At 44.6% G+C, this 71,362-nt stretch overlaps 1 protein-coding gene and 3 pseudogenes across 7 annotated transcripts; 2 read left to right on the top strand and 2 right to left on the bottom strand.

The window, feature by feature from the left end:
- Positions 1 to 27,336: 27,336 nt before the first annotated feature.
- On the top strand, positions 27,337 to 56,025 carry LOC136318287 (potassium channel subfamily K member 13-like). Of its 7 annotated transcripts, none has more exons than XM_066250661.1 (6): positions 27,337 to 27,815; positions 30,001 to 30,161; positions 39,096 to 39,266; positions 39,955 to 40,223; positions 40,324 to 40,422; positions 53,338 to 56,025. In XM_066250661.1, exon 1 carries the CDS (start codon positions 27,359 to 27,361, stop codon positions 27,716 to 27,718), a length of 360 nt encoding a protein of 119 aa, XP_066106758.1. In that variant the 5' UTR covers positions 27,337 to 27,358; the 3' UTR covers positions 27,719 to 27,815; positions 30,001 to 30,161; positions 39,096 to 39,266; positions 39,955 to 40,223; positions 40,324 to 40,422; positions 53,338 to 56,025. The 7 variants fall into 7 exon arrangements, with proteins under 7 accessions (XP_066106758.1, XP_066106756.1, XP_066106760.1 ...); XM_066250659.1 differs by lacking the exon at positions 53,338 to 56,025 and adding an exon at positions 40,708 to 42,250; XM_066250663.1 differs by lacking the exons at positions 39,955 to 40,223; positions 40,324 to 40,422 and adding an exon at positions 52,576 to 52,674.
- LOC136318292 (cilia- and flagella-associated protein 44-like) lies at positions 27,784 to 39,046 on the bottom strand (annotated as a pseudogene).
- On the bottom strand, positions 41,911 to 43,613 carry LOC136318283 (serine/threonine-protein kinase 24 pseudogene; annotated as a pseudogene).
- Positions 56,026 to 56,140: 115 nt separating the features above from the next.
- LOC136318285 (casein kinase I pseudogene) lies at positions 56,141 to 60,174 on the top strand (annotated as a pseudogene).
- Positions 60,175 to 71,362: the final 11,188 nt, after the last annotated feature.

The following is a 71,362-nucleotide window of genomic DNA, read 5'->3' as shown; positions in this document are numbered from 1 at the left end:
GAGTGGGGGGGTAGGGGGATGGGAGCAGTAGTAAGGCATGCCACTCTCCTGAGAAATTTAAAATATGGTAAATAAATTTTTAAAAGGTGGATCCCCAAGGAAGAAATACCAAGGTAATAAATACCAAGGTCAGTACATCCTGGGGCAGAGCAGAAATGTACAGGGAGCAAATGACTTCCTGGTCTATCAGACTCAAGTAAAACCTGACTGTATGTATTAACTGCTTAAGATAAACAGGACTATCTGCAGAGGGTTGATCAGCAGTAAGAACAGAGAAAAGGTGAAGAGACCATCGTAGCGGTGGCTTAGGATAGAGATGGCAGATGTAGAGTCGGGCTATGGCTGTCGGGGAGACAGATGGATCCTGATAACTCAGTATTTTCCATCCTCACTGGATTCAGCTGATTCCTGCTCTCCTCCTGTTCTCACCAAGTAGGCGTCAGATTGTGCTTTACTGTGCCCCAGTGGCCTCTCTGTACACAATGTATTTTTCTGATGTGTGGACTATGTCGCTGTCTGTGGGACAGATGTAATTCTGTTGTAATTTGGCATTCTGGATTTTAATCGTGTGGTGTCAGCAAGGCAAAACTTCACCAATGGGAAGAAGTGACATCTCTTTTGGTGAAGAGAATTTGATTTCTGAGCCTAAGACACTGGGGACAAGCCTGGGCTCAGCTTGCCAAGGCCTCTGGGAAGAGGGCCTTTGTCCAGACAGTGCCAAGTACAGTATGTCTCTTACTACATAGTTTTTTTTTGTTTTTTTTTGGCATTCCCATAATCTTTTATATTGCCTTTAATTTCTATGTACTGTATTTCTCCATGTATAAGATGCACCTCTTTTCAACAATTTTGGGGTCTAAAAACTGGGCGCGTCTTATACAGTGATTGATGTTTTTACTTGCATTTCCCACTTTTTTGCTTGTGTTTTTGTGCTCATTGTTGAAGACAGTGATTCATCATTAGACACAGATGAGGACAAGCTAATGGATGGCAGTTTTGACAGTGATGTGGAGTTGTATGAATTTTATGATGAATAAAACTTGAGTTCAATAACTTGATGTAATATAGTTTATTTTTCAAAATTCGGGCCCCAAAATTAAGGCACATCTTATACATGGGAGTATCTTATACATTGGGAAATATGATAGTTGAAATTTGCATTTGTACTTATTTATGGGGTTTTATTATTTCCTCTCTCCACTTATACCATATAAGCCTTTGAGGACATGGATCATGCCATGTTTTGTTTTGTAGTGAAGAGTAATGATGTCCAAATGAGGAAGAGGCATTTTGTCAAGACCACAACCAGTAATGCTACCTAATATTCATTTGAAGTAGCATACAGAGCCCAGCAATAGATAGATAATGTGTTCCTAAGACTTTTGAAATGTCACCTTTCAGTGCTCTCCCTTCCAAAAGCATGCCTGCACCTTCTCCCCCCACTACTCTCACCTTCACCCCCAGGCACTTTGTCCTCATTCTCTCTTTCTCCTAAGCTGCAGGGGTCCCCAGAAGACTTGCAACCAGGGGAGCAGTGGGTGGTGGCAGCTCATCCCCAGTTAACCCCCTGAACCTGTCTCCAAGGCCCCCTTTTCTTTGACTTTCTTCCTGAAATCATAATAAATTCTTTCATTACTTGCAAAAAAAAAATAAGGCAGGAAATGTCACCTTTTAATATTCTAATCAATAAAAGAAAATGCAGAAGTGGCAATGCAAGAGCAATCAAACTATTTGAGGAGGGAATAACAACAGCACATCTGTATTTCTCACCTTAAACAAATGTATTTACGTAAATGTAGAAAAAATAGAACCTGTGAAAGTACTAGAAAAAAATAGAAGCAACATTTTTATAATCTGGTGGTAGTGAAGAGCTTTCTGAGCTCACTACCACAGGCAGAACCATTTGACAGATAGGAACACCTTGTCTGTGACACAATTAGCAACTTTAGCACTGGTTTATGCCAAGTATAGGATGCAGAGTTTTCCATATATTGTCTGATTCAATCCCCACAATCACCTGAGGACGATATGACCTCCTTCCTCCATAGATGAAGATCAACCTAAGGTCCCAGGGGCAAAACTGAAAGTAGAACCCAGTGTGGTGTGACTGCAAAGCCTGAGCTTCTTACTCCAGTGTTCTGTCTCCTTAAGCCAGAAACACTGAGGAATATTTGAAACATTTAAATTCACGAAGTCAATGAAAGGATCAAGATATTTAATATTAAAAGGAAAAACATAATCCAGGGGAGAAGAGGGCAAGGGCTGTGAAGAGTAGGGTGTGTATTGTTCATGTGTCACCATATCTGCCAGTCCTCTTATGGCTTATGGGCTGTGGGTTTTCTTAGTGAGGCCTTTGTTACCTCCTGGTATGAAAGTACTGATATTTTCTTCTAGTCCTTTTCCTAACATTCCTTGTTATGTATAATTTTTAGGTTTTCTTTTAAAATTATTATTATTATTATTTTTTTTTTTTTTGAATTTTTCTGAAGCTGGAAACAGGGAGACAGTCAGACAGACTCCCGCATGCGCCCGACCGGGATCCACCTGGCACGCCCACCATGGGGCGACGCTCTGCCCACCAGGGGGCGATGCTCTGCCCATCCTGGGAGTCGCCATGTTGCGACCAGAGCCACTCTAGCGCCTGGGGCAGAGGCCACAGAGCCATCCCCAGCACCTGGGCCATCTTTGCTCCAATGGAGCCTTGGCTGTGGGAGGGGAAGAGAGAGACAGAGAGGAAGGCGCGGCGGAGGGGTGGAGAAGCAAATGGGCGCTTCTCCTGTGTGCCCTGGCCGGGAATCGAACCCGGGTCCTCCGCACGCTAGGCTGATGCTCTACCGCTGAGCCAACCGGCCAGGGCCTTAAAATTATTTTTAATAATTTTTAAAAATCTGTCAATTATTGGTTTTGTTTTTAGTGTGGCTGAGTTTTCCCCCTACATGAAGATCCAAGTGTTCTAAAATCATTTATTGACTGGCTTATTCTCTGTTCACTGACCTAAAATATTACCTTTATCTGAGTCTAATCTGCTGAGCCAGTTATCTTTTCTGTACCAGTAGCAGTGTCACTAGGAGATTCCAGTTCCTTTATAGCACATTTTGGTATTTAGTAGTGTAAGCTCCTGCTTTATCTTAGTTTTTCATACATTTCATAGCTATTCTTGAATTATTTTCTCTACCAAATGTCAGCTGGCCAGTTTTTGTTTAACAAACTGTGTTGGAATGTGAATAGGATTACATTGCATTTGTAGGTTAATTAGAGAATTGATACATTACAATATTCCAGGAATGCTGTATCTCATGTTGAGTATTCTTCCTAGTGTCCTTCAGAAGTTTTAAAGTTTCCAACACATAAGTCTTAGACATTTCTTTTGAAGTTTATTCCTTGGTACTTTATGCATTTTTATTGATATTATAAATGAGCCTTTTCTTTCATTTTCTAACTAGTTATTTGTCATGTATAGGAAAGCTATTAATTTTTCCATGTGGAGCTCATGATTTTGGATTTAGCCATCTTACTGAATTGTCATGTTACTTGCGATAAAATTTTAGTCAATGCTCTTGGGCTTATTAGGTTGTGCACTGTCTCATAATTAAATGTTTTGTCTTGTCTCTTTCAAACAGTTTAATTTTTTTCTTATTACATTGATTAGGATTCTAACAATGATGAATAGTAACAGTAGTAACAGGTGTCCCACCCTTGTACTTGACCTTAAAGCTGCTGTGTTGATTTCTGGTAGGTATGTTTTTTTTCTCCTGAGTCTTTTTTTATTAGGGATTATCTGCTGAATGTTACCTAAAACAGCCAATTAACTCCTTTGCCAGCTGCAAGCACGACCCTACATTAGGGACTGTGGAAGAGTCCAAGGACTATTAAACAGAATTACTGTCCTCAAAAAGTTACCTCATTAGAAAGGGAAACAATAAATATTCAGACAGGGGTTGTTGTGATGAATAATCATGATGTTGTTTTCTTCCAAAACAGATCTGTCACAGATTCGCAAAAGGGAGAGAAGGAAGCTCAAGGTAATGCAGGTCTGACAGTTTTTAAAGTAGAATTTTAAAACTAGAGGAGATTCCTTTTCTTGTAAGTAGCCTGAGGTGACCACTGAAAATGGTTCGGTATTCACTTGACCCAGAAAACCCCACAAAGTCATGTGAATCAAATCTTCCTCTTCACTTTAAGAACACTCGTGAAACTGCTCAGGCCATCAAGGATATTCATGTCTGAAAAGCCACCAAGTATCTGAAGGATGTTACTTTACAGAAGCAATGTGTGCTATTGTCTAAAATGGTGGAGGTGGAAGGTGCATTCAGGCCAAACAGTAGGTCTGGACACAGGATGGGGGTCCAAACAGAGTGATGAATTCTTGCTGCACATGTTTAAAAATGCCGAGAGTAATGCTGAATAGGGGTTAGATATAGACACTGGTCATCAAGCACATCCAGGTGAAAAGCTCCCAAGATGCAGCGCAGAACTTACCGCAGAGCTCATGGGCAGATCGGCCCTTCCATGACTTCTCCCGGCCACATTTGGATGATCCTTACTTGAAAGAGGAGATTGTTCCTCAACCAGAAGAGGAGGTTGCACAGAAAGAAAAGATCTCCCGGAAGAAACTGAAAAACCAAAAACTTATGACCTGGGAGTAAATTCAGCAAAAGATAAATACTAATAAAAGTAAAAAGAAAAATATAAAATAAGACCTAGAGGAGAACTTAGAATGCATCTACTTCAGTCTGTTCATTTCACAGTGAAGAAACCACCAAATTTGGAGAGAACACTTATTTATCCTGATGCTTTGCTGGATTTTGGGAGACTAGCTCCGTAGCCAGAGCTGAGATAGAATGGGACCGGCACAGATGCATCTGCTGTCACAAGTCCTTTAAGAAAATGGGATGCAGCGGGAGAGGACCTGGTTGTACCTGTTCCTGCTGGTGGTGGGGGCGCTGGGGAAGGGGTAGGGAAGGCCACAGGGTCTCGGGGTCAGGGCACTAGTGTCCTTCAAGGCTGATGAAGGGTGGAATAAACGAGTCCTTCCTGTAAAGTAGCAGGGAAGGTTCCCTTCTCATCCTGCAGTTCTCAGGCCCCTTCTCTCTCTCTGTTTCCTTAATCCAAACCTCATAGAATTTTAGCTGGGACACACTTTAGACCAGTGGTTCTCAAACTTCTTGAAGTCCGGGTACATTTAAAATCCTATAAATAACTGTAGGCACACTATATACAAATTACTGAGAAACATGTTATAGTAATTAAGTCAAATATTAAAGAAAATATAGGCCCTGGCCGGTTGGTTCAGCGGTCGAACGTCGGCCTGGCGTGCGGGGGACCCGGGTTCGATTCCTGGCCAGGGCACATAGGAGAAGCACCCATCTGCTTCTCCACCCCCCTCCTTCCTCTCTGTCTCTCTCTTCCCCTCCTGCAGCCAAGGCTCCATTGGAGCAAAGATGGCTCGGGCGCTGGGGATGGCTCCTTGGCCTCTGCCCCAGGCGCTAGAGTGGCTCTGGTCACAGCAGAGCGACGCCCCCTGGTGGGCAGAGCATCGCCCCTGGTGGGCGTGCTGGGTGGATCCCGGTCGGGCGCATGTGGGAGTCTGTCTGACTGTCTCTCCCCGTTTCCAGCTTCAGAAAAATACAAAAAAAAAAAATCATTTTTATAATACATTTCTTGAGCTACACTTTTTAGAATTCATAAAAGAGTAGGGTTAAAAAATTTAAAAAAGACAAAAAAGTTATCTTTATATATATATAGATACATTCTTAGTAAGATTTAGTGAATATGGCTGGTCCCAGCGCAAATCTGTTTTTTCATTCTTGTGGTTATGAGAAACATGAGCCTGATGTGTCCTAGCGAGTTCTTAAATGTTTGGGCATATATTTGAAAGGCAAACTCTCATTCCCCTGTCAATACCTTGAAGAAATCCTCTCTTTTTACTCTTAATTGTATTGAGTGCAGAAAACCCCCACCATACATATCATCTTAACTTTATACCAAACAAAGGATAGAAGAAACTTGCCTCCAGTCTTTTGGGGGGACATGGGGGGTAGTGTAAACAATCCAGCACCACAGCTTAACAGCCTTCTGCAAACTAATCAGGCAAGTGTGGTGGGCGGTTGGGCAGACTATCAGTTTACAGCCAATTCCCCACACCTCTGTCCTCCAAAAATCTCAACTCCAAAAACCCTGTTGGTTTTTTGGTCCCCCAACAGGCACATATTTCTCTGGAATAGCATAGGGCGTGCCTGAAAATCTTCTAGGGCGCACAAGTGTGACCTGACATACACTTTGAGAAGCACTGCTTTAGACAGTTTATCTTTTCCTTTAGTAATAAGGAAATAAAGAAGGGGGAAGGGGAAATACCTTGCTCCCTGGTCACACTGTCAGTGGGTGTCAGAAAGAAGATGGTTCCTTTCCAGTTGGGGACTTCTCCATTGACTGTACTGTGCTTGGGCTGTGAGCTACATTTTATGTCAAAAATCAGAACACACACACACCATGTAGACATAGGTAGTTCTAAAACAATTATGCACTCTAATGTCCTATTCTGTTTGTATGCAAAAAATATATTGGAAAAATATAACTTTTGTACTTTAGTGCTGGTTATGAGCTTTAAACTGAGTTCACAACTCACTCATCAGTGACAGCCTACAGTAGGAAAGTCAGCAAGCTCGATAACTTTGCTAGTTCGACTCAGGCATTTAATTGGTGTGCTTAAAGTTACCGGATAAAGCAGCTAGGAAAATAAAAGCACCTTCTCCCACACCGCCACCAAACAAATGCTGCATGGGAGACTACGTCTGAGGGGGCCAAGGTAACATGCTTCTGGAGAGTAGACGCCTTCTGCTCAGTGTGGCTGTGCGTTTCTGTTCACTGCACGAAGGCACCTGGCCAAGAGCCAGTGAAGTGGAGGCGGTGGCTCCTCCCTGGACCCCCTCCCAAGGCACATGCAGTGTCTCCCCAGAGTCCTTGCAGGGCCATTTTAAACAGGCACAGAGAATTTCTGGAAGCCCAGCATGCAAGGAATCCTTTTCAAGGTCCCAGGTCTGGAGCATTTTTCTCATGACTCTGTACCTAGCTAACCAGTTAATCCTAATTAGATCAGAGCTGTATGACGTGAGAGACATGGAAAATGGTATAAATCACTAATTGTTGGTATATGTTTTCCCCCGAGGGGCTTTTTGCCAATTATGGGACATAACAGAAGCTCTCCAGAAAGTGAAATGGAGGTAACTTTGAGGAGGGTAAAGTACTGAGGTGGTCAAAGCAGGGAAAATACAGAATTCAGATTCCCCTGTCTGTTTCTAGGCGGGCGGTGTCTGGAACCCTCAGCCGCTGTGGCTTCAAAATCTTTATACATCATTGACTAATATTACGAAAAAACATATGGCCCAGGGGCTCAACGAAAAGGAGGCATTGGATGAAGATGAGCCTCCAAACGAAATGTAAGTGACTGGGAACAATTTAGAATCCTTGCCTAAGGTGAGGAAATAATGAATGGTTTAACTGTTCACTGTACAAGTTAAAGCCTTCACCCAGTTTTTCTTCCCCTAGGGATGAAGGTGAACTCACAGAAATTAGGATTGAAGGATCAGAACCAGCTGCTGAGGACACAGGTGAAGAAAGGGAGTCATAACATCACCTCCTCCTCGGGCTACTTGAAAATAGTGTTGAAAGAATGTGCGCAGCATTGCTGACAAAATATATATTTTCCTCTTTTGAAATGTCTAAGTTTATAGCCGACGCTAGCCACGAGGTTAGTTAGACATTAAAACATAACTAGTTAAGCCCTGGCTGGGTAGCTCAGTTGGTTACTGCAGTGTTTTTCAACTGGTGGGCTGTGGACTGGCAGTTTTCTGGCGGACCCACACCGCTCTACAGACCTCTGGTTGAGAACCACTGGGTTAGAGTGCTCACAACACTCCAAAGTTGCAGGCTTGATTCCTGGTCAGCACACATAAAAGAAGCAACCTATGACTGCATGAATGAATGGAAAAGCAAATGATCTTTCTCTCTCACTCCCTCTGTGGGGAAAACAGCTGTGTTAGGCTTACTGGCTGGTTTACTGGCTGCAAGCACTTTGCCTGATTGGCGCATGAGCATGTGGCAGCCGCCGTGTGTGTGTGTGTGTGTGTGTGTGTGTGTGTGTGTGTGGTGTGTGTGTGTGTGTGTATGTGTGTGTGTGTGTGTCTGTGTGTCTGTGTGTGTGTGTGGTCTGTGTGAGGCCACGGGTGGTGTCCCTCTGGGGCGAGTCTCCCAGTGTGTGTGTGTGTGTGTGTGTGTGTGTGTGGTCTGTGTGAGGCCACGGGTGGTGTCCCTCTGGGGCGAGTCTCCCAGTGTGTGTGTGTGTGTGTGTGTGTGTGTGTGTGTATATGTGTGTGTGGTCTGTGTGAGGCCACGGGTGGTGTCCCTCTGGGGCGAGTCTCCCAGTGTGTGTGTGTGTGTGTGTGTGTGTGTGTGTGGTCTGTGTGAGGCCACGGGTGGTGTCCCTCTGGGGCGAGTCTCCCAGTGTGTGTGTGTGTGTGTGTGTGTGTGTGTATGTGTGTGTGTGTGTGTGTGTGTGGTGTGTGTGTGTGTGTGTATGTGTGTGTGTGTGTGTCTGTGTGTGTGTGTGGTCTGTGTGAGGCCACGGGTGGTGTCCCTCTGGGGCGAGTCTCCCAGTGTGTGTGTGTGTGTGTGTGTGTGTGTGTGTGGTCTGTGTGAGGCCACGGGTGGTGTCCCTCTGGGGCGAGTCTCCCAGTGTGTGTGTGTGTGTGTGTGTGTGTGTGTGTGTGGTCTGTGTGAGGCCACGGGTGGTGTCCCTGTGTCCCTCTGGGGCGAGTCTCCCAGTGTGTGTGGTGTGTGTGTGTGTGTGTGTGTGTGTGTGTGTGTGTGTGTGTGTGTGGTGTGTGTGTGTGTGGTGTGTGTGTGTGTGTGTGTGTGTGTGTGTGTGTGGTCTGTGTGAGGCCACGGGTGGTGTCCCTCTGGGGCGAGTCTCCCAGATCGCTCTCCTGCCAGTGAGTTGTGGTTTTCCTGCTCCGTCGCCCTTCACTGAGAAAAGCAGGTTTCCCTTCAGTAACCCTTTTCCTTTTTTATTTGCTCGCCTGTCTTTGTGAGCCTCCAATAAATGGATATGGCCGATGCTTTCCAGCTCTGCAGTTCCTCTACCATCTGTCTGCATTTATTAAGAACCTACCTGGCCTCAACCACCAGCTCTACACTCTCTCTAAAATCAATACATTATATACAAATAAGCAGGCACCATAGGCTAGAAGAGCAGAACTGAAGCTGGAACCCAGGGTAGCCAGTGCTTCCTTAGTAGCTGTGTGGTCACACAAGGGTGAGAGAGGCTTCTGTCCTTGTTTCCCCAATCCAGCCTGTCCCTGGGAACTGGAAAACACATCACCCTCAAGGGGTGGGGGTTATTAAGCCAAATAACTTGTCTGGTGCTCCCTCCCCTGGCTCACCGAGTACCAATTATGTACAACTGTGTGAGGCCACGGGTGGTGTCCCTCTGGGGCGAGTCTCCCAGATCGCTCTCCCGCCAGTGAGTTGTGGTTTTCCTGCTCCGTCGCCCTTCACTGAGAAAAGCAGGTTTCCCTTCAGTAACCCTTTTCCTTTTTTATTTGCTCGCCTGTCTTTGCGAGCCTCCAATAAATGGATATGGCTGGACGCTTTCCAGCTCTGCAGTTCCTCTACCATCTGTCTGCATTTATTAAGAACCTACCTGACCTCCTGTCCACAGAGCATCATGCAGTTCCGGTCCCTGGCATCAGGTCTTTGGGACTGGCAGAATATTTGGATCCCCGAGCCAACCTTCATGTGAGCTGGGGCCTGTCTTTTCCCCCAACTGTTAAGCTCATGCACAAATGTGTGCCCTGTCTCGGTGTAGCGGGTTCTCCTCCCTTACAAGCTAGTGGAAAATTTACATTGGATTTTTGGGTTTTCTTTCTTAATTTAGAAAACTCCCAACTGCTGGACATTTTCCTGCCCCATGACCTGGGGTGGGGGCAGACAGCCCTCTGCCTGCTCTTGTGGCTGTATCTCTTTAAGGTTCTGGGAGGAGGTTCTCTGAAATGATCCCCAGAGAAGCTGAGAGGATCACAGAGAACAACACCCCTTCCTCAAGACAGGTGCCTCCAGGGGATGTGGGGGGATGGGGGAAACCAGGTGAAGACCCGACTTGGGTGAAAAAGCCAACTGCCCAGAAATCTAGGTGTGCGCTTATTAGCAGCTGGCATATGAACACACTTTGGCAGGTGGGAGGGGGTCAGAAGCAGGGAGTGGGTGAAGGCAGGACCCAGGGCAGGAGCCACCATGCCCATCCTCTTGAGAGGGGCCCAGAAGGAGGCAGGGAGTCCAGCCAACACTTAGAGCTCCTGTTCATCCTTTATTACTGCCCAGATGCCAGCAGACCTATGCCATGGAAGCTGCTCCCTCCCACTGGGCACAGGAGTGGGTCTCAGTTGAGTCTGCCTCTCCACTCTGGAAGGTGGTTCCTTTTCCAAGACCCTGGGCCAGCCTTCCCTGCCAACCCCACCTGCATCCAGCACCCCCTGTTTGAGCCAGCAGGTGTCCTGGCCCTAGACTGTCATCCTGCTGGGTTCCTTCCCAAGGAGGCTGGCACTGCATTGCCGAGACTCCTCTTGTGCCCCCTCCATGTGGCCCATGGGAGCCCCAACCCACTGATTACTGATTAATGCACTAACAAGGAAGCTGGTGTATTTGTTGTGCATTTTAAGATTGCAAATTAGCAGGGATCCAAGTCTCCATGGAGGAGCCTTGCACCTCCTCCCATCAGACTCCTCAGCCTCCTCCTGGGTAAGGCAAGGGTTGCTCTGCTTGAAAGAACTAAAGAATGCAAGGCTGAATCTCCCCCAGTCTTTGTCCTTCCTCAGCCTCTCCTTCTCCTCCTCTTCCTCCAGGGGTATGCTCCTGACTGACTGCTCTGCTTAGCTACTCCCAAACCTCCCGGCCCCCATATATCTGAGCTTTCCTGCATCTCTGCAGCCTCATTCATTCCTGCCTCCATTCAGCAATTGTTGCCAGAGTCCTGGAGTATCCAGGATGCCAGGGCAGGGAGGGGCCTTGGTGAACTGGGTGGGTCCTCGTAGACTAGCAGATAAGGGGTCTCACAATACTAGGCAGTCTGGCCAGGTGCCGGGCCCAAAGTAGGCACCTAGGGGTGTGCAGGGGGAGTGGAGAAGTTCAGGGAAGGCTCCTTCTGTCCTTGTGTCACCTCCTCCATGAACCTCTCTGCTCCCCTGCCAGCATAGAAGATATGCAGGAATGAGAGCTGGTATTGTCTTCATGTCCTCCTTCCTGCAAACCCCAAAGCCCCTCAGCTGCTGGAGAAGGACTTGTTGGGCAGAGGTGAGTGGCCTGAGCATGGGCAAGTACCTCACCCAGTTCACTCAGCAGCCCATTCCTAAAATGTGTTTATGAACAGTCCCATGGGTGCTGGCCCTGGTGGGATGGGTGGGAAGGGCATGTGCAAAGATACTGAGGTAGAGAAGCAGGTGGCAGGCTCCCATTTTACCCTGGCCCCTCTCTCATCCTCTAAGTAGCCAGAGCTCCCAAAGAAGCTGTAATATCAGATCACCTTGGCTTGGGAAGCCAGACAGCTCCCCACCAGAACCAGCACAAACAGAACTTCTAATCCAGTCTCAGACTAGACGGCCAGTGCAGCAGGGGCCCTGCACCTCCCCCACTCCTACCTACAGGAAGGAGCTAAGCAAGGAAGACCTAGCCCTCAGCCTGTGCCAGGGTTTTTACATGGAATCCTCACCCCATGGGTGCTGTGCCATTTCGTAGATGAGGACACATAGCATCCAGAGGGAAGTGGGTGGCCAAGGCCACCCAGCTGGTGAGCCAGCCAAGGGGACAGACCTCACCCAGCTGACTCTGCATCCACAGGCTCCATGTTGCATGGGAGGGCAGGGCAGCCCCAGCTAAGTGCTGGTCAACCCTTTCTGGCCCTAAGGTTTCAGGGCTCATTTTGACCTGAATCTGACAGCACCTAGCACAAGAAGGGCTCCCCCTCCACACACCTACACAAGAACGGCCTGAAGGACTGGCATTCCCATGGTCCCCAGACAGGTCCATGGGGCTCCCTGAGTCTTGGAGACTGATAGCCATGCGGTCAATTCTTCTGGCTCTGCACCTTCCCTTCCCGTGAACAGGGCAGAATTCCCTCCCAACCCATCCTTGCCAGGGGCCCCTCTCTGAGCCAATCGATGCTAACTGAATGGCTCAGCTGGTCAGATAATGGCCTCAGGCTAGCCGGCTATGCAAACAGAGCTGCTGGCGCCTCAGGGCACTTGGCACTGTCCCTCTGCCGCACCCACACACAGGCCACTTTCTGGTGGGCATCCCCCCACCTCAGCCTGGCCTCGCCCTGGAGAAGGAAGCCAGCCAGGGTAGAGCTGGGCTTCCCTTCTCAGCCCCCACTGCCAGATGTGGGGCTCTGGACAGGGTGGCCAGCTCTCACAGCACAGGGCAGTGAAACGATCACGGGCTTTGGAGCCAGACAGACCTGGGTCTTGGTTCCCCAGCTAACAAGTGTGTCCCCTTGCATGTGTGAGCCTCCTTTTCCTCACCTGTAAAATAGGCATTCTACTTCTAAGCTACAGCCTGGCCCTCTCTATCTGGAGATGCCTGTATGCACCCGCCACTTCCATATCCCCATCTGTTAAACGCAGTGTGCCCAAAACTGAGCTGTCGCTGTCCCCCCACAAACCTCCTCTGTCTCAGGGGAAGGCAGCTCCTTCATTCCGGCTGCCATGCTGAGGCCCTCAGAGCCATATCTCCTCCTCTTTCTCTCTCACCCACTTCATCAGAAATCCTGTCAGCTCAACTTGAGAACCTCCCCGGAATTCACCTACTTTCCCAGCCACCACCTTGGTCTGGGCCACCATGGCACCTTGCCTAGACTATCTCAACAGTGGTCCCCACTCCACCACCCCCACCCGACAGCTCTGCTGACACAGCAGCAAAAGTGCGAGTCAGGGCATGTGGCTCCTCTGCTCCACCCCTCCAAGACTCCCGTCACACTCAGCCATCCTTACCTCACCCCGAGTTCTTACTGGGCCCAGAGGTAGCACACATCCTTGCCTCCTTCTCCTTCCCCTTCCCCAGCCTCACTCTGCTCCTTGCTGCTCTCTCTCAGGCTAGGCAGGTCTCCAGCCCTGAGCACATGCTGTTCCCGCTGCCTGGAACACTTCCGGACATCTACAGGGCTCCTCAGCGCCCCGTTCTGGTCTCTCCCCACACCACCTCCCCAGCAGCCTACTTAAAAGGGGCCCTTCTCTGTTTACTTTTCCCCATAACATTCATCCTCTTCTAATGAATGATACCATTTAGGTATCCTTTTTATTTTCTGTCTCCCCCTACTGATAGTCAACTCCATGAAGACAATGATTCTGTCTGCTGTGTTCCCTGCTATAGTCTCAGGGCCTAGAATAGTGCCTGGCACCCAGTAGGTGCTCAAGAAGAAAACCCTTGGGCCTGGCTCATCACAGGTGCTCAGTGAACATGGTGGATCTTATCAGTGCTGAGGCCTGGGGGTGAGAGCAGACACAACCGTGGCTCTCTCCTGAGGGCCCCTGGCCACTGCAGAGGTGACAAACAGGAGAGCCTGCCTGGGGGGGGGGGCAGGTGACTATTGCAGGTTTGTCTGGGACTCAGGGGTTTCCCACTACGGGAAACTTTCAGTGTTAAAACTGAAAAGTCCCAAACAAACAAGGACAAGTTAGTCACCCTACCTGGAGGCCAGGACTGGGTCCCAACCATAGCCATAAAACATCTCTGGGCATAAGAGGACAGACAGACAGGCAGGCATGAAGCATGAGCTTTCTCCAGACGCCTGCACCTCAAGCCCGGTGCCTGCAGCCCAGAGGCAGTCCTGGGCTTGGCTGGGGCCTGTGTGTGCATGTGTACATTTATGCATTTGCATTTGTGTGGGTTTAACTGTGTGTGTACATGCCATGCGCACACATGTATGCATAGATCTGAGCACACACATGTGCACATGTATATACATGCCTGTGACTGGAGACCATTAAAGGGGCTGACAGCTAAAACCATTCATCTCGCAACATCCCTAAACCTGGTCCCTGAGAGGGGGCAGGGCTGTCTCTGAGGAGAGGCACACCCCCGGCCTGTGATGTCCTGTCTTATGTGTCTTATCTCTGCACTCACCCGGGCTTTGCCTCTAGCTCCATTTTCCCAAAATGCTGAATCACATACCCATTCCAGTCCCTCCAGCACTCCAGAATCACCTTCAGGTGACAAGTGGGCGGCCCGTATTGAAACAACCTCTCAGTTTTCCTCTGCTGTGCCCAGTCCCCACAGCGGGCCTGGCCAGGCATGCCATGCTAACCGGGCTGCCAAGCTCTCAGTGGGCCATGTGGTGGGCCGTGTGGGAGCAACCTCGGGCTCCTGTGTCCTCTGCCTGTGTCTACCACCTCCTTGCTGCGGGGGTCCCTGCATGGGAAGAGGGGGACTGGAGGCAAGTGAGGGCACCTGGCTCTGCCTGGGCTTGGGACCAACCCCAGAAGGAACACATTTCAGCTGGGCCACCTCAGACACATCACTAAATCTCCAACGCCTCAGATTCTTAGTCTGGCACTGCGGTCAGAGCAACTGCCTATTGGGTACTGAAAGCATGCAGTGAGCCTGTGCTCCTGAACTGTTAGTCCAGGGAGGCTGCAGGAAGGTAGTCCCCAAGGGTGATGATTTGTTTTCCTGCTACTATTATCAAAGGGAGCTGCCGCCCACCCTTTAGGGCTCTCCTCAACCCCCAGAGAACCCAGGCTTTTGCCCCATCCACCTGGTGCTCCCAGACCCGAGAGATCAGAACACGAGTAGAGTCAAAGCTCAACCCCAAGTTCAAGTTCTGGCTCAGGCTTTGGCTGCCTCAAGGGCACAGCAGGTGGAGATGGGGTCTTGAATCTACTTTGTTCTCTCTCCTAGTCCATCCATTCCAGTCTGGAGCTGCCAGCTCTCTGTAGGGAGCCCAGGGAAAGGGGACTCTAACCTTCACCTTGCAAAGCCTCTTATGGGCTCATAAAATGTGCCCCATGTTACTCAAATTTGCTTCTCTGTCTGGGAGCCCCAGAACCTGGGCTATGGCAGCCCAGACTCTAATACTGAGGGCTGAGCGCCTCTGAGAACCAGCTCTCCTTGGAAGGTTTTGAGATGGCTCTGAGTCCAACCCCTCCCTCTGAAACCTGTAGAGCCCACTGTCCCCCCCCCCAACACCTCAGAAAACTGTGGACATACTCACAAAGAGACAGGCCCACTGAAACCAGAGTGCTATGTTAGGTGAGTCTAGTGGGCAGAAAACCTCTGGGGGGGTGGGACAATCCTCAGGGGCACTGAGATGCCAGCCTGGGGGGTCCTGAAGGGGTATGAGGTGGAAGGGGTGGGGTGGGATCTGCCAAATCCTGAAGGCCCTGGCATCGGGCAGCACACAACAGGAGCTGAAAACCAGGCTTTGAGAAGCAGGTGCAGAACCCTCTGCCAGAAGCCCTTGTTTTTAGTCCCCAGGTAGCCCCTCTTTCCTCACTGTCAGTGAAAGGCATTCAGAACTCGGGTCTGGAGATCGATCACCCCGCTCTGCTTCTGTCCCATAACTCCTTCACTCATTCGAGAAATGGCTCCGTGCTTGATGCTGCAGCAGTGAGAGTCAGGGCTCCTCTGACAGAGCCTACACTCTAGGAGAGGCAGAAGGAACTAGACAGGCCCCAGCTCACAGTGGGTAGTAGGCACTCAGGACACAAGGAGGGCGTTAAGATTGAGACAAATGAAGGGACTGACATTAGTGTGTGTGCTTGTGGAGGCAAGTGACACTTGAGTTGAAACCTAAAGGATAAGAAGGAGCCAAGGAACAGCTTTCCCAAAAGAACAGCAGGTGCAACAGCTATGGGACTAGACTGAACTTGGTGTGGATGAGGAAAGAGGGGCTAGAGATGAAGTCAGAAATGCACAAGGCAGGCCTTCCAGGGCCTTAAAACCCCCAGTAAAGAGTCTGGATGCCCTGACCAGGTGGTGGCGCAGTGAATAGAACATCAGCCTGGGACACAGAGGACCCAGGTTTGAAACCCAGAGGTCGCCGGCTTGAGTGTGGGCTCGTCTGTATTGAGCCTGGGCTCACCAGGTTGAGTGCGGGATCACTGGCCTGAATGTGGGATCATACGACATAACCCATGGTTGCTGGATTGAAGCCCAAAGTCTCTGGCTCAAAGGTCGCTGGCTTGAGCAAGGGGTCACTCGCTCTGCTGTAGTCCCCCAATCAAGGCACATATGAGAAAGCAATCAATGAACAACTAAGGTGCCACAATGAAAAATTAATACTTCTTATCTCTCTTCCTTCCTGTCTGTCCCTATCTGTCCCTCTCTCTATCTCTCTGTCTCTCACTTAAAAAAAAAATAGAGTTTGGATTTAATTCTGGGTATGGCAAGAAGCCACTGAAGAGCCTGAAGTAGAAGTGACATGATTGGATTTGGGGGGCTCTTATTGGAGCATGGATTGAGGATGGAGCAGGTAGACCTGGAGCTGCGGACAGATTGAGAAATGTCTGGGATCTAGAATTGACAGGACACATAGGTAAACTAGTGTGAGAGAAAGGGGATGGGAGGTCTGTGGGCTGGTTCTGAGAGGATGAGGATACAGTGAGACTGGAGGAGGCTAGGAAAGCAGACAAGAGCTCAGTTTAGGATGTATAAAGTCTGAGAAGCCTTTTTTTTTCTAGGTAAGAGAGGGGAGATAGTGAGAAAGACTCTCGCATGTGCCCTGACTGGGATCCACCTGGCAACCCCTGACTAGGACTGATGCTTTAATCAACAGAGCTATTTTTAGTGCCTGAGGCTGACACACTCGGATCAACCTGAGCTATTATCAGGCCAACAAACCAATAGGGCCACTGGCTTCAGAAGAGAAAGAGGAAGAGAAGGGGAGGGGGGGGCAGGCCTCAAATACCCAGCTTGGATGATTGAGAAAGCTGTGCCACTGGACCCTCAGCCTCCAGAAGCATGAGAAAATAAACTGTTGTTGTTTAAACACCCCAGTCTATGGTATTTAGTTATGGCAGCCTGACTTGACTAAGACACTAGGGCAGGATTTAACCCCTTGTCCCAAACCCCACCAGGACCATGTAGAAGAGAAATAGTGAGTTCTTTGAAGACGGTATCCCTGCATTCTGCACTACAGACCCCAGAGGAGGGAGGCTGATAGAAGGGGAGGCAGACGAGAGCACTGGGGAGGGTCTCCCGTGCCCATGTCTCCCCTCACACCAGACTGCCTTGGACCCTGGGTACAGGAACCAGAACCTTGGGCCTAAGGAGAAGTTCTTTCCTCTTCTCAGGTTCAGTATGAGAGTGACCAGATGACATTTTGCTAGAAAGTAGGCTGACTTAAGAGTCAGGACTTACGGTCTTAGTTTCCACTGTGCACCCTGCTTGCTGAGGGTCACTGAGGTGCCTTCTCCTCTCTGAGCCTCAGTCCCCACATCGGTAAAATGAGGGGGTTGGTTGGTCCTAAGATCCTTTCCAGCACTAACATGTGGGTCTTTACCTTGGAGATGATCAAGAGTGAGGATGACAGGGAGAAGTGGACAGCAGATGCCCAGGGGACATGGCCCTTGTTCCTCCCTCCTGCCCTTACTCTGATGGGAAGGTGGAGCCCCACCAGCTCCAGGGTGACCAGCATCCATTTGTCCCCTGAGAATTCCCCAGGCCAGGTTTAGGTCCAGAGAATTTCAGAGACTTAGTCATACTTTTTTGAGTAAATATCATGGTAAAAAGACATGACATTTTCGGGGCCAGTCTTCAGCATTAATAAAAGATTCCAAGAACAGGATGACCTTTTCACAAAGGATTTGTAAATGCCAAAACCCACATAAAACCTCTCTTTCTGAGGCAGACAGGATTGTCACAGCTCAGCGTTTATTCTCTCACATGTGAGGCTGGCCCTTGTTTCTCCCAGTTCCACGTGCTGTCCGAGGACAGGAGAGGGAGTGGAGCAGGAGGAAGGAGGGGAGGGAGAAGAGCAGAGGACAAGGCAGCGCCAGCCCTAGAAAAGTGCGGGGGTAAGGGACTCTCGGCCACATAGCGGGCCCACTGAGGACAAAGCATCTAGACTGCCTTCCTTGGCCACCACTGCAGGACTGTCTACGTTGTGTCTGTTTGGGCCTAGGAGAGGGCGGCCCCTTCCAGCAACCAGCCAGCACATTGAGAAATTCAAGACTGTGTCTCAGTGGCTGACCAATCCCACAAGAGTCCCAGGCTGGCCTCCTGCCGACGACGTAGGTAAGAGCTCCAGTGCCCCTCCCTCGCTGACCTTCCCCTCTCCATATTTCACAGACCCCAGAAGGCAGGCAGGCAGGCAGTGTGGTGTGTGGGGCACACAGGGTCCTAGGATCAGACTCACTTAGTTCCAGGCTGGAGTCTTTCCAAGTGTCTTTCCTCATATTGAAAAGGGATCTAATTCTTAAGGGTTGTATCATGGTGCTGTGACATCGCAGGGACCAAAAGGAAACGTTCCCATCATGGCACACACCTGTTCTCCAATCTTTCTCATTTGCACAGGTTTCTGTGGAATGGGGCAGGCAGGGGATGCTGAGCACTTTCAGAAGTGCGTTCTTCTCCTCGAGCCAGAGAGTTGTATGAGATCTTTCCCTCAGCTTCCAGGGACCTGACGGAAAGAGACTCCCCCGAGAGGGCAAACTTCTGCACGGAGCTGTCTTTGTCATTCAGTGATGGCTGGACCCCCCAAGCAAATGCTCCCCACTGCTACCTCTGCTGGGACTCTAGCTTGATGCACTGCTTTTGGCGGCCTCTTTGCTGAGTTCATTGCATAATGGTGCTTGACAGATCCTAATTTTCTTTTTAAAAGACATACATTATAGCGGAGGAAATAATAACACACGTCAGTGACATGAGGCAATTGTCCAGTTAGTGAGGATAGAGTGGATTTCTGTGCCAGGCTCAAGCACCTCCCTCATGAAGGATTTTTAAAAGTCTGAAATCTAGAAAGTCTGAATGCAATTCTATTGTGTTTTCAGAACTGCTATTAATGGGCAAGACCATGTGCTGACCATTAGGAAACCCCACCTAGTGAAGCCCAGTCTCTGCCCCTTATGAGCCCCAAAGTAATGGAAGATGAGTCCTTAGAACAGCTCTGTCAATTAGGTAACATGAAATAGAAGCTCAGAGAGGGTAAGAAATTGGCCCCAAGTCACACAGCCCCATGTGGAAGAATGAAGACTAGAGCTCAGATCTTTGCCTATTTGCCCACTGTTCTTTAGCTCACCCATGGATGTGAGCTTCAGTCTGATCCCCAGCCGTCTTTCAGGCAGGATAGTACAGTGGTTAAAAAAGCTGAGCTCTGGAAGTCTCAGTTTTTTCGGACATTAGGTAGGCCCATTGTGATCATTCCATTTTGGTGGGCAGGAATGTCAATGGATTCATCAAGGCAGTTGAAAACATCTCCTGCTCTCTCCATGGAGACATGGGGACAAGATATTGTCCTAGTTGGGAAGATTCCTACAATCTGCTCCTCATCCCAATCCCTTCACCTGGCAAACTCACTGGGTATGTCCAGAAAGTGTCATTTATTTATTTTTTGTATTTTTCTGAAGCTGGAAACGGGGAGAGACAGTCAGACAGACTCCCACATGCGCCCGACCGGGATCCACCCGGCACGCCCACCAGGGGCGACGCTCTGCCCAACCGGGGCGTCACTCTGTCGCGACCAGAGCCACTCTAGCGCCTGGGGCAGAGGCCAAGGAGCCATCCTCAGCACCCGGGCCATCTTTGCTCCAATGGAGCCTTGGCTGCGGGAGGGGAAGAAAGAGAGAGGAAGGAGGGGGGGGGGTGGAGAAGCAAATGGGTGCTTCTCCTGTGTGCCCTGGCCGGGAATCGAACCCGGGTCCCCCGCACACCAGGCCAACGCTGTACCGCTGAGCCAACCTCCCAGGGCCCAGAGAGTGTCATTTAAAGGTGACTCAGGATCAACATGGAGGAAGGTCTTTATTCACTTGCATGGGCTTTCTCTGCTCTCAGCTTTGTCCTCATTATCGTTCATTCATTCCTTCAGTTACTATATATACATCAAGCACCTGCTATGTTCCAGACTTAACCAGATGGTGGGAATATCATGGAGAGCAAAGCAGACATGGTCCCTGACTTTGTGGTGTTTACAGCCTGGTGGGGAAGACAGACAACTCAGGAAACAATAACCATTCAGGGTGTCAAGTGCCATGACTGGAAGGCAAGGTCTCATGGGAGCAGTGGACTGGGAGCCCAGCCTGGGGGCTGAGGGGGAAGGGTGGCACCTATACTGAATGATGAGGTATCCAGGTGAAGGGGTGGGGCAGGGACAGATGCTAGCTGAAGAGAACAATATGTAGAAAAGCCCACAAGTCAGAACCATGGATCCTGCGAACAGACCAGTAGGGCTAGAACATGGACATGAGGCGGGGAGATAGAGGGTTGCTGCTGAGCCATGGGACCGGAGGAGGGAATAGAGACCAAGTCATGAAGTGCCCGGTATCCAGGCTCTGTCCTGAAATCAGTGGTGACCCAATGACGAACTCTGAGCAGAGTGGCCACGGTCAGGTCTGCCTTTCAGGAGAATTTCCTGGTTGCTGTTGGAGAATGGGTTGAAAGAACACACCTGGAGCCAGAGAGCTGAGGTAGGAGGTCAGGTAACAGTCCAAGCAAGAGAAGGTGTTGGTTTGGGCTGGGGATAGAGAGAAATAAACAAGCTCAAGAGGGAACAAAGTAAAATTGACATGCCTAGGTGACAGAAGAGGGTGCTGCTATGACTGAGGAGAGGTCCTGGCCAGGAACAGACCACAGTTCACAGTACTTAGGGCAGAGGTCAGAACCAAATGGTGGTGCATCTGAGTGAGTCTGAGGAGGGAGAAGCAGGAAAAGATCCAAACTAGGTCATCAAGGGGCCTAGAATGTGCTGAGGAAGGAAGCCAGGTAGGGTCAGGGCACCAAAAAAGTGAGCTTCTGGGGAAGTGAGCCAAGTGGAGGTGGGACAAGGAGCACACTCCCAGCCCACCAGCTGGGATCCCACTGCCCTTTACTGTGGGTTAGGTCCAGTGCAGGAAGGATTGCACTGAAGTGCAGTGGAAGTGAATGCCCACATCACAAGGTCGGAGCGCAATGCCTGCTCAACAGCTAGACAGCAGGCTGGAAGTGTCAGGTTCTCAGCTGCTCCTGTGAGCAGTCTGGGTGTCTCCATCTGGCTGTAAGGTCTGGGTGAGCTGTCAGCTGCAAGCGACTGCCAAGGAAGCAATTTGCCTTCTGTGACTACATTAATAGAAGCTTAGTGTCCCGATCAATGTGGCTGAGGGTTCCGTGCAATTGGCACTTGTCAAGCTGTATCTGGAACCTGGGTGCTGCGAGGAGCCTTCTCTGGGGGTTCCCCAAACCCAGGTCCAAAGAGCTTACACTTCCCCTTTGGATGACAGTGACCCCACCTCCTTGGCTACAGGGCTTGGCCCCCCAGGAGATGACCCACCCCCAGCAGAATTGGCTGGGAGGCTCTGAAATAAGCAGGGGTGCCAGTCCAGTATTGCCAGATCACCTCACTTTTTAAGATAAGTCAGAACTTCAGGCTTAACACGAAACCTAATGATGATTAAAGGTTGGTCTAAATGTGCTAAAAAAAAAAAAAGAATGACATGTCAAATGTGTGTATGGACTGAATCAAGCCCACAACCCCAGTCTGTGACTTCGATCTAACCATGACCTCTGTGGTAGTTGATTTTATGTGTCACCTTAACAGGCCACAGGTGCCCAGATTAAACATTATTTCTGGGCCCTGGCTGGTTGGCTCAGTGGTAGAGCATCAGCCCAGCGTGTGGAAGTCCCAGGTTGATTCCCAGTCAGGGCACACAGGAGATGCACCCATCTGCTTCTCCACTCTTCCCCCTCTCCTTCCTCTCTCTCTCTCTCTCCTCCTCCCGCAGCCAAGGCTCCACTGGAGCAAAGTTGGCCCAGGCACTGAGGATGGCTCCACAGCCTCCACCTCAGTTGCTAGAATGACTCCAGCCACAATGGAGCAACTCCCCAGATGGGCAGAGCATCACCTCATGGTGGGCATGCCGTGTGGATCCCGATCCGGTGCATGCAGGAGTCTGACTGCCTCCCTGTTTCTAACTTCAGAAAGATACAAAAAAAAAAAACCCCAAAACATTATTTCTGGGTGTGTCTGTGAGGGTGCTCTGGATGAGATGAGCTTTTGAATCGGTGGACTCAGTAAAGCAGATTGCCCTCCCCAGTGTGTGTGGGCCTCATCCAATCCATTGAGGGCCTGAATAGAACAAAAGGCAGAGAAAGAGGCAATTACCCCTTTTTCCTGACTCACTGCTTGAACTGGGATATTTTATCTCATGTTCTTTGGCCTTAGACCAGGGGTCGGGAACCTATGGCTCGTGAGCCAGATGAGGCTCTTTTTATGGCTGCATCTGGCTTGTAGACAAATCTTTAATAAAAATAATAACATCAAAAATATAAAATATTCTCGTGTATTACAATCCATTCATTTCCTACCGCTCATGGTCATGGTTGCAGGTGGCTGGAGCCAATCACAGCTGTCCTCCGGGACAACACCAAATTTTTATTGGATAATGCCTAATGTACACGGGTTGTTGTATGGCTCTCACAGAATTACACTTTAAAATATGTGGCGTTCATGGCTCTCTCAGCCAAAAAGTTTCCGTACCCCTGCCTTAGACTGAGGTTTACACCATCAGCTCCCCTGGTTCTCAGGCCTTCACACGCAGACTGGAACAATACCACTTGCTTTCCTGGGTCTCCAGCCTGCACACAGCAGATCAGGGACTTGTCAGCCTTCATAATCGCATAAGCCAATTCCATGGCAAAGAAATAAACACATAAATAAATAAATAAATAAATAGGCTGAAATTAAGGTTTCAGCAGAGCTGAGTTCCTTCTAAAGTTTTTGGAGGAGAATCTGTTCTCTTGACTTTTTTACCTTCTAGAAGCTGCTTGCATACTTTGGTTCATGGCCCCCTTCTTCCATCGTCAAAGTGCATGTCTCAAGCTTCTGGCTCCCTCATTATAGCTCCTGACTCTCACCATCCTGTCCCCCTCTTACAGTGACCCTTATAATTACATCTGGCCTTACATTTGCCACGTAAGAAAACAGATTCCCATTCCAGGGATTAAGATGTAGATATCTCTGGTGAGGGGGGTCATTATTCTGTTCACCACACTTCTCAACCTTCAATCTGAAGGACTGTCCACCCCCAAATGCTCATTATTTGTCTATCTTGGTGGGTGAGCCTGGCCACTGAATCCTGGTGAGCTGTGATGGCAACAGGCTGACAGACAGGTGGAAAGACATGGGCAGAGGTTCGGATCTAGAGCCAGAGCGGAAAGACAGTGCACAAACGCCTAAGTGCGTGTGCGGGTGTCCATGTGCGGGTGCGTGTGTGCACGAGCCGATGTGTGCATGTACATGTGTGGTTGTGTGTGTGTCACAGCAGGAGAGGCAGGGAATCCTGGTCCACAAGCAGGTTCTCTCCCCCTTCTGCTCACTGTCCCATGTGTACTGCTGCCTAAGCACCTTACTCTGAGTCCACTCTCTGAAATATCAGGTCAGCATCTTTCCCCACCCCCAAGTCACTTACCAAATTTGATCAGCTGTGGACAGAGCCCATTAAACAAATGCATCTCCCAGTCTTGATTTACTGGAAGAAAATAAGAGATGTTTTCCTTTCTGGGAAGGTATCTTTCTTTGTGTGCTAACATGCTGACTGCCTCCTGCAAGGTTTCTGAGTAACCCATCTCAGTCAGGCTACCCAGAGTCGTAGAATTAGAGCATAAGCACCGAGAAGAGGCTGGTGGTCCACTCAGCCTGGAGACGGCCAAGGATTTGAACAGGCAATGCCACCCGGCAGGAGATGAATGGTCACCAAAAGCCTGTATCTTAGCTCTAAGGAACCAAGGATCAGGGGATGCTCAGAAGTTGAGACTGTCCGGGGCATGAAAATTGACATCAGTAGGTGACAGGACTTTGGGTGCTGCCCACCTCATCCCAGACCCAAGCAGGAGCTCCAGGTGGGGCCACACTGGCCAAGGAGCTGCTACGGAGCTACAGCCCAAACATGTGATCTGAGCTCAATGAATAAGGCAGCCTGCACATGGTTCAGAGGACAAAGTCAGGATTTAGACCAAACTAGCCTCAACTCCTGGCTCTATAGCACTCACTAGCCCTGGGATCTCAGGCATGTCATCTAGCCACTCTGTTGCCTCAGTTTACTCATATGTAAAATAGAAATACAACCCACTTCTTATAGTCAGTAGAGGAAAAAAGTGACAGTACATACAAAGCCAGGAGTATAGTGTTTGGCCTAGAATGATTATTATTCATATTTGTAGTGGTAGTACATGAGGGTAGGACCAGACTAGTAACCTGGAAGCCTTGACTCCAACTCCGAGTTCTCAGGGAGACACTAGAAAGGCCTCAATCCCTCCTCCCTGAGTCTGGGCTGAAGGCTCCAGGGGCCTGGGCTGGGACTGTACCTGACGTGCGCTCCAAAGGCCCTGCCTGTGGGGTGCTGAGCCGAGCAGGTTATTCAGCATGTTACTCTCACTGCAAAACGCAGGTCTGAGTCACCTAGAACCAAGAGGCCCTGTCCCGGACACCAGCAGGGCCTCTCTCTCTAGGCAAAGCTGGTAAGAGTTCCTTTGAGGCTAGAACACAGCAGCTCAGTCCCAGGCTCCCCGGTCAGTTTTGAGTGGACAGAGAACATGACACTGGAATAGGGAAACCAGTGTGGTTTTGGGGACATGGCAATCTCCCCTCTGGGCCACTGCTGCCTCCCTGGTAAATGTAGGAGTTGGGCCCTCTGAGCCTTTGAGTTCCTGGAGTCAGTAGCACACAGACCTGCTGTCCAGGTCACTCCAACAGAGAAGGGGTTTGTCAGTGTGGAGACACAGCTGACCCTTGTTCTTGCCACTGTCATGAATAAGTGAGCAAATGATGTCCCCGGCCAGGAAAAAGAAACCAGAAGGAAGAAGATCATGCTGTTTAGTTCTGGCCCCCAAAACAAATGAAATCTCTAGCCTTCCCCAAGGTTGGCCAACTTCACAAAGCCAACTCTATCCCTGACTTCTGCAACACTGATGTCTGGAAGGCAGTCACAGTCTCTGAGGGTGTTATGACAGGTGAGTTCCTGGCTCTTTTCCACCATAAAGGACCCAGATCTTCCATCCTCAAGGAATGGGCTTTTTCTTCTCGGCCTCAACTGCACCGTGCAGTCAGCTTGCTCGGCCTCCCTGTCAGTCAGACGAGCAAGCTGACTCTGCAGGGGCCTTCTCAGGAGGTTTCATCTAGGAGACTTCCCAAAGTCCTGGGTCACACCACTTATAGATTTGTTATGAGTTCTTTTCAAAAAAATGATCATGCTCGGGTTTTGGGGCAACATCAGCTGCACACTTACACACATGAGTTATTTCTCTTTCCTCACCACAAGAGAGCAAGGTCACCAGAAATCAGGCAAAGGTCACTTTCAGCTCTCCATCAACAGAAGCAACAGAAAGAGCCAAGCCTTCAAGTTCTGGTTCAGCTGCCTTGGTCATGTGGCTTTGGGTGAAGTGGCTCAGCTTCCTGACCTCCATTAGTCATCTTTAAAATGGGAATGATGCTATCACCACCGCTACTTCCATCTCAGCATACCTCAAGACCTTGTTGCAGACCTGGCCATGTTAGATCCTCAACTTCCCCTCCCAGGCCCTCCTGGAAAAGAGAAGGCCTACTCCGGGTCCTCTTCCTGGCCTTCCTGATCCACAGCCCTCCAGTTCCCAGTCTCCGCTCAAACCTAATTTACCCAGAGCCAAGACATGCCACAGGCCAGCGCGGCTCCTCATAACTGTGCGGAATTAAGGAAACATACTCATTAAGAAAAATTGGGACTGGGAGGACTCTTCAAATGCTGATAGCAATATCTGAGAGCTCCATAGCCCCAGTTTGCTTTATTATATAGCCATATGCAAATCAAGGAAGTCCTTGTTACAAAGATACACATCTGATGCTAAAGCAGGAACTCTTCCCAAGGCAAAAATAGGATGCATTACTGAAATCTACCAACATCAGAAAACAAACAGAGTCAGAGAAAGGGCATGTAAAGTGCTTCCAGCAACCCAAGGAAGCAAGTGAAGTGGGTGCAAATACTCAGTATCACAGCCAATATGGAGGTGAAGGGGGAAAACTTAGCCTTTTGCTAAGCTTTGAATTTACAAAGGCTTTTTGCCATTTTCAGTCTACAACAAAGACAAGGAACTCAGGTCAATGGAATAATCAACCCAAGCAATTGTCTGACCAAATTGACTTGTCAGTCACCCCCCACTTTTCTCCCCTTTCTCTCCCTCCTCTTCCCCCCCTTTCCCTCCCTCCTCTTCCCCCCCTTCCCCCCTTTCCCTCCCTTCCCCCTTTTCCCCCCTTCCTCCCCTTTCCCTCCCTTCCCCCCCTTTCCCTCCCTTCCCCTCATCCCTTCCCTCATCCCAGTCTGAAGAATCCCCCATGTATGCCATGGGCTTAATAAATAAAACTCCTCCCTCCTTCTCTGCCTCCCTTTCCCCCTTCCCCCTCCCCTTCTCCTCCCCTCCCCCCCCCCCCTTCTTCTTTCCAATGTAATCACAGCTTCAGCTTTCACATTCATTTTTAGGTGGGGTAAACAAGGCCCAGAAAGGTTGAGAACCAAAAAGTACTTTTTGCTTTTTTCCCTGCACTGGTCTGCAAACCCCAGCTGGCGAGCCACGTGCTCACTCAATTTGTACCTCCCCCGCGCTGTTTATCCTGCAGCGCGTCTCCCTGGCGCCTGACCGACCAACACCCCCGCATACCTGCACCTGCGTCTGCCTGACCGACAAACACCCCCGCCCCGCCCCCGCGTACTTGCACATGCTCGCTGGTAGGCAGCACCGTGGATTCACTTGCAAAGCCAGCTGCCAGAGACCCCGCGTCCTAACAGTCGTCTTGAGAAAGTTGATCAAGTAGACGGGGGCCGCGGGGTCTCGCTTACCCTCCAACCCCCGAATCCCCCCAACCCTCGCTCCGGGGGAACTTCAGCTCCACGGGCGTTGGCCGTGAAGACGCGCCACGCTCTCCCCAGTCTGAGCCGCACAGGGCGCAGGGCGGAATCAGCGCCCGCACCCCCGTGCGGGAAGGGGGGGGAAAGGGGGAAGGGAGGGAAAGGGGGGAAAGGGGGAAGGGAGGGAAAGGGGGGGAAGGGGGGGAAGAGGAGGGAGGGAAAGGGGGGGAAGAGGAGGGAGGGAAAGGGGAAAAAAGCAAGCAGAAGCGCACCTTCAGGATTTAGAACTCAACGGCGGCCAAAAAGCAGATATGAAACCGGGGCGGACGTGGGAGCTGGCTCAGCAGGAGCGGTCGCAGCAGCGGCACAGGGAGGCGCGGGGTTGGCGGACCTCCCGAGAGGCCTGGGCGAGAATCCGCCCGCGGTCACGGCAGTCCGGCGTGAGGCTACAGCGGGGGCCGGCCATGGCCTGCCGGGGTTGCGGCTGCAGCTGTGGCCCGGGCCACCTGAACGAGGACAACGCGCTCATCGTGCTCTACCTGCTGGGCGGCGCGGCCTTCTTCCCCGCGCTGGAGCTGGCGCACGAGCGCCAGGCCAAGGAGCGCCTGGCCAACTTCAGCCGCCGCCACAACCTGAGCCGCGAGGAGCTGCGCGGCTTCTTTCGCCACTGAGGAGGCCACCGAGGCCGGCATCGCGTGGGCAACACCCGGTCGCGCTAGGACTTAACCGGAGCTTTCTACTTCGAGGGCACCGTGGTGTTCACCATAGGTACCTGAGCCGCACGGGACAGTGGAGGGGCGGGAGGACCCAGTCCTAGTAATTTTTACAGAAAGGAGTTAAAAGGAGTTAATTTATTGTCAGGTCTGATTCACAGGGCTTCTAGCACATGCAGCGAATGCTTGGTGGAAGTTTGGCCTAGGCTAAGGAGGGGGTGTGGGCACATATGGCAGTGGGCTGAGATGTCCAGCTGTGCTGGTCAGTTAATCAGTCTCTTGTTCCTGCTTCTTCATCAGAGCCTGGGATGGGGGTATTGGACTGGTGGGGAAGCTCCCACACAGAACTTGACTGAAGAGTTTTGGTTGGCCACTGTTCGAACTGATCCTTCTGTCTTAATTTTTAACCTGTACAAGAGTGAAGCAGGAAGTTTTGTATATTTCTCGGGAATAATTTTATATGTTGTAACAATGCATATGTTGCATTATAATTTTCTTTTTTTAATTTATTGTATTTAAATAGATTCTAGTGTTGCCCCGATTGATCTCCCTGCCCCCGTATTCCCCTCAACATCTTTTTTGCCCCCTCCTCATAGCGCTATCCCCCCTTCCCTTCAGGTTTATCCCATCCTATCTCCCCTTTCCCTCTGTTCTCTTTTCCTCTGGTCCCTTTGATACCTCCTCTGTCTCAATTCAGTTCCTCAGTTCACATTGTTCATTGGATTCCTCAAATGAGTGAGGTCATATGATATTTTACTTTTTCTGCCTGGGTTATTTCACTTAACATAAGTTTCCAGGTCCATCCATGTTGTTGTGAAAGGTAAGATTTCCCTCTGTTTCCAGATCTATGCTATTGTGAACAATGCTGCCATAAACATGGGGGTGCATTTCTCCTTTTGGAACAGTGCTATGGTGTTCTTAGTGTATATTCCTAAAAGTGGGATAGCTGGGTCAAAAGGCAGTTGGATTTTCAATTTTCTGAGGAATCGCCATAGTGTTTTCCACAGTGGCTGCACCAGTCTGCATTCCCACCAGCAGTGCAGGAGGGTTCCCCTTTGTCCACATTCTCACCAGCACTTATTCTGTGTTGTTTTGTTGATGAGCGCCATTCTGACTGGTGTGAGGTGATAGCTCATTGTGGTTTTAATTTGCATTTCTCTAATGATTAGTGATGTTTAGCATTTTTTCATATGCCTATTGGCCATCTGTATGTCCTTTTTGGAGAAGTGTCTATTCATCTTTTGCCCATTTTTTGATTGGATTGTTTGTCTTCCTGGTGTTGAGTTTTACAAGTTCTTTATAAATTTTGGATGTTAACCCCTTATCAGACCTATTGTCAAATATGTTATCCCATTGTGTGGTTTGTCTTTTTATTCTGTTCTTACTGTCTTTAGCTGTGCAAAAGCTTTTTAGTTTGATATAGTCTCATTTGTTTATCCTGTCTTTTATTTCACTTGCCCGTGGAGATAAATCAGCAAATATATTGGTGCGAGAGATGTCGGAGAACTTACTGCCTATGTTTTCTTCTAAGATGCTTATGGTTTCATGGCTTACATTTAAGTCTTTTATCCATTTTGAGCTTATTTTTGTGAATGGTGTAAGTTGGTGGTCTAGTTTCATTTTTTTGCAGGTAGCTGTCCCAATTTTCCCAACACCATTTGTTGAACAGGCTGTCTCTACTCCATTGTATTTCCTTTACTCTTTTGTCAAATATCAGTTGTCCATAAAGCTGTGGTTTATTTCTGGGTTCTCTGTCCTGTTCCATTGATCTATATGCCCGTTCTGTGCCAGTACCAAACTGTTTTGAATACAGTGGCTTTGTAGTATAACTTGGTATCAGGAATTGTGATGCCTCCCACTTTATTCTTCCTTTTCAAGATTGCTGAGGCTATTTGTGTTCTCTTTTGGTTCCGTATAAATTTTTGGAATATGTGTTCTGTATCTTTGAAGTACGTCATTAGTATTTTAGTTGGTATTGCATTGAATTTATAAATTGCTTTGGGTAATATAGACATTTTAATGATGTTTATTCTAACTAACCTTGAGCATGGTAAATGCTTCCACTTGTTTGTATCTTCCTTTATTTCTTTTATTAATGTTTTATAATTTTCCGAGTACAAGTCTTTAATCTTCTTCGTTAAATTTACTCCTAGGTATTTTATTTTTTTGGTTGCAATAGTAAAGGGGATTATTTCCTTTCTTTTTTTTAAAATTTTTTTATTTTATTTTATTTATTTTAGAGAGGAGAGAGAAAGGAAGAGAGAGAGAGACAGAGAGAGAGACAGTGGGGAGGAGCTGGAAGCATCAACTCCCATATGTGCCTTGACCAGGCAAACCCAGGGTTTTGAACCGGCGACCTCAGCATTTCCACGTCGACGCTTTATCCACTGCGCCACCACAGGTCAGGCTATTTCTCTTTCTGACAGTTCATTATTGGTGTATAAAAATGCCTCTGATTTCTGAGTACTAATTTTATATCTTGCCACCTTGCTGAATTCATTTATCAGGTCCAGTAGTTTTTTGACTGAGACTTTAGGGTTTTCTATATACAGTATCATATTATCTGCAAATAATAATAGTTTTACTTCTTCTTTTCCAATTTGGATGCCTTTTATTTCTTCTTCCTGTCTGATTGCTGTGGCTAGGACTTCCAGAACTATGTTGAATAAGAGTGGTGAAAAGGGGCACCCCTGCCTTGTTCCTGATCTTAAAGGGATTGCTTTTAGTTTTTGTCCATTGAGTATGATGTTGGGTGTGGGTTTGTCATAAGTGGTTTTTATCATGTTGAAGTATGTTCCCTGTATTCCCACTTTGCTGAGAGTTTTGATCATGAATGGGTGCAAGATTTTATCAAATGCTTTTTCTGCATCTATTGAAATTATCATGTGGTTTTTCTCCTTCCTTTTGTTTATGTGATGAATGAATCGCATTGATTGATTTGCGAATATTGTACTAGCCTGCCTCTCTAGAATAAATCCCACTTGATCATGTTGTATGATTTTTTTCATATATTGTTGGATCTAGTTTGCTAGCATTTTGTGGAGGATTTTAGCATCTAAATTCATCAGAGATCTTGGGCTATAATTTTCTTTCTTTGTGTTATCTCTGCCTGGTTTTGGAATCAGAACTATGCTCCCCTCATAAAAGGAGCTTGGAAGTCTTCCTTGCTCTTGAATTTTTTGAAATAGCTTGAGAAGGGTAGGAGTTAGTTCTTCTTTGAATATTTGGTAGAGTTCACTTGTGAAGCCATCAGGCCTCGGACTTTTCTTTGTTGGGAGGTTTTTGATAACTGTTTCGATCTCATTTGGTATAATTGGTCTTTTTAGGTTTTTTGATTCTTCCAGACTGATTTTTGGAAGATTGTATGTTTCAAGGAATTTGTTCATTTCATCCAGGTTGTTTAGTTTTTTGGCATATAGTTCTTCATAGTATTTTCTTACAATATTTTGTATTTCTGTTGTGTCAGTTGTTATTTCTCCACTCTTATTTCTAATTTTTTTCGAGTCCTCTCTCTTTTTTCCTTGGTGAGTCTAGTTAAAAGTTCATTGATCTTGTTTACCTTTTCAAAGAACCAGCTCCTAGTTTCATTGATTCTCTGTATTGTTTCTTTAGCCTCTATGTCATTTATTTCTGCTCTGATCTTTGTTATTTCCTTCCTTCTACTACATTTGGGCTTTACTTGCTGTTCTTTTTCTAGTTCTTTTAGATGCAGGGTTAAGTTGTTTATTTGAGCTTTTTCTAGCTTCTTAAAGTGTGCCTGTAGTGCTATGAACTTCCCTCTCAGTACTGCTTTTGCTGTGTCCCATAAATTTGAGTTGTTGTGTATGCTCATTACCATTCCTTTCTAGGATTTTTTAAATTTCTTCTTTGATCTCATTCTTAATCCATTTCTTATTTAACAACCTGCTATTTAGTTTCCATGTGTTTGAGAATTTTTGAGCTTTTCTGTTGTGGTTGATTTCTAGTTTCATGCCATTGTGATCAGAGAAAGTGCTTGATATGATTTCAATCTTCTTAAATTTGTTGAGACCACTTTTGTGCCCTAACATGTGGTCTATCCTAGAGAATGTACCGTGAGCACTTGAAAAGAATGTATATTCTGCTGCTTTAAGGTGAAAGTTTCTGAAGATATCTATTAAATCGAGTTAATCTAGTGTGTCCTTTAAGTCTGCTGTTAATTTTTCTTTCTGAGGATCTATCTAGTGATGTTAGTGGGATATTGAAATCCCCTACTATTATAGTATTGCTGTTGATCTCGCCCTTTATATCCATCAAAGTCTGCTATATATATATATTTAGGTGCTCCTATATTAGGTGCATAGATATTTATAATAGTTATATCTTTCTGTTGGGTTATTCTCTTTATCATTATGTAGTGGCCTTCTTTATCTCTTACTATATCCTTTGTTTTAAAGTCCAATTTGTCTGATATAAGTATTGCTACCCCAGCTTTTTTTTTTCATTTTCATTTGCATGAAATGTTTTTTTTTTTATTTTTTTACCTTCAATTTATGTGCATATTTTGTTTTAAGGTGGTCTCTTGTAGACAGCATATGTATGGGTCCTGTTTTCTTATCCATGCAGCTACCCTGTGTGTTTTGATTGGATCATTGAATCCAGGGGTCCCCAAACTACGGCCCGCAGGCCACATGTGGCCCTCTGAGGCCATTTATCCGGCCCCTGCCGCACTTCCGGAAGGGGCACCTCTTTCATTGGTGGTCAGTGAGAGGAGCATAGTTTTCATTGAAATACTGGTCAGTTTGTTGATTTAAATTTACTTGTTCTTTATTTTAAATATTGTATTTGTTCCCGTTTTGTTTTTTACTTTAAAATAAGATATGTGCAGTGTGCATAGGGATTTGTTCATAGTTTTTTTTCATAGTCCGGCCCTCCAAAGGTCTGAGGGACAGTGAACTGGCCCCCTGTGTAAAAAGTTTGGGGACCCCTGATCTAGATAATGAATCTCGTGTTGTCAAATCCCCATCCTTTACAGAAGTGAGTCTAAGGAATCGTCCACTTGAGCCAGTGGACCCTTCTTGTTCCTCTTGAGCAGTCTTTCCATCCTCATTTTTCATCTGCTGTTGCTTAAAAGCTAGGAGAGTTTCTTCATCATAGTGAAATCTCTTTTCAGGAACTTCTTCTGGGTGTATCTGAGGGATTTGCGGAATGGGGATGTGCTTGGATATGTGAAGAGTTGACTGAATGTTCTTCAGCTCTTGTACCAGGCACTGTATTTCCTCGATGACAGCCACTTTAGGTCTCAAAGAGAGAGGATAGACTTGTTCATGTGCTTTTTCTGTGCATAGGTCATAGAGTCTAGCTGTCCCAGTTTCTCTTCTTTCTTGGCAGCATTTATTCTCATGTGCTCAGGTATCTTATAGTCTGGGGCTGTCTTTAGATTGAAGTCTCCCATGTACATTTGAGCCTCTTTGATGGCTTGAATATCTTTGAGATCTTCATAGTTATCAGCCGGTTTACTTTTGTCCAGTTCCTCCCATTCTTTTTTTTGCTGCTGAATCTTCATCTGGGCCCTTTCAGCTTTTAACTTAAGTTTCTTAGTTTTCTCAATTTGACTGCGCACCATAATTTGACTCAGGGTTTTAGGCCGAAATTGTTTCCCGTTTTCAATAATTAATTTTTCTGGTTCACTAATACTTGCACCTATATCCTTCTGGCTGTCCTTTCTTCCAGTTCCTTCTTTTTCAAACCTCTCCCATTTGCTTGGTCTTCTGTCTGACTGACCTTTTTGGATTTGGAGTACTTAGAGCACTTCACAAGCCTGTAGGAGGATATCTTGTGATCACTTCCTATGGCATGAATTACAATACTATCACCTTCCAGAGGATCACGAAACCTATTCTGTAGTTCTTTAGGCCAAGGTGATATTTCTCTTTTTCCCAAGCCAATTCCTTTTCCACTTTTTTTTTTTGTATTTTTCTGAAGCTGGAAAGGGGAGGCAGTCAGACAGACTCCCGCATGCGCCCGACCGGGATCCACCCAGCACGCCCACCAGGGGCAATGCTCTGTCCATTCGGGGTGTTGCTCTCTTGCGACCAGAGCCACTCTAGCGCCTGGGGCAGAGGCCAAGGAGCCATCCCCAGCACCCGGACCATCTTTTGCTCCAATGGAGCCTTGGCTGCAGGAGGGGAAGAGAGAGAGAGAGAGGAAGGAGAGTGGGAGGGGTGGAGAAGCAGATGGGCGCCTCTCTTGTGTGCCCTGGCCGGGAATTGAACATGGGACTTCCAAATGCCAGGCCGGCGCTCTACCACTGAGCCAACCGGCCAGGGCCCTTTTCCACTTTTTAAATTTTATAAACTATTTTCTATCAATATCAGCACAAATTTTGAAATCTATATCAAAATCTGTTCATTTAAACTTCATATTCTCTGGTAACTCTTCATTTATTTCTAGTAGATTCTGAAATTGATTCCTCAGAGCTCTGAGTTGTTCTCTTTTCCCAGCCTTTATTTTCTCCACTTCTTTCATTAACTTGTCATGTTCTCTTTTTCTTCTGGCATTCTCTATACTGTAGGCTTTGGCATCTTGAATATCTTCTGGAATTGGCTCTGTTTCAATTCCTAACCTGGGAGGTGGCACTATGGCTTTGATGCCTTTCTTTAGCTCAAATACAGAAAAAAAAGTGAAAACAAAAATACTACTATCTGCTCCAACAGTCACCAAAAAACGGTCATCATAGCTAATAGAAATGCTTTTAACACATCCATAATCATTGTCATGCATGTTCAAGTGCCAGTAGTTTTCCATACTGGTCAATGAAGAATCATTCGGATCTAGGATATAGATTCGAATTGCTCCATCTTGCAATCCACAAGACATTATATCTTGTTCAAAACTGAAAGTGATGGCTTGGATAGGATTATTTTCTGTATCCTCAAAACGGAAATCAAAAGGTTCATCTTTATTTTTTGTTATATCACTGTTTTGTCATATGGGGGAAACTCACAGTGATAGAGAAAACCAGAATCATAGCCTCCCAAAGAAACCCAGAACTTTCCTGGCACAGGGTAAAAACCACAGAGAATGTGACAGGGAGTTGATGGAATAAAGTTTTCAGGTAATGGCTCCTCCCCATCTTCTTCCTCCTCCTCTTCTTCCTCCTCCTCTTCCTTCTAGTATTCCTTTTCTTCATCTCCCATCTCTGCTGCTAGCTGCTTTCTCCTTTCTTCCTTTTGCTTCTCCTTCAACTCCTTTTCTTTCTCTTTTCAATTTCTATAAATCTCAGTATCTTAGATTTGACACTGGAGAAATGGAAATATTTTATGCACATGTCTTTGATTTCATAGGACACTGCATCTTGATCCTGTACCTCCTTCTTTATAGTTGGAAGTGGAGCTTCAAGAACAGCTGTTCTCACAGAAAATCAGTAAAGTACTTTCAGGATGAGAGTTTGTAGACCACATTAACTGGCAAACAGGTCCAGGTCCAGGAGTATTAATATAATTAATTGGTTTATAATTCTCTTCCACTTCAAAGAAGAACACAGTTTTATCTTTACTCCCTGTGGCTAGAATTTCTCCATCATGTTCAAAAGCTAAAGCAGTGACATGAGCAGTATGGGGTTTGAAAACATGTTTCAGATGAAGATCTGCATCCAAAAACTTATTCCGTCCTGTGTAAATGGTGAGCCCTTTTGGATCATGAAGTTCAAGAATTCGAACAACCCCATCTTCAAATCCCACAATAATCTGTCCTCCAGAGTGGCTTATGATATTTGAAAAACTAAGGTCAAGCTTCCATGTGGCTCCATTGGAATCCTGAGCCAACCAAAAGTTATTTCCTGTTTCATTCATTTTTATCATAGAGAAGAGTTTAACATTCTTGTCTACTTGAAGTTCATTAATGGGCTCAATCTCTAGCAATCCAGTCTTATCTATAACATCAGCAGTGTCTATGGCCTCAAAATTCCATATCCTAACGTATCTGTCTGAACCAATTGTGATGACTTCACCCATATCCAGCATCATCTGGTTGATGGGATTCTGGTGACAAGACTTGGTTCCAGATTGACAAAGCTCAACTTTGATGAGGCCAGCTTCCCAAACCCCAGCATATTGCCCCATTCTGACCCTGAGAGCACCTTCCCATCCGAGAGCTCCACGTAACCTTCTATATCAGTTGTGGGTGTTTTACCAAGTAGACCTAGTGAACCCTGAAACTTGAGACCAGTGAATGTTAGAGCCACTTGCCAGAATGTGATGTGGCCAGATCCTGATGTAGTGAGCTGCCCATCATCTTCAGAATTGAAAGTAACCTTAAAAACTTTGTGGGTAAAAGCTTTTGTCCTCAGTATGGCAGTATGGGACCTCTTTCCAATTCCAGATGGCCAAGGTGTGATCAGGGTTGCCACCAACAGAGAGGCCAGTGTTGTACTGTTGTTGCTAAAGTCCACATAAGCATAGGCCAGGTCAGCCCCATCTCCAAGAGCTTGACCAAGTTCCCACAGTAAAAGGGAGAAGGAAAGAAGCCATCTGTCTCCTTAGACTTTTTGAGTCTCTTTTTTCTTCTCTGCTTTCTTCCTTCATTCAAGTTGTCCTCCAACTTTATGATTTGATCCTCAGCTCTATCCATCCTGTTTTTAATTCCTTCCATTGTGGTCTTCATTTCTGATATTGTATTTGTCATCTCCAACTGATTCTTTTTTAATATTTCAATATCTTTTTCATACTTGCTATTTCTTTATTTAAGTGTTCATAATGACCATCCATTGTTGTTCTAAGATCCCTAAGCATCCTTACAATCATTATTTTGAACTCTGCATCCGGAAGTTTGGTTATTTCCATATCACTCAGTTCATCTCCTGAAGGTTTCTCTTGTGGTTGCATTTGGATTGCACTTCTCTGTCTCCTCATTATGTCTGTGTGTTTGGGTATTTTGTTTGTAGAGCTGGTTGAGTCTAGGCTTGGTGTTGTCTGCCTCCAGTTTTCAATTGTGTTATTTCTAGGTCTTCTTGGGTTGGCATCAGCTATTATTTGTAATCCACTTCCGGATTTGGGCTGCTTTGAAGTCTTGATTTGTTTGTTTTCTTAACAGGTGATAGTCTTGTTTACTGATCTCAGCAGGGGGCTTATTGGTATTCAGGAATGCAGTGGGTGTAACCTGAGACTCTGAAGGCCTCTTCTACCAGTTAATCTCTCTGGGGGCAGGCTGTTTTCTCAGCTTCAGTAGTGGGAGGTGTTTCTCAGATCTCTATGGAGACCTGAGTTACTGCCCCTCCTCCCCACTTCTTGTTTTCAGCTGTGTCTTGTTGCACTGATTGGAACTGGAGAGATGTCTGGAGATCTGTGACCTGGAAGCGATTTAATCTTTTGTTTTGTGGAAGGATCAGCCCCTCCCCCAGCTATGGCTGCCTCCAGCCCTGGATGAGGCAGCTTCTCAGGACGTTCCCTGCATTCCTCTGCCCCTCACCATCTGTCCCTCTCTCTCCCCTTTCTTTTTGGAAGACAAGCCGGCCCTTTCAACACATCTCGCTCCCTGATCACCAGGCAAGTGGCTATGAGCAGTATTTTCTGCTCTTTTCCTTGGAGCCTCACCCCTCCAACCCCCCTGTTACTGTAAGCAGGGGAGATTCAGGCACTTCCTACCAGGTTTGTTGTGGCTTCTTCTTTGCTCCTTGGTTGTTGAGAGCTATTCTTGTAATCCAGAGTTGGTTTTACATGCTGATTGTTCCTAAATTGATTTGTATTCCAGTTTGGTGGTGTGAGCTGGGAGTCTGTGCATCTGCCTACTCATCTTCCTAAATAATACATTTTTAATGGTTGGAAACAAATACGAGAATAGAAGAATAGAGGTGAAATTAATATGGTAAATGATGTGTTAGAGCCAAGAGTAGGCTAAGGACTTTGCACCCAGGGAGCTGTACAAATATAAAGGTTTAAATAAACAGAAGTGGGCAGCATGACTAACCAGTGGCCCTTCTTGGCCCGCACTTGCTGAGTGTGCCAGCCTGAGCCACCTGTCAGTCCCTGTTTGTGTTGGAAGAGGGCGCTCTGCACCAGATCGTCGTTCTTCCCTTTAAATGTATGTTGTTAGCTTGGTTTTACCATTATGTGAGTTTCCACCTAGTTGGTCTGCAGGTGTTTAAGTACCATCATAATGAAAATAGTCAATGCTAAAGGTCCAGGGAAGCTTCTCTTTTGAGAGGAGTTTACAGTATTCAAGCTTTATAAGCAATTTCTCTGAGTAGAGATTTTGTTCTGCTTTCATTAATGCAAACCAGCCAGGTCCTTAGGTCGGGTTTTGTTTGAAACTTAATCAGAGATCGAGGGCAGAAGGGTAAAGAATTCTGTGCTGCTCTGTGCTTTGCTTCAGTGACTCGTAGGCTCAACTCTTTTAATGGGCAACCCTTCTGTACAATGAATCAGTAGTGATAGTCTGGCTTCAAGTTATTTTTGAGTTTTGTTTATTTTTGTATTTTTCTTAAGCTGGAAACGGGGAGGAAGTCAGACTCCCGCATCACCCACCGGGATCCACCCGGCAAGCCCAACAGGGGGTGATGCTCTGCCCATATGAAGCGACGCTCTGTTTTGACGGGAGCCATTCTAGCGCCTGAGGAAAAGGCCACGGAGCCAAACTCATTGCTCGGGTCATCTTTGCTCCAGTGGAGCCTTGGCTGCGGGAGGGGAAAAGAGACACAGGAAGGAGAGGGGGAGGGGTGGAGAAGCAGTTGGGCCCTTCACCTGTGTGCCCTGGCCGGAAATCAAACCCGGGAATTCTGAACGCCAGGCCGACTCTCTAGCACTGAGACAACCGGCCAGAGCCGATATTAACTTTTTTTTTCGTCTTTTTAGCCCATCACTTCTTTCCTTAAACTCAACTCTTGCCGCGGACCAGCGCAGCTTCCAAATAACGGTGCGGAATTAAGGAAACACACTTTGTCAGAACAAAACCGATGGGACCGGGAGGACTCCTCAAACTGCCTGGCAGCATCTGAGTGCCTCACAGCCTCAGTTCGCTTTATTATATGGACCTATGCAAATCAAGGACCCTGGTACAAAGTTGCACATCAAAGGCTAAGACAGGAACTCTCCCAAGGCAAAAACAGGATACATTAGTGAAATTTAGAAACATCTGAAACAGAGTCAGAGGAAGGGTATGTATATTGCTTCCTGCAACCCAAGGAAGGAAGTGGAGTGGGTGCAAACACAGAGCATCAAAGCCAAATATGGAGATGGAGGGGGTAGAACTTAAGCCCCCTGCCAAGCCTTGAATCTATAATGGCTTTTTGCCATTACCGGTCCACAACAAACTCTCCCACTTTTGATTCATTCCTTAAATGAACTCATGGAAGGTATTATATAATTATCTGTGTAACCAGACCAGCCCGAATACCGTCTTATACAACTGAAGAGAAGGCCACCACAAGTGTGTGTAACCTCTACACCTGCAAGAATGAGACGCTGTCTTGAGTGGCTTTCGGCCCAAAGGAGACCCTTCGCAGCATGCCTGTGCTGAGGCCCAGCACCGACCGTGACACCTTTACGGCCCTGTAAGTTTCCCGTATCCTCATTTGTTCTCTGCACCCTGCCGCACAAGGCAGTGTCTTTTTGAAGTCTTTGTGAGCCTCCCACATGCTCCCCAAGTCATCTTGACTGATGTGATTTTCTCTTGTTCGTGAACTCTCCGTTTCTTCATCACCCTTCTTACTATTTCTTCTTGTTTTCTAGTATTTTCCTAGTGATTGCCCATATTATCTGTCTTTTGTTTTTGTTTTTGTTTTTGTTTTTCCGTGAATCTGGAACCTGGGAGGCAGTCAGACACACTCCCGCGTGCTCTTGACCAAAATTTACTCGGCACGCCCACCAGGGGGTGATGTTCCGCCCATCTGCGGCGTTGCTCTGTCAAGAACAGAGCCACTCTATCGCCTGAGGCAGAGGCCCCAGAGCCATCCTCAGCGCCCTTGCAAACTTTGCTCCAATGGAGCTTCGGCTGTGGGGGGGTGGGGGGGGGACGGGACAGACAGAGAGGAAGGAGAGGGGTAGGGGTGGAGAAGCAGATGGGCGCTTCTCCTGTGTGCCTTTGCCAGGAATCGAACCTTGGACTTCTGCACGCCAGGCCGACGCCCTAGCACAGAGCCGACCGGCCAGGGCCCATATTATCTTTCTTTCTTCATCTTTTAGCCCATCACTTCTTTCCTTAACCTCAACTCTCCCACTTTTGATCCATTCCTTTCACAGCAATGTGGCCAACCTGCAGCAGACTGCAGTGTCTCGAGGACACCCGGAATGACACCTCCTCATCGAGAGACTGCTCAAGCTCAGTCGTCAACCGCTGCTCAGGTCACAGTTCAATCTTTGGACCTGGGGCTCAGTGTCAACCCACATGCTATGGAGGAGGCTGCGCAACCTGCAGCAGACTGCTGCTCCTCCAGAGCACACTAAGGTGTCCCTTTCACATCTGAATTTTCTTCAGAGTTTGAATTGAGGCCCGCCTGGAGTCATGGAAGGTATTACGTCATAATCTCTGTATCCAGAACCAGTGGAACTACTTACTTCTGCAACTGAAGAGAAAGCCACCACGAGTGTGTGTAACCTCTACTTTTGCAGGAATGAGACGCTGTCCTGGGTGGCTCTCGGCCCAAAGCAGACTCTCCACACCAGGCCTGTGCTGCAGCCCGGCACCGACAATGACACCTATGCCATTCTGTAAGTGTCCCCTATCCCGATTTGTTCTCTGCATCCTGCCGCCCAAGGCAGTCTTTCCCTTAGGTCATGGTGAGCTTCCCACATCCTCCCCAGCTCATCTTGACTGATGGGATTTTCTCTTGTTCTTGAACTCTCCTCTTCTTCCTTCCCCTTCTTACTATTGTTCCCAATTTACCAGTACTTTACTTGTAATTGCCCATATTATCTGTCCTTATTCATCTTTTTAGCCCATCATTTTATTCCTTCACCTCCACTCTCCCACTTTTGTTCCAATTTCTTTTCCAGCAATGTGGCCACGGTGCAGTGGAATGTAGTGTCCCGAGGACACCATAAATGCCACCTCTTCATGGAGAGACTACTTAAGCTCAGCAGTCAACCGCTCTTCAGGTCACAGTACAATCTTTGGACCTGGGGCTCAGTGTCCACCCACATCCTATGGAGGAGGCTGAACAACCTGCAGCAGACTGCTGCTCCTCCAGAGCACACTAAGCTGTCACTTTCACATCTGGATTTTCTTCAAAGTTTGAATTGAAGCTTTCCTGGAGTCATGGAAGTTATTACATAATAATCTCTGTATCCATAACCAGTGGAACTACTTTCTTATACAACTGAAGAGAAAGCCACCCCGATTGTGTGTAACTTCTACTCCTGCAGAAATGAGACGCTGTCCCAGGTTGCTCTTGGCCCAAAGCAGACTCTCCGCAGCGTGACTGTGCTGCAGCCCAGCACCAACGAAGACAACTTCACCACCTTGTAAGACTCCCCTGTCCTCATTTGTTTTCTGCATCCAGCCGCACAAGGCAGCCTATTCATGAAGTCTTCCTGAGCTCCACACATCTTTCCCAGGTCATCTTTTTTTTATTTTATAAAATTTATTCGTGTAAGCATACAGACATTTTTAGGTGGGAAAGGTGATATGCAGATTTCACTACAAGGATCAACAAATCCATACGGGGGGTGGGGAGGGGCGGCAGCAGTGCATCATTGGCAGTGGACAATGCCAAACGGGCGTCAGATGAGAGCACTTCAGTGGTGGAAAACTTCAAATAATAATTTACAGCTTTATGAGGCAAGATATGGTCCAATTTAAAACACTTAAGAAATAGTACCATCAGTGAAAACCGAAATCAATTTCTAAGCGTACCTAAAAAGGGTTGTAAGGCAAAAAAGTAAAATTTGCATTTGTTGAGGTACAAATAGGAGTGTTCCTTAAGAGGGGCATTAATTATTATTAATGGCAAACCGTGCAAATACAAAATAAAACTCAAATCACTGGTCACGTAATTCAAAATTACCTCTAATAAAGGCAAGGTAATAGACTCAAGTTATGGCCTGTCAAATATTTACTCCACTGACATTATCTACAGAAGCACTTGGCCAATTTGTACACAGTGATTTCTTATGCACGCCAAAAGGGTTTCTGTAATAATGGCACTATATACAAATCTGTACACTGACCCACCAGAGCGATCTCTGTCTCCCGGGAAGGGGAGGTACAACTTAAAGCTGGATACCTGAGGTTTCATTTCTTCAGTTGCCTTATCGTAATCCGAAATATACATTTCAGGGGTTTTGTTTTTAAAGACACTTTCCTTGATAGGTGCACTATGGTTAAAATTAAAAACAAGAATGATAAAATGATCGCTTGAAGAGGCTGACTCTCCCCACACCCCATCTAAAGACTTATCTGGCCAAGGCCAGAGAGGAAGGACCCTGAGGCCCCAGACAGGCAGCCTCGGCTGTGGGACAGCCCTCGATGGTGCATCTTTGAGCAGAGTCAGCAAAGGCTCTCGTTGACTTTTTAAAGGAGGAGGTTAAAGAAGAGAGAGAGAGAAAAAAAAAAACCCAAATGCCAAAGGAATTTCAATGGGATGAAGTTCCTCCGCCACTTAGAGAATATTTCTGGAGCCGCTGAACAAGCTGAGCCACAATGGCGTCCGAGATTCCGGGGCATGCCTCTTCTGCCAGGTAGATGGCCCCTCGTAGCTCTTCTCTGGACCCCGTGTTACCTCCACACGCCTGGCTTTTCTCCTTCAACTCTGCAAACAGCGGAGAAATAATTGTAGATAAACACTGAGAGAAAGGCCTCTTTTGGATGTCTTTCATCTTATTTCTTTCTAAATCTGATGGCTGAAGAGCTCCATTCTCAAGACTCTTCGGATCCTTCTCTGGGATCATGAAGATCCAGTCCCCAGAGTCGCTGCCTCTGGATGCTTGGCCGTCCGTGTCCGTTTCCGTGTCAGAATCTTCAGAGCTGGAGTCTTCGTGGCTCTGTTCGGCCTTCCACCTCTTGTACCTGTCGATGAGCTCAGTCAAGTAGGATGTTTTCTTTGCATTGCGTATAATAAACTTGTGCTTCAGTAACTCCTGAGCAGTGGATCTAAAGCTCGGCTCCTTATTCAAACAGGCCTCGACAAACTCCGTGACGGGCCTGCTGTAGTTTCCTTCCAGCGTTGGGGATTGTTCTTTGGAATAAGGAATAAGACCTTCATGGGGTGCAACTCAGAGTAAGGTGGTTCCCCTTTTGCAAGCTCGATAGCTGTTATGCCCAGGGACCAGATGTCTGCCTTTGAGTCGTAGGCTGACTGTTTAATGACTTTGGGTGCCAACCAGAATGGGGTACCCACAAAGGTATTTCTTTTTATCTGGGTGTCTGTCAGCTGGCCTGCCACTCCAAAATCGGCCAGCTTTATTTTACCTCTCCATGTTCCGAGAGCAGAACATTGGCAGCTTTAATGTCGCGATGAATTTTCTTCTCTGAATGCAAATAATCAAGTCCTTTCAGTATTTCTCTTAATATAGTAGCAATCTGTGTTTCATCTAAAGGGCCAGGTTCTAATAGATCTAGTGCAGAGCCTCCACCAAGATATTCCATTGTTATCCACAATTTAGTATCCTTCAGATAGGATCCATAATATTTGGTTACATATGGACTGTCACACTGACTCAGCACTGTGATTTCTTGTTGAAGGTCCTCTATCTCATCTTCAGCTTCTTCCAGATCAATGATTTTTATGGCAACCACTTTCTGAGTCTGATTGTCAATGCCTTTGAACACCTCACCAAAAGAGCTCTTTCGAATTTTCTCCAGTTTTGTAAAAAGCTCTTCTGGATCTGCTTTTAGGTTCTGCATGCCGGGCAGGCCCGGCTGCACTGCAGAGTGAGCAGTGGCCGTCAGGACGGCCACGTCCTGGGACGGGACAGCCGGGCCACAGGGATTCACTTGGGCGACGAGGCCCGCGGGCCACGCGCAGTCCTCGGGTGGTGGGGTTGCCGCGGACCAGCGCAGCTTCCAAATAACGGTGCGGAATTAAGGAAACACACTTTGTCAGAACAAAACCAATGGGACCGGGAGGACTCCTCAAACTGCCTGGCAGCATCTGAGTGCCTCACAGCCTCAGTTCGCTTTATTATATGGACCTATGCAAATCAAGGACCCTGATACAAAGTTGCACATCAAAGGCTAAGACAGGAACTCTCCCAAGGCAAAAACAGTATACATTAGTGAATTTTACAAACATCTGAAAACAAAGAGTCAGAGGAAGGGTATGTATATTGCTTCCTGCAACCCAAGGAAGGCAGGGGGGTGGGTGCAAACACAGAGCATCAAAGCCAAATATGGAGATGGAGGGGGTAGAACTTAAGCCCCCTGCCAAGCCTTGAATCTATAATGGCTTTTTGCCATTACCGGTCCACAACATATCCCCCTTTTCTTTTTAATTTGTGTGCGGAGATTTGCACTCATCTGATTTTCTAATTTGGAGGCAGACGGAGAAAATACAGAATAAACACAAAATTAGTATAGCCAATGCTAACAGATACCCAAAACAAGTATACTAATACATCACAGTAATTAAAGCCTTTAAGCAAACTCTTTAAGCTAATAATACAATAAGAATCTATAAAAGAGTAATGTCCTTAAAGTGTTCACCAAGTCCAAGTTGGCACCAACACCATTCCAAATCTCTGCAAATGCAACCCAACCCCAGTTCAGTCCATCAAAAACTGTCACAGGAGCAGGAGTCCAGGAAAAGTCCACTTTCAGGAGAAGTCCACATGGCACTGGAATTGCTGTCACAACTCCACACTCTGCAGCTAGCATCAAAGTCCCAATGACCGCTGCTTCCCAGCTGGCAATGACCCAGGTAGACTGGAAAAGCCATCTGCAGCACGCATGAAGACGGAGCTTCCGTTTTCTTTAAACTGGAAAGATGAACCCAGGGGTCCTATACTGGAGCTTTACAGCCATGGAGTGGTGAGGAGAACCTTGGGATACACCAAGCTGGGTGGCAGAGGTAATTTTGTAAACTGGCAAAAAAGGAAAAAAGGAGCTCTGAATTAGGAGTAGGTCCTAGCCTAAACTATGAGTGGGGCATTGAGGCAGGAGGAATAAAAGAAAGACTGTATATTAATCAAAGCAGCAGAAAACAGGACTATCAATACCCACAACAGAGATCTTCGAGGGAAGAATAAAAAACCTGAATATTCAGGCAAGACCTAGTTAAATGACCCTTGTGTAAATGAGACCAGTCTACCAGCTACTTGGAAGAAATACCCCAGGCTCGTCCACAGTGTTGTAGCTGGGGCTGACGGCCCTGGGCACCTTTTAGCCTTCAGTGGCAAATCCCAGTATTCTGGGCAAGGTTAGGTCACAGGTGGCTGGAGCAGGGCTGGAAGAGACTGAACCCTCCCTTAGAGGAGTGAGGGGGAAGCCTACCTTCCAGTGTGTCCCTTCTTCCTCACAGCAAAGGCATGTAAGCCTGGCAGGCTTTGGCTTAAATGACCATCCTTTCCACTATTGAAGCAGGGCCCTGATGAAGTTCCAGTTGGAGCGTTGGAGCCTCTGAGGGCGTATGCCAAGAGCTAGTATTTTACCTGATCTCTTTTGGGCTTTTTCGGCCTCTTGGTACCTTAAAAGCCATGCTCAGAAGATCTCGCTGAGGGGCTTGAGGGTCCCTATCTGCCTATATATCTGGAGCTATTCAGAATAGAACAAAACAGTGTCATTAGCTGGAATCAAATAAAAGTAAAAAAAAAAAGTAGTAGTTTGCAGGACAAAAATTTGGGCATCTCTTGTACATCAGCATTCAAGATAAACTGTTTGAAGTAAAAAGCGTAACAGGGTAGACCTGCAGGAGCTCCAGGACATGACTCCCCCCCCCCCTTTCTTTTTATATTATTTACAATTGAATTACACTTTACAATATTTTGACTTCAAATATTGCAAGAAATTCTTGACTTTGTTAACTTTTAACAAAAATAGAGTAAAAGCACCTCCAAACAACATTCCCACACTTATCAAAACACCCGCTTAACATTAATTAACAGGCACTTTAGAGAGTACATATCAAAACTGAAAAATCCCATTGTGATCTTCATTATTCTTCTACAGCAAAAAAATCTTTACACCTTTATTATGTAAATCTATGCTGCTTCAAGCCTTTCACTTGCGGCCTGGAGCAGCCTGGCCAAACCAGCAAGTCTTTTGGATCCAAAATGAGCGTGCTCTACTTATTCCAAACAAAATTATATTTATATAGGGAAATGAAATTATTCCCGTTTTGTTTTCAATACTACAGCCGGCACTTCCAAAACTATTATTATCATTACTTTTCATGTAAGGACTTATTCAGGCCTTATAAACAAAAACACTTAGACATTAAACAAAGACTTCACATACAATCACACAAATCAAGAGTGAAACCCGGGGTTTTAGAGATTGAACTATGGCCTGCTTGATCTTAAGTAGGGCTATCTTAATAGGAACGTAATAAGGATATATACTAAACAGAGATCTCTCTCGAAAAATCTCAAGACGGCCGTATGAGATTTCTATTCAGCAATACCCAAATCAGCCCCCCTTTCGCCCTCTTTTCAAGCAATGGATCAGGAAAATAAAATGATCTAAAACATTAAAAAAAATTAGATAATAATTGAGAAAGGGAAAAGAGCATAGTAACTCTTATGCAATTGCTCTTGTGAAGTGAGTCTCTCATCTAGAATCATGGTGTCTCACCAGTCGTTCAGGGATCCACCGAGGAGCTTCAGCAGACCTAGGAAAAAACACACACATATCCTCGGCCCCATAAGAGAACAGGGTCTGGCCCTTGCCAGATTCCTGTGAGTGGGTCCCTCCATCGCACTTCAGGGAAGGCTTTCCTTGCAGGGTTCCAGAGTCTCTCTGCTGCTGAATGACCCTGTACATCAGTATTTAAAAAATTTAAAGTGAAAAGAGCATGACAAAGAAGATTTGCAGGAGTTTGAGGGTATAATTCCCCTTTTTTAATTTTTTCCAATTGGTTTTTAAGTGTTTGATGTGCACGCTCTACAATGCCTTGACCCTGGGGATTGTAAGGAATTCCCGTCCTTAGGTCAAGTCCAAAAGTCTGACAAAATGTAGTAAATGCTTTTCCTACATATGCAGGAGCATTGTCAGTTTTAATCCGTTTAGGAAGTCCAATAATAGAAAATGCATACAAGCAGTGAGCTATAACATGTTTAGCAGCCTCTCCTGTTCTGGCAGAGGCTACTATAAATCCAGAATAAGTATCTACTGTAACGTGGACAAAGGATTGTTTGCCAAATGAACGTATATGAGTAACATCCATTTGCCAAAGTTGCCCCGGTAGGAGTCCTCGAGGGTTAATTCCAAACGAAGGGACAGATTGTAATATAGGGCACCTTGGACAAGATTTAACAATCTGCCGTGCTGCTTCCCGAGAAAGTTGAAACTGTTTACGCAGGGCTGCAGCGTTCTGGTGATGGATAGTATGAGACTGAATTGCTTGATCTGTCATGGTTGCTCCAATAATTTTCTTTTGGGTAGCTTGATCAACAAGGGCATTCCCTTGCGCTAAAGCTCCAGGGAGCATGGAGTGAGCTCGAATATGTCCTATAAAACACGGAGCTGTATGTTGACGTACAAGTCTTTGAAGAAGGAGGAACTGCTGAAATAGTTCCTCATCAGCAGTTGTCCCTAAGACAGCAGTCTCTATAGTGGAAACAACCATAAGTAAATATCTGCTGTCTGTATATAAATTAAAGGAGGAGTATGGCAAATGCTGAAAAGCCATGATAATGGCATGTAATTCTACTCTTTGGGCTGATTTTAAGGTGACTGTTTCAGTGTAAAGCTGTCCATTGATTATTAAGCCTGCTATTCCTGAGCTGGATCCGTCAGTAAAGATTGTAGGTGCTTCAGGAATGGGCTCATTAACAATTGTCTTAGGAAATATAAAGGTAGTAATTAATGAAAATTGAACTATTTTATCAGCTGGGTAGTGAGAATCAATTTGGCCTGTAAAATTTGCAAAAGCGATTTGCCATTTTGTGGAAGTTTCCCAGAGCCATTGTTGTTGATCCTTTGAAAAAGGAACAACAATAGTCTGTGGCTCAAAACCTATAAGCTGCAAGAGTCGCCTACGCCCCTTGATAATCAAGGAGGCAACAAGATCAAAATATGGAGATAAAACTTTCTTAGGAGTAACAGCTAAATGAATCCATTCAATAGGACCTGAAGCTTGCCACAATAGTCCTGTTGGAGTGTAACTTGAGGGACATATTAGTAGGGCAATTGATTCCTCAGGATTTATGCGTTTTAGTTGTGCTTGCTGCAAGACCTTTTCTACAAGCTTTAAAGCTTGTTGTCCCGCAGGTGTAAGTAGCCGAGGAGAAGCTGGTTCAGCTGAGCCTCTAAGAATATCAAAAAGTGGCTTCAGTTCTCCAGTAGTTAATTTCAAGGAAGGTCTAAGCCAATTAATGTCTCCTAACAGTTTCTGGAAATCGTTTAAAGTTTGCAAATGATCTGTCCTGATTTCTATTTTCTGTGGGCGAATTTGTTGTCCCTCAATAATTTGTCCTAAATAAGAAAAAGGTAAAGATTGCTGTACCTTTTCAGGAGCTATATAAAGTCCTGATTTTTTCAGAGAATATTCTAGTTGTTGCAAAATGGTCAACACAGTGTCTTTATCTGGATGAGCAATAAGAATATCATCCATATAATGAATTATGTATGCCTTAGGGTGTTGCCTTCGTACTGGAGAGATGGCTTGAGCAACATATTTTTGGCACAAGGTAGGACTATTAGCCATACCTTGAGGCAAAACTCTCCAGTGGTATCGCTCCATGGGAGCCTGAAAATTAAGTGAAGGAACACTGAATGCAAAACGCTTGCAATCATGAGGGCTTAAAGGAATAGTAAAAAAGCAATCCTTCAAATCAACAACTATAAGGTGATAGTTCCATGGAATGGCAGTAGGAGAAGGAAGTCCTAGCTGGAGAGGACCCATAATTTCCATAGTCTTATTTATTGCTCTCAAATCTTGTAATAGCCTCCAGTTTCCTGATTTCTTTTTAATGACAAATATAGGCGTATTCCATGGACTATTAGATGGTTCAATGTGCCCAAGCTGTAGCTGTTCCTGTACCAATTGAGCAGCTGCCCTAAGTTTCTCCTGAGAAAGGGGCCATTGGTCTACCCATACAGGATTATCTGATTTCCAAGTAATTGGGTCTGCACAGTGCATTATTGGGGTAGCAGGAGCTACCAAGGCCCCTATGCAAAATTTTGATATCCTAATCCATGCCTTCTGGTATTGGGTGCCACTTCTATGGGGGTGAGAATTCCTCGCTGTTCTTTCCCTAGACCCTTAGTGGGCAAAAATCCCTGATCAAGCATTTGAGTGCTAACTAAACTATTAGGACTGACAAGCAATGCCCCCATATTTTTCAAAACATCTCTACCCCATAAATTAACTGGCATTCCAGGGAGCACATAAAGCTGAAAAAATCCAGAATGACCTTCTTTATCTTCCCATTGTAAAAAACTAGAACTTTGTTGAGGGGATTTACTCTGCCCTATACCTTGTAATTCTGTGGCTGCTGCATGAGTGGGCCAGGAAGGAGGCCAATGTAGCTTTGCAATAACAGATACATCAGCCCCAGTATCTAAAAGCCCTTTAAATTTACGCCCTTGTATTGTTAGTTCCATTTCAGGGCGTTCCTGACCTATTTTTTGAATCCAATAGGCAGTATCAGTGGAGCCAAATCTTTGATTCTCTTGGGGTCCCTTTAGCAGGGTTTGGCCTTGTCTTAAAAGAGGTAAAAGGATTAATTGAGCAATTTTCATATCAGGGGAGATAGTGACTATATTCCTCAAAGTGTGAGCCATTACTTTAATTTCCCCTGTATAATCAGAGTCTATCACTCCAGGAAGAACAAAGAATTCCCTCATAGTTAAACTACTTTTGCCTAACAAGATTCCTACTGTGTTACTGGGAAGTGGCCCAAAAATTCCAGTGGGTATGGCTTGAGGTCCCATCTCTGGAGTCAATACAAATTGGGAGGTGGGACTGAGGTCCAGTCCTGTACTGCCTGTTGTTGCCTGGGATAGTTGGGCAATGTTTGGCCTACTGGAATCTGAATTTGCTGAGGAAACACTGACATTGCCCCTATTGTTTGATGGGGCCGGGGAGGGCCCCATTGTCCGTTTCCCTGTCCTGCGGTAGTACATTTAGGCCTCCCCTTATTCTTCCAATGTTTCCCATGTCTACAGAGTGGGCAGAGGTCCGGAGCCTTAAGGGCTGGCTGTCCTTGAGGGAGAGGCCGAGACCAATATCCGGGGAAAGCAGGGCAGTTTTTAGCAAAATGCCCCGAACCCCCGCATTGAAAACAGTTTCCACGGGCAAAAGTACTTCCCTGACCTTCCTTCCTTCGCTTGTTCTGTCCTTTATCAAAATTTTGTCCTGGAAATCTTGCCTTATTACCTGTGGTAAAGGCAAGACCTTGCATGTATGAAGCCCAACATCAGCGCAAATTCTAATATAATCCTCTATATCTCCCTTCTTGCGGTGAGGCCGAAGTGCAGCCTGACAAGCAGAATTAGCATTTTCATAGGCTAGTTGTTTTATTAAAACCTTTCCCACATTTTTATCCCCTACTATTCTTTCAACTGCTTGAATTAGCCATGAGACAAAGTCTTGAAATCGCTCGTCTGCACCCTGCCTAATTTTACCAAATTCTTCTGGTTTGGTCCCTGGAATAGGCAGGCATTTCCATGCCTGTGTGGCTAGCTGATTAATTATATCATAAATAGCTGGTCGATATTCTAATTGAGTTGCCATATGGGCATACTGTCCTTCTCCAGTTAACATATCTACAGTAACAGCAACCTCCTCTTGCTGATTTTTCTCATCCAGCTCTATAGCCTTTTCATGAAAGTTTGACTTCCACAACAAATAATCACCCCCAGAGAGACAAGCACGAGCAATCGCCTTCCAGTCATTTGGGGGAAGAGCCTTTGCACTAATGGTATCTAATAAACCAAGTGTAAAAGGGGCAGTAGGCCCATACTGAGCACAAGCAAGTTTAAGCTCTTTCAGAGTTTTAAAAGGTACAGGTTCATGTTCTCGCACTAGTCTCCCTGTATCATCCTGTCTTTCCACAATAGGAAAACAGGCAAAGCCATCTATTGTTTCCCCTATATTTCGAGCCTGGTCTATAGATTGTTGGAGAGGAGATTTCCCAGATTTTGAGCTATAGACTATGGAATCAGCCCGATAAGGGAACGGAGGAGCAGAGGGTTGAATGTAGGAAGGAGCTGAGGGCAGCGGAGGCCCCGCGGCTAAGGCAGCCATAGCCACGGATTTTTCATCCCCCCTGTCATCCTCAGACTTCAAGTTATCCTCATATTCACATCCCTCTGTTTCCGGCTTACCCTGATACTCTTCAGACAATGATTTGTCTTCATATGGAAACATTTTTACAAAAAGGTCCCTTACTTTTGACCCTATCTGTCCCATATTCTTTTACTCCCAACTACACTTTCCCCAAAAACTTTCTTTACTCACTGTGCGCACTTCACTTTGGGGAGTTCCGTCACCTTCCTTCAGTTTTAGTTTCCTCGTACTCAAGTCGTCTGTTCGGGCGCCACTTGCCGCGGACCAGCGCAGCTTCCAAATAACGGTGCGGAATTAAGGAAACACACTTTGTCAGAACAAAACCAATGGGACCGGGAGGACTCCTCAAACTGCCTGGCAGCATCTGAGTGCCTCACAGCCTCAGTTCGCTTTATTATATGGACCTATGCAAATCAAGGACCCTGATACAAAGTTGCACATCAAAGGCTAAGACAGGAACTCTCCCAAGGCAAAAACAGTATACATTAGTGAATTTTACAAACATCTGAAAACAAAGAGTCAGAGGAAGGGTATGTATATTGCTTCCTGCAACCCAAGGAAGGCAGGGGGGTGGGTGCAAACACAGAGCATCAAAGCCAAATATGGAGATGGAGGGGGTAGAACTTAAGCCCCCTGCCAAGCCTTGAATCTATAATGGCTTTTTGCCATTACCGGTCCACAACATGGGGTCAGCCGGCCAAGCTCGAATCCAGCTTCCGTGGAACAGGCCGGAGCCCGAAGCCACACCGGTCCCCATGGGTCCCCAGCCAAACAGTAGCTCAGAAGCAGGTGACAGACGGTGTCTCCATACACAGTATGAGGGAGGGGCTGCGAGGCATGGGGGGCCTCATCTCAAGCGGACCTCACCGCTCCTGCTGCTGCTCAGCTGGTGCCCGGCCCCCCAGCTGATCTTGACTGATCAGCTTTCTGATCAGTGGCTTTTCTTTTGCTTTTCAACTACCTTATCTTGATTCTCCTTCATACTATTATTTCCTGTTTAAGAGTCTTTACCTTGTAATTGTCCATACTCTTTTTCCTTATTCATCTTTTTAGACCATCAATTCATTCCTTAACCTCCACTCTCCCATTTTTGATCCATTCCTTTTACAACAATGTGGCTACCCTGCAGCAGACTACAGTGTCTCGAGAACACCCAGAATGACACCTCCTCATCCAGAGTCTGCTCAAGCTCAGCAGTCAGAAGCTCCTCGAGTCACAGTCCAATCTGTGGACCTGGGGCTCACTGTCAACCCACATCCTATGGAGAAGGCTGAACAACCTGCAGCAGACTACAGCTCCTCCAAGCACCCTGAGGTAGCACTTTCACATCTGAATTCAGTTCAGGGTCGGCAGCCAAGCTTGCCTGAAGTCATGGAAGGTATTATATAATTATCTCTGTAAACAGACCAGCACGACTACTGTCTTCTACAATTGAAGAGAAACCCACTACAAGTGTGTGTAACCTCTACACCTGCAGGAATGAGACGCGGTCCTGAGTGGCTTTCGGCCCAAAGCAGACTCTTCACAGAGTGCCTGTGCTGGAGCTCAGCACCGACAGTGACACCTTTATGGCCTTGTAAGTTTCCCGTATCCTCATTTGTTCTCTGCATCCTGCCGCACAAGGCAGTCTTTTCCTTACGTCTTCGTGAGCTTCCCACATTCTCCCCAGCTCATATTGACTGATGTGATTTTCTCTTGTTCGTGAACTCTCCTTTTCTTCATTACCCTTCTTATTATTCTTTCCCGTTTCCTAGTATTTTACTAGTAATTTCCCATATTATCTATCTTCTTTTTTTCTTTTGTGAATCTGGAAACGGGGAGGCAGTCAGACAAACTCCCGCCTGCTCTTGACCGAAATTCGCCCGGCACGCCCACCAGGGGGCGATGCTCTGCCCATTCGGGGCGTTGCTCTGTTGAGACCAGAGCCTCTCTAGCGCCTGAGGCAGAGGCTACACAGCCATCCTCAGCGCCCGGGAAAACTGCTGCAATGGAGCTTCGGCTGCGGGAGGGAAAGAGAGAGACAGAGAGGAAAAAGAAGGGTAGGGGTGGAGAAGCAGATGGGCGCTTCTCCTGTGTGCCTTTGCCTGGAATCGAACCTTGGACTTCTGCACGCCAGGCCGACGCTCTAGCACTGAGCCTACCGGCCATGGCCCATATTATCTTTCTTTATTCATCTTTTTAGCCCATCACTTCTTTCCTTAACCTCAACTCTCCCACTTTTGATCCATTCCTTTCACAGCAATGTGGCCAACCTTCAGCAGACTACAGTGTCTCGAGGACACCGGAATGACACCTCCTCATCGAGAGACTGCTCAAGCTCAGCAGTCAACCGCTGCTCAGGTCACAGTTCAATATTTGGACCTGGGACTCAGTGTCAACCCACATCCTATGGAGGAGGCTGCACAACCTGCAGCAGACTAGCTCGTCCAGAGCACCCTAAGGTGTCACTTTCACGTCTGAATTTTCTTTAGTGTTTGAAATGAAGCTTGCCTTGATTCATGGAAGGTATTATATAATTATCCCTGTATCCAGAACCAGTGGAACTACTTTCTTCTACAACTGAAGAGAAAGCCAGCACGAGTGTGTGTAACCTCTGCTTTTGCAGGAATGAGACGCTTCCACGGTGGCTCTCTGCCCAAAGCAGACTCTTTACACCAGGCCTGTGCTGCAGCCCAGCACCGACAGTGACTTCTTTACAGCCTTGTAAGTTTCCAGTATCCTCATTTGTTCTCTGCATCCTGCTGCACAAGGCAGTCTTTTCCTTAGGTCTTCGTGAGCTTCCCACATTTTCCTCAGCTCATCTTGACTGATGTGATTTTCTCTTGTTCTTGAACTCTCCTTATCTTCATTACCCTTCTTACTATTGTTCCCTCTTTACAAGTATTTTACTTGTAATTGCCAATATTATCTATCTTTTTTTTTTCTTTTGTGAATCTGGAAAAGGGGAGGCAGTCAGACAAAACTCCGCCTGCTCTTTACAGAAATTCACCCGGCACGGCCACCAGGGGACAATGCTCAGCTCATTCGGAGTGTTGCTCTGTCGAGACCAGAGTGTCTGTAGCGCCTGAGGCAGAGGCCACAGAGCCATCCTCAGCGCCCGGGAAAACTTTGCTTCAATGGAGTTTTGGCTGTGGGAGGGAAAGAGAAAGACAGAGAGGAGAAAGAAGGGTAGGGGTGGAGAAGCAGATGGGTGCTTTTCCTGTGTGCCTTTGCCTTGGATCGAGCCTTGGACTTCTGCACGCCAGGCTCACGCTCTAGCACTGAGCCAACTGGCCATGTCCCATATTACCTTTCTTTCTTCATCTTTTAGCCCATCACTTCTTTCCTTAACCTCAACTCTTCCACTTTTGATCTATTTTTTTCACAACAACGTGGCCAACCTGCAGCAGAAATTTGATCTAAGTAAATTCAGACTAAGAATACTTGTAAGTGCTGTGTAATTGTTCAATAGGCAAACAGAATGGGGTGTGCAAAAGATAAGAGGTGGAATATACAGTTGTTGAGATTATCATCAGCCATTCATTAGGCTGAAGTAAAGTTTGAGGAAGGAGACTGGTGAGAACTTGAATGAAATGGTAATGATCCTTAAATTAGGGAATTTGCTTATTTTCAAAATAATTTCAAGAGTACTGAAATGATGTTTTTCATGAGATTGGTTGAGAAACACACGAGAAGACAAACTCAAAGAATAGTGTGTTTCTAAGTAGCATTTACATAGGAAATATATTACTGCTCACAAAAGTTAGCCTTTCAGTTTTAAAATATAATGCTCACAAAAATATGAAATATCCCCTAATTTTTGTGAGCATTATATTTTGGAACTTAAAGGCTATGTCTTAATGAATTTGGTTTGCTTTAAAATTGCATATTCAGAGAAGCTGTATTCTTAACTGAAATAATTTAATTACAGCAGATATAATAGTTATAGTGACATTAATAACTTGGTATGTTGACAGTTAATATAGAGAATAGAATTTTTGTTTTCTGTAACTTCATGGACATATACTTTTTAAAGATTTTATAAATTAAGTGAAATTTTATGAGGTAAATTTTTTTGAAACATTTTTAAGAAATTATTGAGTACTGTTTTCATTAGCTATTTCTATTTTTATCATTATTGTCATGGTCTAATGAATTGAATATCACTCATGTATTACTATATGTATAGTATTATAATGAAATAGCACAAAAGAGAGAAAATAACTCTCTATTATAATGCAAATACATGGTATTGTCTTCTAGCATTTTGTGTTTCCAGGCTGAAATCACCTATAATCATATACTGTTTATTTCATTCATATAATTGTTCTGTAATTACAAATTTGATTATGTACCTAAAGATTTGGTAATGAACGTAGTTTCCAAAAATATGCTTCATTTTGGTCAAACACAGACACACACACACACACACACACTCACACGCATGCATGCATGCAGTGGAAATGGAAATGTAATGGCAGTATCAGACTAGTTTGGTGAAATGCCTATCAGTTTTAGTAATAAGATATATTAATTTTGGACACATTATAGAGAAAATTAATTGCATTAAAATAACTATGGTTGTTTTTGTTTAATTTTTAAAAAGCAATGTAACTTCCAAAAAAGGGAATGCTCATTATTCTTTCTTTGAAATTATACTTAATTAAAAATGTAAATATTGATTGTTTTTAAATTTATTTTTAATTATAGATGACATACAATATATTAGTGTTAAGTGTACAATATAGTAATTCAACATTTATGTATCATACAAAGTGATCATCACAATAAGTCTAGTAATCATTTGTAATCATCCATAGTATTATGATGCTATTCACTCTATTCCTTATGTTGTACATTTCATCCCCATGACTTTATAACTCAAAGTGTCAACTTCTTTCTAATCTCCTTCCTCCATTTTGTGTCTAACCCTCCACTCGCCTCCCATCTGGCAACCCTCAGTTTGTTCTCTGTATCTATAAGTTTGTTTCTATTTTGTTTTGTTTGCATCTTTGTTTAGCTTTTTAGAGCACAAATCTGAGAATATACCAATAGCCCCTCTTCAGTGGTAGTCTTGAATTCCAAATTTTATTCCCTGCTATAATGAGACTGTTTAAGATCTACATTCATTTTTTACTCTGTGTTCTATTTTCTGCTTGGCTTATTTTCCTTTCATCCTGCACAGCATAAAATTTGAAAAATGCTTTGAGTGGAAAAGCAACAAGAAAGGTCTGGCTCCTATTTCTGCCAGTATCTCCTCTTCTGATTGGATTATTTCATTGGCTGTCATCAGAGAACTGAAGCCCAATTTCTTTCTTCCTTTACCCATGAGATACAGATGGCTCAGAACTGCTGCTTGATTCTTAGCTTCTGAGCCTTACACACAATGAATAAATCAGCTAGGGCAAGAGTGGGAAAGTGATCCCATAGTCTCTTTTCTCTTCTCCCTCAGATCAGAACCCAAACCTGCTTCTTTAACTGCTCTTCCTTGACTTTAAACAGTTTCATGAATTTTAGCCAGTTTGTATAATCAGTTTTATGGGTTGCTCTGTTATAAACTAATCTGTCATACTATAAGTGAAAGCTAAAAAAATAATTTCAGACTAATGACCATTAAAATTTACTTATATCGGAGAGGGGCGAGCCGAGTGCCCCCGCCCAACATGCAAAGGCCAGCAGTGCGGGAGCGGGGGCTCAAGCAGGCGCCGAAGCAGAAGTGGGGCCTGGAGCGCGGCCCACACTGCGCTGCTGAGGGAGACCGGGCCACCCAGCTCGGCCGGCTGGCCGCGGGGCCACGGCCACGGCGGAGGCCGAGAGCTGGGAGCCACGAGATTGGAGGTGGCAGGACCTATTAGCAGAATGTGTCCTCCCCTTGTGTGCAACCTCGAGGCCACCGAGATGACTGCTGCAGCCTGGCTCTCACGAGCACCCACGTCTTACTAGCCAGGAGTCCACCAGGCGCCATGGTGTTCTAGCCCCTAAGAGCTGCCTGTGACCTCAGGTCTCCACAGGCCTGGGATTGGTACAGCAGTAAAGTCACCGTGGAGAGGCCAGGGTACCACAAACTTATGGATTTTGACAAGAAAGGAGGAAAAGGGGATTTGGAGGAGGGCCGGAGAATGTCCAAGGCCGGTGGCCGGACCAGCCACAGCGTCTGGAGCACAGGGACCAGTTCGGGGGTCCTGATGGTAGGCCCCAACTTCTGGGTTGGGAAGAAGATAGGCTGTGGCAACTTCGGGGAGCTCAGCTAGGAAAGAATCTCTATACAAGTGAATACGTAGCTATCAAATTGGAGCCCATCAAGTCCCGGGCACCACAGCTACACCTGGAGTACCGCTTCTACAAGCAGCTCAGCACCGCAGAGGGTGTCCCTCAGGTCTACTACTTCGGCCCATGCGGGAAGTACAATGCCATGGTGCTAGAGCTGCTCGGGCCCAGCCTGGAGGACCTGTTTGGCCTGTGCGACCGCACGTTCACACTCAAGACTGTGCTCATGATCGCCATCCAGCTGATCACGCGCATGGAGTATGTACACACCAAGAGCCTCATCTACCGTGCCGTGAAGCCCGAGAACTTCCTGGTAGGGCGACCAGGCAGCAAGCGGCAGCATGCCATCCACATCATTGACTTCGGGCTAGCCAAGGATACATTGACCCTGAGACCTAGAAGCACATCCCCTACCGTGAGCACAAAAGCTTGATGGGCACAGCGCGCTACATGAGTATCAACACGCACCTGGGTAAAGAAAGAGCAGAGCCGCCGTGATGATCTAGAGGGACTGGGCCACATGTTCATGTACTTCCTGCATGGCAGCCTGTCCTGGCAGGGGCTCAAGGCCGATACGCTCAAGGAGCGCTACCAGAAGGTCAGGGACACCAAGCGGGCCACGCCCATTGAGGTGCTCTGCAAGAGCCATCCAGAGGAGATGGCCACGTACCTGCGCTATGTGCGGCGCCTGGACTTCTTTGAGAAGCTGGACTACGATTACCTGCGCAAGCTCTTCACTGACCTCTTCGACCACAGCAGCTTTGTGTTAGACTATGAGTACGACTGGGCAGGTAAGCCGCTGCCGACGCCCATCGGCACAGTCTACTCAGACCTGCCAGAGCAAACTCAGCCAAGGGAAAAAGCCCAGCTGTACAGCAAAAACCAGGCGCTGAATTCCACCAATGGGGAGCTGAATGCCCACGACCCCACCGCTGGTCACTCCAATGCCCCCATCACAGCCCCTGCAGAAGTAGAGGTGGCGGATGATACCAAGTGCTGCTGTTTCTTCAAGAGGAGAAAGAGGAAATCATTGCAGAGACACAAATGACCCTGGCGGTGGTGCCCTACACTCTCCTGCTGCAGTCCCTGGGGGAGCTTGTCTTGGTGGCCACAGCCAGGACATAGACTGTGGCCCTAGCTGCTCGCCCCCACATGGGTTACTTCCTTCACATAAGACTTTGGCCGAAATTTCTACACCTGTGTCTAGTCCTCCCTTCCACCAAGAGCATTAACTATTTAAAATAAGGAAAAGAAAACAGTGGCCACCTGCCCTGCGCCCCTCCCACCATGTCTGCTGAAGTGAGTAGTGTGACCTGGAGGCCCGGGCCACCCATGCCGCCTAGCCCACCCTGTTAGTGTCATAAAGTCTAGTTTGTCTCCCTCTATCCAAAGGCCATCTTCTCGAGGGGGTGCTGTAGGACATTGTTGCCTGGGGTGGTGGTTGAGCCTGCCGTGGGCCTCCCCAAACCAAAGGGGAAGGTGGGGTGGGGGTGGCACCCCAGCCAAAATGCTGCACCAAAGCTTGGACAGCTGGCCCGCAGGTGCTCTGCTGCACCTGCTTCTGAAGTCTGGCGCGGCCACCCATGTGGCCACAGGGCTGTGCCCGGTGTGGGGGCTTCTTGTGTCCATGCTCAGGCTGCTGAGCCACAGGAGACAAGCGCCTTAAAGCCCCATCTCAGCCCACAGGTGCGGCAGAAGCCAGGTAGTCAGGGTTGGGCGGGCAGAGCTGCTGGGGCGTTTGCGGCAGCTTGTGCGTCTAGGTGTTGCTATAAAAAGTGTACAGAAGACCTGTGGTGGCGCAGTGGATAAAGCGTCGACCTGGAAATGCTGAGGTCGCCGGTTCGAAACCCTGGGCTTGCCTGGTCAAGGCACATATGGGAGTTGATGCTTCCAGGTCCTCCCCCCTGTCTCTCTCTCTCCTCTCTCTTCTCTCTAAAAATGAATAAACTAAAAAAAAAAAAAAAAGTGTACAGAAATGGCACTTCCGTTTCTCTTATGCTTCCTGGAAGCCATAGAACTTAGGGGCTTTTTAAAAAAATAATAAAGGAAAAATAAACAAAAAAAAAGAAATTTACTCATATCTTTATGTGACTATTTTTCATCCATGAAGTGTTAATTCAAGTATTATGTCTTCAACCAAACATTCCTTGACATTACTTTTCAAAATTGCCATTTGTTCTTATTCTCTATTATAGCACATCCTTATATTATAGCATTATCTTATCTACCACTACATTAACTGTGTGTTTATATTCAAAGTTTACTTCATTCCACAATGGATATTTTAAAACAGAGTAGAATCATTGGTTTTGATCATCTCAGTAGTCTCTGCATCTATAGTGGACATACAGAATTGCTTATTGGCTTGGAGAAGCATGTGTCTGTGTTGGAATTGATGGTCAAGAAAGTGAAAGGGGTATGGTTAACATAAATATTAAAAATACAAACAAAACACAGATGAGAGGGTAAAAATGTCAGAAAACATAAGTAATTTTCTTCCAGGTTATAATGTTAACTTAAAACTCAGAAAATACTGAAATATAAACTATTTATTTATTTTTAACAAGAGAGAGAGAGAGACAGGAAGGGAGAGAGATGAGAAGCATCAACTCGTAGCTGTGTCATTTTAGTTGTTCATTGATTGCCTCTTATACGTGCCTTGATGGGGGGTGGGACTCCAGGTGAGCCAGTGTCCCCTTGCTCAAACCAGCAACTTTGGGCTCAAGGCAGTGATCTTGGGCTTCAAACCAGCAACCTTTGGGCTCAAGGCAGTGATCTTGGGCTTCAAACCAGCAACCTTTGGGCTCAAGGCAGTGATCTTGGGCTTCAAACCAGCAACCTTTGGGATCAAGGCAGAGACCATGGGATCATGTTTATGATCCTATGTTCAAGCTGGTGAGCCTGCACTTAAGCCAGTGACCTCAAGTTTTCAAACCTGGGTCTTCAACATCCCAGGTCAACACTCTATCCACTGCATCACCACTGGTCAGGGTGAAATATAAATACAAACTTTTAAATATATTAAAAAAAAATAGGCCTTGGCTAGTGAACTCAATCAGTTAGGAAAGTCCTCCGAAACAACAAGGTTACGAGTTTGATCTCCAGTCAGGGTATACACAGAAAGCAACCAAAAAACGCACAACTGAGTGAAATAACAAATGCTTCCCCCTTCCCCCTTCCCTCCCTTTCCCTTTTCTCCCTCCCTTCCTCTCTCTGTCTCTCTAAAAAGCAATAAAAATCAAGCTCTAGCTTGGTTGGTTGTAGTGTCGCCCAGGAGCACACAGACGTTGCTGGTGTGATTGCTTTGTCAGGGCATAGACAGGAGCAGCTTGATGTTCCTGTCTCCCTCTCTCTAAAAAAAAAAAAAAAAGAAAAAAGAGGAGAAATAGACTGAGATATTGGATGAGAAAGAAGTAGTGAGGTGGTAGAATAGTTTTACATTTTATAATTATATGATTTTTAAGCACTAGTATGTACTTTTTATACTACTAAACATAATACTTGCATAGCAATGTGAATGTACTTAATGCTATTGGACTGCACACATAAAATGAATGTAATGGTAACATTATTACCACAATAACAATATAAAGTAAAAATTAATATAACAGGAAATAGAGAAGAAATTATCAAAATAAAAGCTAACAAATAAAAAAAAAACATTTAGGGGGAACTTGAAAGCCGAAAATAACCCCAAAAGATTTGTAGATGTAAAAGCATGTGTGTTCTTAAAATTTGCAATGTCTGCATCTGTCATTTAACCTTCTTTTTCATTTCTGATCTTTATGGAGTACATTTGGAAATCTCAAAAGAGCTTGGAGATACAAAAGAGCAAAAGAAAAAAAGAAATAAAAAGAATCACTTCACACCCATTATATGACTTTTATCAAAGAGAAAATAAGCATTGACAAGGCTATGGAGAAATTGGAATCCTAGTTCAGTACTGTTGGGGATGCAAAATGGTACAACTGCTAATAAATCTGTGTGGCTATTAACCTCCTATTAACAATAGAACCAACCTATGGTGCAGAAATTTCACTTCTGTGTATATACTCAAAATAATTAAAAGTATGATCTTGAAGAACTATCCATGCACTCATATTCATAAGCAGAATGCATTAAATACATTGACCTTGATTAAATGCTTTGCATGCCTTCATCATAAAAGATCTTGTTTTATTATTTCTCCTACTCTATGACCAAGGATAGATATCTATTGTTTCTTTCCTAGTCTAAATGGTATTTAACCATCCTCCTTTCATTAGTAAAAGTCACTGATGATACTTAATGTCACTCCATTGCCTCCTGTGTACAATCTAAAATAGACTTCTTTATCATCAAAACTTACTATAATATTGCTCTTTTGAATTTGTCAGAACTTCTTTGATTCATCTCAAACCACCTAACTCTAGCCAATATTACTTTTAAACAATGTTTCAGACATAATTCTAATTTAATTACTCTTTTTGTCCCTAAGCCACAGCTTAGTTCTCCCCCATCTTCCAATCTTTCTGTTCCAATTATGAATGCCATGGTCAAGACAAATTTAAACAAAGCCTTTTCTTTGTATTATAAAAATAAATTCATCTTTATATGTATTTTTGTGATTATATTATTTTTACTAGGGTAGTATTCAATACAGATTCTGCTTAATATCTTTTATTTACTATTCTGTTAATTTTTGTTTGACAAATAGATTTTAAGTTAATTGAAATCAAAAGTTGTAATGTATTCTCCTTCATTTCTCTTAATAAACAGCCTAGTTTTTGATACATGACAGACAACTATTACTTGATTGATTCATTTAAAAGTGCTGTGTGTGTGTGACAGAGACGGAGAGAGAAAGAGATAGGGACAGATAGGGACAGACAGAAAGGGAGAGAAATGAGAAGCATCAATTCTTCATTGCAGCTCCTTAGTTGTTCATTGATTTCTTTTTCATATGTGCTTTGACTGGGGGGCTACAGCACAGCGAGTGATCCCTTGCTCAAGCCAGCAACCATGGGCTCATGTCTATGATCCTGTGCTCAAGCTGGCAACCTCAGGGTTCTCTGAGTCCCAGTCTGATGCTCTATCCACTGTGCCAGCACCTGGACTGTGCCACTGCCTGGTTAGGCTAAAAATGCTTCTTTTTAAAGAAAATAATTGTACCTTTGGTGATTAATTAATAATTTATATTGACCTCTGGAACCAAACTGAAGCAAGCTTTTATGATTAAGATACCTATTGCACTTTAAGCCTTGCAAGTATTACCAAAAGGAAAGAAACATAAATTCCAGTTTTAGATAGGATTTTTATTTTAAATGACAAAAATGAAGTGCTACTATAGCAAATACATGTTGGTATGTTTATTTACAGTAAGAAAGTAAGAGAGCATTTTCTTTTACTACTCAACAAATATTCCATATCTACCAGGTGCTAGGAAATCTATTAGATGCTAAAGATACCAGGTAGAACAAGTTAGGCATGGCCACTGCTCAACTTATATAGAGCTTAGTAGGAAGTGGAGGGATCTGCAGGCGATCATAAGGAAATGTGATTAGTGCTATCTTATAGCAAGTACAAGATGTGGAGCACAGGATGCTTTCCTGAGGGGGTTATGACCTAAGCAAATGGTTTTAAATGTCCAGGTAAAGAGGAAATGTGCAAGTGAAGGAAGAGCACTTTTTAAGACTGAAACAAAGTATTATATGATTGCAGGATAAATTACTTGGGGGAAAAGTGAAGAGATAGACATCAGGATGTCCTATCAAAAATATATGGAAAATACACCTCCCACTAACTACTTAGTCTACAACACATCATCTTTTTTCTGGTCCACTGCAGTAGCTTCCTACCTGACCTCCTGACTTTCCCAATTTCTCTAAACAGCAGCAGGTATGACCTTTAAAAATATATATAAAATATATGCTAATAGTAATCTTCTTGAAGCCATCCAATACTTCATATTTTAATCAATATGAAAGATAATGTGGACCCTGTCTCTCTTATAAGATTTATCTCTTTCCACTATTCTACTTATTGTATTTCAACCACAATAATCTTTCAATTTCTCAAAAGCAACAAGATTTTATTTATTTATTTATTTATTTTTAATGGGGTGACATCAGTAAATCAAGATACATATATTCAAAGGTAATATGTCCAGGTTATCTTAAAGTTCAATTATGTTGCATACCCATCACCCAAAGTCAGATTGTCCTGTCACCCTCTATCTAGTTCTCTTTGTGCCCCTCCCCCTCCCCCTTCCCTCTCCCTCTCCCCCCTCCCCCCGTAACCACCACACTCTTGTCAATGTCTCTTGGTCTCAGTTTTATGTCCCATCTACGTATGGAAAAATGCAGTTCCTGGTTTTTTCTGATTTACTTATTTCACTCCGTATAATGTTGTCAAGATCCCACCATTTTGCTATAAATGATCCGATGATATCATTTCTTATGGCTGAGTAGTATTCCATAGTGTATATGTGCCACATCTTCTTTATCCAGTCATCTATTGATGGGCTTTTTGGTTGTTTCCATGTCCTGTCCACTGTGAACAATGCTGCAATAAACATGGGGCTGCATGTGTCTTTACGTATCAATGTTTCTGAGTTTTTGGGGTATATACCCAGTAGAGGGATTGCTGGGTCATAAGGTAGTTCTATTTTCAGTTTTTTGAGGAACCACCATACTTTCTTCCATAATGGTTGTACTACTTTACATTCCCACCAACAGTGGATGAGGGTTCCTTTTTCTCCACAACCTCTCCAACATTTGCTATTACCTGTCTTGTTAATAATAGCTAGTCTAACAGGTGTGAGGTGATATCTCATTGCAGTTTTGATTTGCATTTCTCTAATAACTAAAGAAGATGAGCATCTTTTCATATATCTGTTGGCCATTTGTATTTCTTCCTGGGAGAAGTGTCTGTTCATATCCTCTTCCCATTTTTTTATGGGATTGTTTGTTTGTTTGTCGTTGAGTTTTATGAGTTCTTTGTATATTTTGGATATTAGGCCCTTATCTGAGCAGGTGTTTAAAAATATCACTTCCCAATTAGTTGGCTGTCTGTTTATCTTGTTATCAATTTCTCTTGCTGAACAAAAACTTCTTAGTCTGATGTAGTCCCATTCATTAATTTTTGCTTTCACTTCTCTTGCCTGTGGTGTCAAATTCATAAAATGCTCTTTAAAGCCCAGGTCCATGAGTTTGGTGCCTATGTCTTCTTCTATGTACTTTATTGTTTCAGGTCTTATGTTTAGATCTTTGATCTATTTTGAGTTAATTTTAGTACAAGGGGACAAACTGTAGTCCAGCTTCATTCTTTTGCATGTGGCTTTCCAGTTTTCCCAGCACCATTTGTTGAAGAGGCTTTCTTTTCTCCATTGAGTGTTGTTGGCCCCTTTATCAAAAATTATTTGACTATATATATGTGGTTTTATTTCTGGACTTTCTATTCTGTTCCATTGGTCTGAGTGTCTATTTTTCTGCCAATACCATGTTGTTTTGATTGTCGTGGCCCTATAATAGAGTTTGAAGTCAGGTATTGTAATGCCCCCAGCTTCATTCCTTTTCTTTAGTATTGCTTTGGCTATTCGGGGCTTTTTATAGTTCCATATAAATCTGATTATTTTTCGCTCCATTTCTTTAAAAAATGTCATTGGAATTTTGATGGGAATTGCATTAAATTTGTATATAGCTTTGGGTAATATGGTCATCTTGATTATATTTATTCTACCTAACCAAGAACAAGGAATATTCTTCCATCTCATAATGTCTTTTTCGATTTCCCTTAACAATGGTTTATAGTTTTCATTGTATAAGTCCTTTACATTCTTTGTTATGTTTATTCCTAGGTATTTTATTTTTTTTTGTTGCAATCGTGAAGGGGATTATTCTTTTGAGTTCATTCTCCAATGTTTCATTGTTGGCATATAGAAAGGCTATTGACTTCTGTATGTTAATTTTGTATCTCTTTGGGGTTTTCGATGTATAGGATCATATCATCTGCAAAAAGTGATACCTTTACTTCTTCTTTTCCGATATGGATGCCTTTTATTTCTTTGTCTTGTCTGATTGCTGTGGCAAGAACCTCTAGTACCACATTAAATAAGAGTGGAGAGAGTGGACAACCCTGTCTTGTTCCTGATTTAAGGGGGAAAGCCTTCAGTTTTGTGCCATTTAGTATGATGTTAGCTGATGGTTTATCATATATGGCCTTTATCATGTTGAGATATTTTCCTTCTATACCCATTTTGTTGAGAGTCTTAAACATAAAATTGTGTTGTATTTTATCAAAAGCCTTTTCTGCATCTATTGATAATATCATGTGGTTCTTGTTCTTTGTTTTGTTGATATGGTGTATTACGTTAACCGTTTTACGTATGTTGAACCATCCTTGAGATTCTGGGATGAATCCCACTTGATCATGATGTATTATTTTTTTAATATGTTGTTGTATTCGATTTGCTAGTATTTTGTTTAGTATTTTAGCATCTGTATTCATTAGAGATATTGGTCTGTAGTTTTCTTTCTTTGTGCCATCCTTGCCTGGTTTTGGTATAAGGGTTATGTTTGCCTCATAAAATGTGTTTGGAAGTATTGCTTCTTCAATTTTTTTGGAAGACTTTGAGTAGAATAGGAACCAAGTCTTCTTTGAATGTTTGATAAAATTCGTTGGTATAGCTGTCAGGGCCTGGACTTTTATTTTTGGGGAGGTTTTTAATGGTTTTTTCTATTTCTTCTCTACTAATAGGTCTGTTTAGGCTTTCTGCTTCTTCTTGACTCAGTCTAGGAAGGTTGTATTGTTCTAGGAATTTATCCATTTCTTCTAGGTTGTTGAATTTAGTGGCATAAAGTTTTTCATAGTATTCTACAATAATTCTTTGTATATCTACAATGTCCGTGGTGATTTCTCCTCTTTCATTTTGGATTTTGTTTATATGAGTTCTTTCTCTTTTTTCCTTGGTAAGTCTTGCCAAGGGTTTGTCAATTTTGTTGATTTTTTCAAAGAACCAGCTCCTTGTTTTATTAATTTTTTCTATAGTTTTTCTGTTCTCTATTTCATTTATTTCTGCTCTGATTTTTATTATCTCCTTTCTTCGCCTGGTTTTGGGTTGTCTTTGTTCTTCATTTTCTAGTTCCTTAAGGTGTGAAGTTAAGTGGTTCACTTGGGCTCTCTCTTGTTTGTTCATATATGCCTGAAGTGATATGAACTTCCCTCTTATCACTGCTTTTGCTGCATCCCATAGATTCTGATATGTCGTATTATCATTTTCATTTGTCTGTATATATCTTTTGATCTCTGCACTTATTTCTTCTTTGACCCATTCATTCTTTAAAAGTATGTTGTTTAGTTTCCACATTTTTGTGGGATTTTTTCCCTCTTTTTTGCTGTTGAATTCTAGTTTCAAGGCTTTATGATCAGAAAATATGCTTGGTACAACTTCAATTTTTCTGAATTTGCTGATGTTGTTTTTGTGGCCCAGCATATGGTCAATTCTTGAGAATGATCCATGTACACTGGAGAAAAATGTATACTCAGTCACTTTGGGATGAAATGTCCTGTAGATGTCTATCATATCCAGGTGCTCTAGTGTTTTGTTTAAGGCCACTATGTCTTTGTTGATTCTCTGTTTGGATGACCGATCTAGAGCCGTCAGCGGTGTATTGAGGTCTCCAAGTATGATTGTATTTTTGTCAGTTTTTGTTTTAAGGTCAATAAGTAGCTGTCTTATATATTTTGGTGCTCCTTGGTTTGGTGCATATATATTAAGAATTGTTATGTCTTCTTGATTCAGTGTCCCCTTAGCCATTATGAAATGGCCATTTTTGTCTCTGTGTACTTTTCCTGTCTTGTAGTCAGCATTATCAGATATGAGTATTGCTATGCCTGCTTTTTTTTGGATGTTATTTGCTTGGAGTATTGTTTTCCAGCCTTTCACTTTGAATTTGTTTTTATCCTTGTTACTTAGATGAGTTTCTTGTAGGCAGCATACAGTTGGATTTTCTTTTTTGATCCATTCGGCTACTCTGTGCCTTTTTGTTGGTGAGTTTAATCCGTTTACATTTAGTGTAATTATTGACACTTGTGAGTTCCTCATTGCCATTTTATAGATTGCTTTCTGTTAGTTTTGTGCCTTGTTTGATTCTTCTCTTTCGTTTTTCTATCTTTTGTTTTTATTTGGTTGTGTTCCATACATCTTTCCTCTATTGCTATCTTTTTTAAATCATGTGCTTCTGTGGTGGTTTTTTCAATGGTGGTTACCATTAAGTAATGAAAAGGGTTCCTACCCTGTTCATTGTAGTGCACTATTTTGTGAGTATTTTTGCCCTCCATCGCCCTTTGCTACTGTTAATCTTCATCCTCTCCCCCCCTTTCTTATTGTTGTCACAGTTTAAAGTTGGTTTTGTTATGTTCTTCTTGGAGCTTTTACTTGTGGCTTTGTTGTTGTTGTTTTTTTATTCTTTGTATCTGATTGGAGAACCCCTTTAGTATTTCCTGGAGTGGGGGTTTTCTGGTGATAAATTCTCTCATCTTTTCTGTATCTGTGAATGTTTTTATTTCTCCTTCATATTTGAAGGTTAGCTTTGATGGGTATAGTATTCGTGGCTGAAAGTTCCTCTCTTTCAAGACTTTAAATATTGGGGTCCACTCTCTTCTAGCTTGTAGAGTTTCTGTTGAGAAATCTGATGATAATCTAATGGGCCTTCCTTTATATGTTGTATTCTTCTTTTCCCTGGCTGCCTTGAGAATTTTTTCTTTGCAGTTGGTTTGTGCCAATTTTATTATGATGTGCCTTGAAGTAGGTTTGTTGGGGTTAAGAAAACTTGGAGTTCTGTTTGCTTCTAGAATTTGAGGTTTTAGTTCTTTCCAGAGGCTTGGGAAGTTCTCATCTATTATTTGTTTGAGTATGTACTCCATTCCATTTTCTCTCTCTTCTCCCTCTGATATACCTATTATTCTTATGTTATTCTTTTTGATGGAGTCAGATAATTCCTGTAGGGCTATTTCATTTTTTTTAATTTTTGAATCTCTTTCTTCTTCTCTTTGTTGAGCCTCAAGTTGCTTGTCTTCTATTTCGCTGATCCTCTCTTCTATCTGGCCTGTTCTATTAGCTAAGCTTGTTACCTCATTTTTCAGCTCATGAATTGAGTTTTTCATCTCTGTTTGATTTGTTTTTATAGTTTCAATTTCCTTGGAGATATTCTCTTTGTGTTCATCGAGTTGTTTTCTGAGCTCCCTAAATTGCCTTTCTGTGTTTTCTTGTATATCTCTGAGTATTTTTAGAATTTCTATTTTAAATTCTCTGTCGTTTAACTCCAAGGTTTCCAATATCTTAAATTTTTCTCCATAGATTTTTCCTCATCTCTCTGTGTTACCTCTCTATCTTTTGTATCCATGATATTCGATTTTCTCTTCTTTAATGGCATCTGAGGGTGATTTTCTTGATAGTATTAATGAGATTTTATAAGGAATAAAAGGATAAAAAAATAAAAATAAAAAATTGCACGTTTTTTTAAAAAATTAATCATTAAATAAAGAAAAATAAAATAAGATAAAAATTTGAGGGGAAAAAAAGGGAATAATTCCTTCCCCTCCTTTTTTCCTCTCCTCTCCTCTCCCCTCTTTTTTGAGAAAATCTGCAACAAGATTTTTTTTTTGGTGTCAGGAGTGGGATAACAAGATATTTTTTATGTAAGAAACTTCAAATTTACTTTACCTGTATCCTAAATTGTCTCTTTTGTCCTTATATTTTTGCTGACAACTACTCATTCTTTAATTTAATTTTAATATTTTCCTTTCAACAAGTTCTTTCATGAAAATCCACTGTAATTTACTTTATTTTTTTTCATCACCATGCGATCAGCACATTGATTACAATGGCATATAGTAGGTATTCAGTAAATATTAATATTTGTCGAAGTGAATGACTGGAGGAAAGCTAAATAACAGCTAAATAAGAAATGGAGAGTAATCAGCTTCCCTGGTTGCCTTACTTAATGTATTGCTGACTGTTAGTTTGAAAACAGAGAAGTGTAATTAGGAAACAGAGTAATTCCATTGGATGAGGGAGAGAAGCTGGCAAAATCTAGAAAAATGGAGGCTGGTGGGAAAATACATGGTTTGAAGAGGCAGTGTAGATGTAATTAATGGCACTTTTAAACTGGTTGGGTGTGATTAATAAGGGAGGCACAGAAAGGAGAATCATGGAAGGTATCTAATTTTCTGCATTAAGAAACAAGACAAAATTGTGAGTCATGCCTTTCTTTTTTGAAAAAAGAAATACATGGACACAAAACCAAGTACATTTTAATAGACATGAACAACCCAATTATATGTACTTGTTGAACATATAAGTGAAAATGTCAAGATAACAACACATAAGGATAGGCAATAAGAGAGCAATCTAAATTAGAGCTATAGTGATGTCAGTCATCTTCTGACAACTGGAAGTATGTGATTGAATGAGCTCACTTGAGAATATTGGGGAGAGAGAAAGATTCTTAAATAAATAGGTATACGTATAATAATAAAAAAGTAGAGGCTGTAAACAAAACCAGAACACATGCCTCTGGACAAAATTAAGGAAATTTCTTATGAAATAAAAAGGATGAGAATGCTTGAGTATGGTCCACATACTCAAAGAATGCAGAGTGACAATTTAGATAAAGAGTTTATTACATTCTTCACCAAGATAATTGGCAATACAGTTTTATGTGTTCTGGGAACAGTGACTAAAAGTCAAAGTTTAAGGCTAAATGGGATTAAGAAACAATAGAATGAAGACAACATTTTCAAAGATCTACGTATAAAGGGAAGGGGGGGAAATGATTAGTAGGAGGGAGGAGATTTTGTATACAAAGTATCTTGTGAAGATGAGGAGACTTGTGTATTACAATTGTATTAAATCTTTATGTAAAAGGTTTAATTAAGAAGGAGTGGTAGAAGAATTTGGTAATTCAATAAAGGACATCCCATTCCTGAAAAGGCAAAAATATTTGAGACTCACAATCCAGATGAATGGATTAAGGTTAGGAATTAGAAGACATAGTAGGGATTCAGAAAATGTATAAGATTTGTGGCAGGAAAAAATTCCGTTTTTATATAGTGTCCTTTATTTTCTCTGGGAACTGCAAGTAAATTCACTTTTTCAGACTGAAATAAGGTTGGACTCATAAGAAAAACAAACAACCCCCCAAAAAAAAAATCCAGAAGACTAAAGCATGACCATATGACACTGCAGACACTGAGTGAAATGATTAGATTATTTTTATTTGTAATATATTTAACTAATTTTTAATTATATTCCCATTGCCTTCAAAATGTTTAAAATGCTTCTATTATGTTAATTTGTATAAACTAGAATAATTGAATATTATAGAACAAAAGAGATAATATTACACATATATCTAATAATTTTTCAGAAGGGAAGGGTGCTGTAGTAGGAAGGGGCAAGTCTATTCATATGATTGATCTTGAGGGATCAGATTTTTGCATTGGGATCAATAAACACTTCCAGGTAAAACTGATTGGCTCTACATCTCCCCTATACAACTATTTTTTAAATATAAAGGCATACATTAAAATTGTTGACTTAAATAGTCCCAAATTATATTGACAAAGTTATATTTTGCCTACCTTTAAAGATCATTTAATATGTTCAATTTTGAAATACACACAAAGAATTAAAAACCTTTTTTGACTTTTTAATGCTGCCTAGAGATAATTTATTCCCTGTTATGTCAAGATAGAGGTCTATTATTGCAAGAGATCTATTCTTATCTAAATGAGTAAATGAGCAATTATTGCATTCAAAGAAAGTGGCTTCTTTGAAGAATGCAAAAATAGGTGGATAAATCTCAAATTATTGCATTTCAGCTTATAGTCAGTACAAGTAAGTCTAATGGGGAAAAGTATTAAAATACGTTGTATTACTTTTGCTATTATGTTTATGTCAATCTCTAGAGAAAGTATTATTATTAATAGTAGTTATTGCACTGAAAACCATATTGCCTTTCCAATAAAATGTAATT

Source organism: Saccopteryx bilineata, unplaced genomic scaffold, assembly GCF_036850765.1.
Source record: "Saccopteryx bilineata isolate mSacBil1 unplaced genomic scaffold, mSacBil1_pri_phased_curated manual_scaffold_25, whole genome shotgun sequence".
NCBI lineage: Eukaryota > Metazoa > Chordata > Mammalia > Chiroptera > Emballonuridae > Saccopteryx > Saccopteryx bilineata.
The sequence above is the reverse complement of the archived record's forward strand: the minus strand, read 5'-3'. Positions and strand labels throughout refer to the sequence as shown.

What these genes read in the sequence shown, in the direction of transcription:
- LOC136318287 (XM_066250663.1), top strand. Translation starts at nt 27,359, where the DNA reads ATGAAACCGGGGCGGACGTGGGAGCTGGCTCAGCAGGAGCGGTCGCAG.